Here is a 70,369-nt window from a genome sequence, read left to right on the forward strand (position 1 = left end):
CTTCTGGTGTTGGGTACGGACTCTTCCGTACCTAACATTATTGAAGGTATTGAAGTTCAAGTTTTACAAGTCTCACTGCCATTTGGTGCTGCAAACATGAGAAGTTGTCTATTCAGCTTCAATGCTTTTCCTATTTGTCTCTTTCATATGCAGCTGATACTCTTGACCTTTTCATAGGGCATCGTCAAGTGGTATTATATGAATGTTTAGTTTAGGCTTAATAGCTTCATGAATGCTGGCAGGATAGTCGCAGCTCTGAAAAAGGCTAGCCACCTGGGATAACAACACTAACGATAATTAATATCCTCCCGCGGCGTGGTTCTTTGACATCCAGTGTAACTTGGGAGAAGGCATTGTCCTTTGCTGACTTCATGCTCGGGGAAACGGGGACTCCCAGCGTGCGCAGCGCGGCTCTGAAGTTAATCCTTGAGCCGTTATCAATTCTCTGCCAGAGTGGGTGTTAGCCGCGAGAGACCGCGCAGAAAATGCCGAGACAAAGAGATGCCGAGGAGCAGCGGGAGGACAGCGGTGAAATAACTTTGAACATCAAATGATAGCGGAAGCCTCAGCGCTTTGGGAGGAAGGATTTTCGTAACGACGCAGTGCTGCCGATGCACATCGATTCTATCCATTGATTCTCTAATGAACTTTCACAGAGGAGGGGTCAGTGCGATCACGCCAATTAAACGTTGCAGTCATTAAACTTTTAGGTTGTTTTTCTGCAGTGGAGAAGATATTTTTCAAAAAAATTCTCAAGATTTTTATTTTTATTTTTTTCACTTGGAGTTTTGGAGCTATGAGCTGTGAAGATCAAGGAAAATGCAATCCCACAACATGAATTGCAAATTGCATTTCATGACATGGTTGAAAAGAAGCAATATTCATGCAATATTCCTTCCATGCACTCATATTAAACATCTACTTAAAAAAATATAGATGTTAACTAAAGGCACAGGAATATGACTGACTATAAAATTGCCTTTGAACTATATCAGCCTATGTGATCGGTTTCATTTAATATTTAGAGCTTTTATACAAAAACTGAAAAAAAAACCACAGTAAAATTTTGGGAAAATGTCTTCTTTAGCCGAAAAACACCCAAAACTACTCAGTGAATTCTTTGTTTTAAATAGGTAAATACCCCAGTTACCACATGTAAACAGATCTGGCATGGTGCAACACTGCAGTATGTCCAGTGCCTTAAGGTCCAGATACACTCACTGGCTCATATTACTCTGAGCCTCAGCATCTTGAACTCTCGTCCCTCTTTTACTTCTTAAAGGAGCTATTATTAACCACTGCAGAGGTGAAGCACTTTCCAGTTCCTCATAGATTAATGAAAAGGTAGTGAGCGTGTGAATAATTTAGATTTGTCCTCTTCATTCATCGCTGAACTCTATCTAGACAGATGCCCACTTAACCCCATGCTTTCCTTCCCTTCAACCTGAAGTCTCCTCTCCTTAAATCTCTTCAGGAATCTGTCACTTTGTAATAGGAAGACTTCAAGTAAAATCAGCACTCCACTGTATAGTTTATAAGAGCATGAGTTCCTCCATAGATACATGTGGTTACTATGTATTTGTTGTCAAGTTACTGACATGATTTTAAAAACAGAAAACGATGGTGAAGTGAAGAGTTAACTTTAGTATTAAAAAAAATGCTGTGAAAGAGGAATTTCAAATAACCAAAGCCAAAGCCAAACCTCAGCTATTCAGCTGTGCTAATAGCTGTTCCAGAAATCATCTTTGGACATTTGCCTGCCATATTCCTATTTCAAAATATATCTTAAAGAAAATTTAAGGAAATGCTTACAATGCCATTGTTAAGAAGGTTTGTTGGCATTTTGAGCAGTTATTACTTAAACTTCCCATCAAAATTCCATTCAGACCCAATAGAATTGTAATGGTTTATTCATATGCAGTTGGAATTTTAACCTTGAGATGGGCCCCCTTGTCAAAAAGGTATAGGATTCATAGTCATCAGTTTTGTAGAAATGGAGATTTCTCAAAACAATGATTATTAAAAATGACAAATTAAAAAGCCTAAAATATCTGTTTTCCCACTGTGAACAATTAGAGCAAACTTGCATGTATTCTCCCTAATGACATGGAGATACACTTGGTATTAAAATGGAGATGGCAGAGTTGTCTCGATACAATGTTATCTCAGCAAACCACTGGCCACCCACAAGGTGGTGTTCATCTGGAAGAAATCTAAATCATATATAAAGCCAAAACACCAGATCTGTACCTCACTGGCCATTAAGTCTATCAGGAACAAAAATATAGCCACAACATGGCGGACACAGGACATAACTTTAATCTATGCACTCTCTGTTTATTCTGTCTCTGTTATTTTTTTTTTCTGTTTTTTTCAGGCTTTCAGATTATGCATCTCAATGATGAAATCAGCATATGTGGATGTGAAATGTGGATATGTGGCCAGCATATCAAAAAAAACAACAATCTGTCTGCCCTCAAGCAAAGAACTCGCTGCCTCTCTCATCAGTTTTAGTTTTAAGTTGTTTTTCCTCAGGCTTTCAGTGTGTGTGTGTGTGTGTGTGTGTGTATCAATGATGGAAATGCAGCTACAGTAAGTACATACGGCCAAAAGTACACCTCGGACGAAAATAGTCCCAGCCTACCCTCAAGGAAAGATATTGCATGCTTGCCGCCAGTGACATTTATAAAGAGCAATTTGCGAGAAATGGAATGTGAATAAGGAGCTAGCTCAACCATGTGATTGAGTTTCCCTCATGTCCTCAACGATATTTAGAAAGGCGTACACCCCAGAACAGTTGTTTGAGCAATGAACACATTATCTTTAGTGAGTTTTTCTCAAGAATCGTGGGCACGGTTGTGGATTTGTTATGGTTGACGAGGTGTTAATTCCTTACGGGACAAGAGACGAGTCTTATTTGATTTGCTGAACTATGTTTATGCACAAAAATGATGAAACTTCTTGGTCCTTGGCCTCTGAAACTGCTGTACTATATACAGTACACAGCTATCAAGGCAATCAAGGCTGTTTATAACATACAATAGGTTGGGTCATGCTGTGCAATATGCAAGTGATCAAGAAATTAGAAGTGTTTCTGTTTTTAAAGTCCTTTTAGTGATTGCTACATTTCTCCTGGCATTGAATTCCAAGAGACCAAGAGATGCTAGACGTCCAAGACTCTCTAAAAGTGTTAGAGGCGATCAGTGCCACAAAGACCCAATCAAAGCATTGCCACTCAGCCCTTTTGTTATGTTTGCCATGGATGAGGACCGACGCATTCTTCAGACCCAGGTGAGGTGTTGGTCAGTACGTGCTCGCTCGCGCCTCGTGAAAAAAAAAAACCCACAAGCCAACCTCTCACCTCCTGCCAGCAGTGGCCTTTGCAGAGCACATGAATTATTGACCAAGAAGCTCTTTGCAAAACCAAAAAGAAAAGCAAGACATAAAGAGACTCCAGCCGCAGTGCTTGAAAACACATTTCAGCCAAAAAAAAAAAAACGAGATGGAGTGACCAGCTGTGAGCGAGCGGGGGCCGAGGAGGAGTACAAAGCCATCATTGAGCGGGCAAGGTTGAGTGCTCGCTCAGCGTCAGACCTCGGGCCGGGGAGAAAAAAGTATCTCCGAAAGGTCACCGTCCGGCAGCTTTTACAGCTTAGTTCTCATGATCAATAATTTAGCTGTCAGAGGGATTGTTGAGTCTAAGAGACATTGAGGCGTTTCTCGCACTCTTCATGAAGTGTTTCCTTTTCCCAGTTCCAAAAGCTGAGACGTAAACTGTGGCACTTCTCGAGAACAAGCAAAGTGAAGTTCACCCCGATCAAGCTGTGCCGTACTTTTTAGCATTCGAGACGGCGAGAGAGCCAAGAGGGGTGACATCGGACCAGACGGGGCCTGTGGTGATTTCATTTAAAAGTCGGAGAGGGAATGGTTCCACATTAGAGGAATAACTCCGCTGCACCAATGTCCATGCTCAACGTGAGACATTTCTGGAAAATTGGGCTTTCTGCACCTCAAGCCACAAAAAATTGAAATGAAAACGAAAAATAACATGCTTGGACTTTCTATGTTTGCCAGGCAGCCACTGCCAGAAATGCATTAAAGGTGTGAGTCACTCTGCAAGTAATCCATCATTAGTGAGTTTTCCTCTGTGGCCGAGAATGACTTGTTGCTGTGGTCCCCGGTGGCACCAGCAATGTGATAGCTGGTTTTAGCACCAGATATACAACTTGCTAAATATGTTGAAACTGAGAGGTTTGACTGACAAAAACATGAGGATGAAAAACAAAAAACCTAATCACGTACTACACTGCAAGATATGTTCAAGTCTTATTTGTCCTCAAAACAAGTACCGAAGTGGGACACTTGTTTCCCAGCGGAAATCTACTTTTTTGCAGAATTGTCTTGTACCTTATTTCAAGAAACTCACTAATTTCGAGAAAATTCTGAAAACAAATAAGCAATGAAAACAAGTGAAATTATCTCAACCGTTTTTTTTTTCACTTGTTCGAGGAGAATACGATTTTAAGACTCAATACTTGGGTCTACTTTGGGTTTATACTTTGGGTTTAATTTAAGGACTTCTGCAATCGTTTGATGACTTACAACTACAATTTACCCAAAATATGAGGTTCCTTGCCAGATCATTTCAGTGGACTGAAATGCCAGTCCAGTATTTTGGGACAGGCATTTTTTCCCCTTTTTTTTGATTAAGCACCACATTTAAGCGTAAAAATTTAGCGGATACACATGCGTACATCAAAGGAATGGGAGAAATGAATCGCTGACCACCCCCCACCCCTCAAGCACACCAATTTCTGTGGTCATCCGCATAGTAACCATTGCACAGACGCTGCATCAGTAATCAAAATCACTGTGTGAAACTGTATCTCTGGCTTCGTGATATCAAAACAGTACTGCATTTGTATACTTCTGGTCACTGATCCAAAAATCAAATCCAACACAAAAGTGAAGGCTCTTTTACTGTTTGTTATGATGAAAGTTCATGATCTCACCTCATGAAAATATACAGATTGAAGTACAATGGAAATACGCAGGCAACTGTGACATTGGTCACATTCATCCCCAAAGCGACACTGATATAGGACCAAATGTATGGAATCAGATTTCCAGTAATACAACCCCTTTTCCATCTTCCTGTCTAACTCAGCAACGCCTCAAAATATCTATTATGATTAATTCTCCTGGCATTACATAGAGAGAAACTGCATGTTGCTCTATTAAAACCATTACAATGAATTGCCGAGTACATTCAATGTGGGAGTCCAGTCTGTAAGCAAAAGGCTTCGTTGAGGCAGAATAATGAGAAGGGGACTGTTATTTAAAGACTGGAACCATGACAACAGAAGACCATGCTCGTGTGGGAAATTAGTTGTGCGTTTTTTGAGAGAGAAGGAAAAGCGGAGGGAGATATTGCTATGTTATGCATGGCATCAAATGAAGGGTGTTTGGTCGTTTTGATACATTCTTAGCTCAGCTGCGCAGTGGTTTTCATGGACTGACCACAATGCATACGAGTCGAGGTCTTACTCAGAGGGATATGCTGGCTTGTGGTGGCATTTGTAGTGAATGCATTTTGTGTAAGCAGCCAATTTTGATTCCAGTGCAGAAGGCTGCATGCTCAAATCACAGTGTGTCACTCTGAATCTGACAGATTGGAGTTCTAGTTATACAAGCATTGGAGATGCTCTGGAGGCAGAAATATTGTGCCTTCACATGCCGGTGGGAGGGGATGATATCCAGGACTTGCAAGTTGGCTGTTTAACAATATTATATTCACATCCTGTTTTGACGAAAACTTGACAACTTGACAAACAATAAAAAAACATGGCCGTCTTGTAGCTTGACAAGCCAACATGACAAGTTCATTTAAACAAATTTTAGTTTTGATGGTTAGCCTAGCTAACTACAACTGTGTCATAAAGGTGCATGTGTATGTGTTTTCTTAACGCTGACTGACACAAAACTTTTTTTTTCTACCATGTTGAGAAGGTTAAGCCTTTGAATGGCGTTCACTTGAAATTTCCAAGTAGGAAATTATCTCATTGGTCGAGTTAACCTCAAGCTAAAGAGCCACAGTTTTTCTGGATAAGTAATGTTAGACTGAATCCAAATGAAAAAAGCAAGAGGTAAGAGAGGAGCTAGCTAATGAATCTAGCTTAGCTAGTTAGCTGACCTTCCAAATTCAGATTAGCCATACTGACCTGTAGCTGTCTCAGAAAACTTCCAACATCATGAATGCCATGGTCATGAATTCATGAAAAAAGAAGTCATTGCCATTTCTATTTCTTTTCTTTTTATCTTGAGCAGAGTTTCTTCTTTGCCATTCAGGTTTGCCAGTTAGCTAACGTGCTGGTTCTTTGGCTCCGCCCACTAAGGTTTAACTCAACCAATGAGATTATTTCTGCCTCCAGAGCAGCTCTGCCTCTGAGAAATGTTAATTAATCAATCCAGGTGCCATTTAATTTTAAAGGAAAGAGTTCAGGAATTGCCTGGAGAAGGTATTGTGCTCTTAGTTGTTGTTATTCCAAATAAAACACCTGGGATTTGATTTCTAAGCATTTTTTCTTGGTCACAAGCAACACTAGCTCTTTGAGAGATTCATGGGTTCTTGCTGTCTACTGTGACCACATGTATCTAGTCATCTTAGAAGTGACACTTTTTATGTGCTTGCTGCAGTGCTGCTGCGTCAACGCTCTAGCCTCAAAAAACCCTGCAGAAAAAAAATGGCAGATATACAGGGTGCCACTGTAAATATACCTAGTCTGATGGCTACACACCCAACCTACCCAACACACCTGAACTAATTTATAGGACCAATGACACCTAATTAAAAACAACTAGTTATCACTCTTTAAACCAACTGTCAATCAAGTAACATTTACCACTGGATCTCCTCCCCCGACACACACACACACACACACACACACACACACATGCCCACACACCTAAGCAACAAAGCTCTTCATTCATTTCACAGGCTGAGAGGAGCAAAGGACCGTGGGAGATCCCTCCTACGAGGCATCAAAGTGCGCTAGGGGAGGCCAGGTATTGACAAGGAGGGTCTTAACTCTTTGTTGTCTTTGTTTACAGGTTGGCTTTGATCGAACGTATAGGAGAGTCACAAAAAATAAATGATTCACTCACACACATGTTCATAAAGTGAGCAGTACATTTTCAGTTTTACGTAATCTTTGATAGTTTCATCATTTTGTCTCTTCCTTTTTAATAATTAGACTTTCATCAAACACATATAATTTCGAGCTTCAGTGTGTGTGTGTGTGTGTGTGTGTGTGTGAGACATAGGTGTGTGACTGAGTCATTTGTAAAGGTTGGTGATGCATAAGATATGAAGTGCTATATTTGGTTAAAGTTAATGTCTGTCTAAATTTCCCTTCATCCTCACACAAATTCTTTGTACCAGAATGTTAGAGCTCCTGTTGTTCATTCCTTCAGAATTCAATACACTGTATTTTTTGTATGTTTAAAGCATAAATGTAAAGCTATGCATCACTATTAACCCCCAAAAGTACTACAGCAAAATCATTCATCATTCCTCAGTTAAATGTGAATCTTCAAATGGATAAAACTGAAGTTATTTTCCCTTTTACCCATATATGGAACTCAATTTTTTTTGTAAAAAAAAAAAAAAAAAGATTCTGTGTTTCTTCGCTTTGCTTATCGTCGCATCTAATCACCGTTCTGTCAGCCAGTGAAGCTGACAGATCATCATTCGAGATGGAGGATGAGGAGGTGGAGGCGGGACGAAGGGGTGAGAAGGAGAGAGAGAGAGAGAAGGGAGGGGAGGGGGAGTGGGGGGTGGGGGGGGTGTATTTTGAGTGTTCAGTGTGTGGGTGTGTGTAGCCATACTTTGAAGTGTTTTCCCGCTGGGGACGGCATTTTCTCACAGACCACTGCCACTGCCTGGGATTGTGTGACACGCAATGTGCGCTCATGGTTAAACATAGAAACGTATACACCTCCGCATACACAGATGCAGACGCAGGCAGATAAATACATACGTGTGTACCTATCTACACAAAAACACACATACACACACACACACACACCTCACAGAATAACCAATGCCAACCCAAAGTTGAATAAACTGTATTTCTTCATATGTTGGTGTGATCATATTAGACGGCTGGTTAAAGAAACAATAAAACACTGCAGCATCTTCGGAAGCCAGCACACCATGCAGGTCTACATGCTGTCTTTAGCTTTGCATGGACTCAATTCTTAATCTTTATAATATCTTTAATGAGATTTGAAAACATAATTTGTGAGGTGCCTCGTGTGAATATGAAATAGACTTGTTTAAATACCGCTTTTAAGTCCTAAGTGGATGTGGATAAAGCATGGTGTAACGGGTGTGAAGGGTAAATTTAAAAACACACACACACACACACACACACACACACACACACACACACACACACACACTTTACTTACTGCCCTGATAGCTACACATCAACTGGTACAGAAACCACAATATTTCTTCAATTCAGCTTCACATTCAAACACATATTTAAACAAAATTTGTGTTAATGTGTCACTGGAGGTGTGGATGAAAATGAGGATGCAACATTGTTAGGTGAGCAGGTTGACTCATGTTGAACCAAGACTGAGCAGTCACTGATGGTTAGTGTCTGGCTTGGGCTAGATTTCTTTTGGAGTAAAGACTAATGGAGAAATGGAAAATATAGCTTTACAGTTACAGTAATAGGTTAGCTAATAGGTTTAAAGTTTTGAAAAAGTCTCATGAAAACAAGTTGGCATGGGCTCATTTTGGCGTTGGTCATATACATGGATTGTTAACTTGGATTGTTTGAAAGCTTGACATTTATGTTTCACTGCACCTTGTTTATTTATTTTTATTTATTTTCTTTTTTTCCATGGGCATCAATAATCACATCTACTGGACACATAATCATTGCTCGCCGGGGGCATGAGATATTGACCATATGCATTGGCCTACAATTGGCTGTAGATTAACCTGTGCAAATAGATTCATCAGTCATTGTGTTTTATGTCTACATTGTAGTCACAAATTAGGTAATTGAATAGAGTCAATTTTCTTTTGGTTTTCCAATTCAAGTCAGTTATTTACAATGAGAGATGCCATACACAACACAGGAGTGTCAATTCGTTAAACCCTATGAGGGTAATATGGCAATCCCAACATATGATATAATTTGCCATCAAAACTTGAATCCTGCTTAAAGTTTATCAACTAAATTGCCGGGGACAAAGTGGAGCGATGACTGATGACTGACAAGATAGGATTATTTGGTCAGTGTGATGAATTATTAGACGCAGGTCACCAAACTATCAGATTAGAAGGAAGATTGGTCCTGAATGCTCCCCAGATATGGCATTGATCAATTTTGGTCTCAGGCTTGTGTGGGGCAAGAGCCACCTTGGCCATGAAAGTGTAGGCTACAGGTAATCATATAATATATGAGACAGATTCCTCCATGCGCATGCACAAGTTTTAATTGGATAATGACAACAGCCTTTACAATGAATAGCAAACATGGACAAGATAGTTGGACAAGAGGCAAAGCAATACGTGTTACCCAGTTAAGGCAACAGATGCGGCCAAGTCTCTCTATTATTCTGTTATGGGGCGCTATGTTGGTGTGCATGAAGCTCTCTTAGGGTGACTGAAGGTCCTGAAAAAGTCTTAAAATGTCTTAAATCATTTTATCGAAACTCTCAACTTTTAGCTTTAGAGGCCTTAAAACGTTGTGGTTCCTTGGTGCTTTGTTTTTCGGGTGAGAAATACACCCAGGCCTTCCCAGACCAATAATCTGACAGGTCTACAGTTTTCATTTTCACGTTTGTTTCACTTGTGAAATTCGTCTCATGTTTCATTCTACCGGTAATAAAGGTCTTGAAAAGTCTTGAATTTAATTCGGTGAACTCTGCAGACACCCTCTTTCCGTCGATGCGCCCACAGCCTCCTCTTCGCTGCTGCCTTTCCTGTGCGCGTCCCTGCCGGACTTCAGCTCCATCAGCTCCACCTCGTGCTTCGCCGCCGTCTCCAGCACTTTCTGCTTATTGTAGAACACGACAAAGTTGTTGATGATGGGGTGGATGGGCAGGGCGATGGCTATCACCCCGCACAGGAAGCTCACGGCGGCGTTGCACTTGCCCAGCGTGGTTTTGGGATAGATGTCTCCGTAGCCCACCGTGGTCATGGTGATGATGGCCCACCAGAAGGACTGCGGGATGCTCCTGAACAGGGTCTCCGGGTGGCTCTGCTCCATGGTGTAGGCCAGCGCCGAGAACACGAAGATCCCCACGCCCATGTACATGAGCAGCAGCCCCAGCTCCTTGAGGCTCCTCTTCAGCGCGTATGTCAGAGTCTGCAGCCCGGAGGAGTGGCGCGCCAGCTTGAAGATGCGCGCAATACGCATGATGCGGAGAGCCTGTACCGCCTGCTGCACGTTCCCCAGCTCCATCATAGCGGTGGTGCCGAGGTAGGTGAGGCTCAGGACCACGTAGAAAGGCATGATGGCCATGAAGTCGATGATGTTCATGAAGGAGAACGCGAAGTGCAGCTTGTTCGGAGAGGAGGCGAGGCGCAGCAGGTACTCCGCGGTGAACCACAGGATGCAGGCGGTCTCGATCGCCTCCAGGGTCGGGTGCTCCACCAGCTTCCCCTCGTCGTCCGTCACCTGGACCTCCGGGATGGTGCCCACGCACATCACCACCGAGGAGACGAGGATGGAGAGGAAGGACGCGATGGCGACGATGCGCGCCGGCAGGGAGGAGCCCGGCTTCTCCATCAGTCTCCACAGGGACCTCTGGCACCGCTCAGAGCGTGTCACGCACGGGTCGACCTCCAGATCGTCCAGGATCAGCTTCACCTTGCTGGCGATCTCCTTCAGCTCCTCCTCCTTCTCGGTTAGGTCACTTTTACAGCATTCGTCTAAAACACTTTGGTCTATTTTCCAGAACTCCATCTCCTTGATGAAACAGATGGGGCAAATGCCGCGTTTGATGTGGATTTCGTCAAAGTAGTAAACGTCAATGATGCATTTGAAAGCGTCTGGATCTCGGTCAAAGTAAAACTCTTTTCTGCCCGGGTCGAAGTCATCACAAAGCGACGAGATAACTTCGTCGTTTTGAGTTGAGCAGTTCACCAACTCCGCCAGGCGGCTCTCCGGGTAGCGGTTCAAAATGTCCCCGAAAAGCACCACTCTCACGCCGCCAATGTTCACAGCAATCTCAGCCTCTCCCTCGGCGCACAAACCCCTTCTGTATCTCGGCTTCGGGATCGTCCACATTTTCCTAAATGTTTCACAGTTGTCAGGAGCACTAAAGGAACGCGATTTGTTAATTCTATGGCGTATAGGCTAGACCAGTTTGTAAACAAGAGCCCATAATTGCGGTGCGTAAAATGTATCCTCTCCGCACTCTCCAACGAAATGAATGGTACAGCTTGAGTGGCAAGCTCTCCCTAGCACCCTCTCTCTCTCTCTCTCACACACTCTCTCTCTCTCACACACACACACACACACAAAACACCCACTACATACACCTGTAAGTCCTGCTGCTCATGTCTGTCTGCAAGATACAATTCGTTTTGTTTAGTTAGTCAGTCAGTTATTAAATGAATATCATTGATCATTAACACAACATGAGCAGAATATAACCAGCTGTCACCGAAAAATTACCATTTGGTCAGGTACCAGTGACTCAATTTAGATAGTGGTGACTTCGTGATAAAACAACAGTGAAAGTAAATTCCCAAATTTAACTGCAGGGGCATCAGCCATTCAATTACTGGAATTTACAGTGTTAATATTATCCAAAGGGAAAATTGCATATATGAGATATACTCATGCCTATCAAATTTCATTTTTGATAGCTGGGGTAAGGGCTGTGAAACTGGCTGCTGCACAAGACAGTGACACTGCTCTCTCTGGTGACCATGTATAGCATTACATTTACAGTCGTTTTCTGATCAAATCCGAGTCAAGTTAGAGCCATTGAGAAGACTTACATGTATGCAAAGGCATCAAATGCTCTGCATGAAATCCACTTTATTGCACTGATGGCTTTAAAGATTTCCAGGTGGAATGTATTCACTTAAAATGCTCAAAACTGTACATTGACATCAACAAAGAATTCATCCTCGCTTTCATCAGAAAAGATAAAATAAGCATTTTTTTTTTTAGAGATTTTAAACATCTTTCAATGATCCCACAGTTCCATTCGCAGCACATCATAAAGTGTATTTTTACAGACTTTATGCCAGTCCATGTGCAGTTGACGCTGCGGTGAAGAGGACCCAAATCCAAACCAATATTCATCTGACAACATTACCAGGTAGTCCCATATACTGCTGTCCTATAGGGGGCTATAGTCGGTGCTTCCTGGCTCAAGAGAAATGTTGAAAACTGAGATATTCAAGCTTCTTTTACTGGGTCGCTAGATCTGTTTTATTCACATCATCAGACATTCAGCGGTGTTGAAGATCTGTCCGTTCCCCATTTCTCTGGCTCTCACCGACTGGGCTGCAACAAGCCACCAAGTGAGCGACAGGGCCGTGAGCCACCCTGGGTGTGCTTGGTTGTGCTTGTGTGGGCCTTCTCACCGCTCGCTGCTGCTCTCCGACAGGTTGATGCTGATTTGGAAGCAGATGTAGGAGAAGTACTCCTGCTGACAGAGGCTCATTCCTGCGATGTCACAGCTCACCTGCTTGGCAGAGGGCGACAGAGAGAGCGGTGTGTCAGACTGTATAGACATACAGTATACTTAGGCATGAACAGACTGACAGATACTTCTTCTTCCAGGAAGACAGACGCATGCACGATTCAACCAATCAGAAATTGTGCAACTACTGAACTGGATTCCACAAACACCTTGAACCAATCAAAATCCATCTTCCCAACAGCAAGGGTGCTTGAAATGTAAAGAAGGTATGTGGTTCATTTGTAAATTCTGTTTTTCCCAGGAAAGAGCTACCAGACACCGGGTGTTTAACAGCCAATGCAAAAGCTTTCATGAACTGGCTATAGGTTGAATCACTACTGTGTTATATCAATCAGCGATAAAGTAGCAAAATGGACATGTATTTATATGAAAATGTCACAGATTATTACTTTTAATGAGGTTTTAAAGCATTCACAGGATAATTTTGTAAGCAGGGCAGTAAAATGACGACTTCTTTCCAGGAATGGAGCTAAGATCACTATCTTATTAAGGTATACATGTGATATTTATGCTATGAAGCACACTTAAATGTGAAAAAGAAATCTGCTTGCAAGGCAATTATGGTAGGAAGCACTTTTGCAAAATGGACTTCATTTGCAAATATCACACACTGCACAAGTAAGCGACATATTTGCATTTTTTTCGGCGTTTCAGATTAAAAATGAATACAGTATGTGCTAATTCTTCAGTCACAATCACACCGCCACGAGAAGCTGTTAGTCCTCTTACATCTGTCTTGCTGGCAGCGGCGGTGGGGTCCAGATGCTTAAACAGCGAGGCGAGCTCCTCCCTCAGTTTCTTCGTGCGCTTTCTGTCCGGCTGCAGCAGGAGAGCCTGATAACTGACCGGTAAACCGTACCTGGCAGAGCGTATGATTATGAGTCTACTTACACATACAGATCACATAAAAATGAAGCACATGCCGTCTTCCAACCTCATTATTGTATTCAAGCTGTATTTGGAAAGAAAACATTCTCCCTGAGTCCCAAAAGCAAAACTACTGTCTTTGTGGCACTGATTCTCTGAATACTAATAGTTTTATGACATATTACACTGAGGAATGAGCAAATATGCAAATCAGCAACATCACCAATACTGACCTGAGGACTGATTCCACAAACACCCTCAACGCTTTCAGGTGAATCCAGGCGACAAACACCTCACTGAAGTTCACCTTCAGCCAACGCACAAAGACGCCCTATAGAGAGGAGGGATACACACACATATGAATACACAACACACACATCCAAAAAAGTACACACACACACACACACTGTGTTTGACGCACGTATTGCTCCTTCTTGTCTACACTAAGCTGCTTCATCTCCTGCCGCTGCTGCTCCTCCAGATCAAAGTTGTACTCGCGCACGGTGAACCTGTGTGGATCAGAGGCTACACTATGGTAATTGACACAGACAACATGGCTTTGGGTTGATAGCCCATTTTCTGGCAGTCCGTCCTGCTTACTTGCTCTGGCTGGCTTTGGCTTTGAATTCACTGGCGGCTCTTTTGAAGAGCGTGACGGAGAACACGCCCCCCTCTCTGTCCTCGTAGAGCCTCCTGTTGGTCACACAGAAAATTAGAGTTATGCAGCGTGGCAGCACACAACAGCAGGTCAAGCTGAAAGACAACAACAACAACAAAAGTCTACCAGAAAGTTTGCAATAGATTTTAACCTAGCACTGCAGGACAGACGTGACTCTGCAATTACACTTTCCAGGAGGTTTCTCCTACATAAAAACAGTCTGTAAAACCTGCAAAGTAATTTTTGTTTTTTGCATGTTATTTATTTAATTGTTAATATTGATTTTTGTAATTAATACATTTAAAGGCACTGATGTATCCTAGAGTTTTATTACACTGAATAGGTGATGGGTCACCCTGCTTTACAGGCTGCTAACTCTGGAAGAATTACATTAATTAGGGTTTCAGTGGAGAGTTTTAGTGTCCCGTGATGGTCTAAATGTTGTTTCAGAGGCTTCTGGGGGAAACACTGAGTCCTTGTATTTTTATTGGCATGAAAAATATCAGATTTAAAGATACTGAATATGCTAAGGCAGCTTCAATCCAAAGATATCAGTGTGAGCATCCCATACAAATCAAACACTATATGTTATTTTTATGTTCTGTGACACCAACCAGAGCACTGAGACTCTAATCTGTGATGCCTTACTGATGCACAGCCTGGAGCTGATCTGTTGCTAATAACTGGAGGAGTGACTCATACAATTTTTGTCCAAACATTTACATCCAAGTGAACTTTATATTACAGTACCACTATCAATATCAAAACAGAAAATTAATGCTTTTACAATTCATATCTTGGTGTGATACCACATGTTAGGGGTGTGGTGAGGGGTTTTTCTCAACTCTATACAGGCAAAGCTGAAATTCAATGGCAGTCTGCTTTAGCAATATCTTATCTTTCATGTGGTGTCCCTCTGTTTGTGGCTGTTTGAGTCTCTGGCAAGACAAAACAAGTGTATCTCAAGTCATTCCAATATTTAAAACCATCACCCATATACATTTTGATGTCCCTCTGTAACTAAAAGAGACATTTCCTCCTCCCTGCTACTGATACAGGCCAAGCGGTGGACTGGACTCTTAGTTTCTGCTGGTAATGCAACACTTGTGGTTAGCCTGACCTTTTGGACACTGAGAACAGGACTCGGCTCTTCACCTGTGCACTCAGATGTGGATCAAGTGGAAAGGCTTGTCTTACTACCACAGGTCCAAAACGACGACTCACCTGCTGGACCGAGGAACCACAAACTCTGACAGAGATTCATAGGTCCTCTCCCACTGCGCATAGCTCCCCCTGAGACGTGGAAAACATATGCACAGACACACAGATACATAAAGAAAAACATTTTAGAAGAACGTAAATCCTGTGATGTGGCCATTTTGAAGTTACATCACACACACAAGCTCTACCTGGAAGAGCAATTAGCCTACCTACAGCCCAGCTTTGTCCTATTGTTATATATCATACAAACATTTATTTCACAGATTCCCCACTGAAAAACGTATCAAAGATGAATGGATTTAAAGAATCCAGAGCGATATAGGTTTACATTTTAAGGTAATAGCTGATATTTGGCCCTATAGCTAGCTACCAGAATATAGCAACTAGCTAATAGCTGCTAATAAGCTAACTTAATTCCCTGCCAAATTCAAGCAGTATTTGTATCAGAATCAGAATCAGAATCAGCTTTATTGGCCAAGTATGTACACATACAAGGAATTTGACTCTGGTTTTTCGTTGGTCTCAATGTAGCCTACTTACACAGAATAAATATACAGCTAAAAACGAGGACAACAAGATGAACAGAGGTAAACCTAAAGATTTAACTACTATGTACAAATATGCATATATATAAAAAAGTCTATGTATATATATATATATATATATATACATATATACATGTATATATATATAAATGTAAACAACACTAGGACAATAGTGCTGATTCACTGTTTGGTGTATCTGAAGTCCTCACTAATGTGTTGAAATAATGCTACTTTTATATGCAAATCTTCCAGTTTCCCACCCTGAGAGTTAAACATGGCCGCCGTGGGAATATGGTCAATTCACATTGTTTTAGTGAACGTGTGTCACTGACCTGCCCACCACTACTAGCAGTGTGGTGAGATACTCTGAGTTCACCAGGTCTTCTCTCCTCACTATGTCATTCAGGCAGCGGGTTTGCAAGCTCCCTCTAGAAAAATACACATTCCAGTTAAACACGCATACATTTATAAATCATACAAAGTTATACGGGTATATACTGGCTTCTTTGCCCTTTCCATATTAAATTGATGTTGGAGGGTTACTCACTCTGCTTTGCGCTCAAGGCCTTGCAAGCTGGCTTTTACGCTGTTGTATGCCACAGCTCGAGACTGTAACTCTGTCTCCACCTGGGAAACTTGCTGGCACACATGCAGGTATGAGCATACACACACGTACAAACATCAAAAGCACTTATCGTAATGTGCTTGATATTTTTTAGTGACATTTAATATGCTGTGCCATTCTAATAACTGGTTTTGTCTCATTTTGTAAGAGTAAATGTCACTCATTTCAAATGTCAGCTCTCTCATTGTGGTCAGTCAGTACCTTGTTGATGATGTCTGCCAGGCTGCGGAGCGGCAGAGCGGTGGGATACTTGGCTCTGTCCCACTGAAACTTTGTCACGTAGCTCACCAGGTCCACTGAGACACACACACACACACACACACACAAGAATCCATAAACTAATTGGAAATTATAAGCTGCGCGATTGCAAACATACACCACCACACACTGGAATAGAACAGAATGGTGCCGTAGAAGAAACAAGAGACCGAAAAGACGCCGAGAAATGCACTGTCTACACTGAGACACACAGCATCACACTGCAGCTCAAAGAGCAAGTGCCAGCAGGTGAGTACCCCTCAGGGACTTGAGATAGGCTTTCAGGGGAGACGGGGCCACTCTCTGGTTCCTGTTGTGGTCTGATAGGGGAGAACGACCAGAGGCGGTTGTTAGCGTCTGTTTTCCTTGAGCACTTCCTGGGTTCAAACCAGGTTAAAAGACTTTGAATATTCCTGAGTGGAACAGCTGAGTCAATATAGGGTTATAAGGTTATGACAATGCGATCAACCAGGTTATGATAACTCTGTGTGTGTGTGTGTGTGTGTGTGTTTGTGTATATAACTACATCATGCACATGGGTTTCTGTAGTAGTAGCTCTCTGTCTCGTCTGTGTATGTGCTTGTGAGTCACCTGGGGCGTCTTAACTAATGGGTTTCTTTACTGTTTACTGATTCACAGCTTCAAGTGCACGCGTATGTGTGTATGTATAAACATGTGACTCACCTCCATTGGCTAGGGCGTTCTCCAGCACTTTGTCATAGGACTGCTCCACCACCTCCCTCATACACTGGCATGTTCTCTTAATCACACTGGGGGGCAACAAGAGGAAAGTCTCCTTACTACAGAGGAACATCAGTTGTGCAGTTTTGTTTGTGGGAGACTTTAACCAGTGTACCAATAAAAAGTCCCTTGTAAAGATCTATCAGTACATCACCTGTCCAACCAGACACAGAAAAAAATGTGACATGTGCTTTGATGGCACAATTAAAGGGCCTACAAGTCAATTGCTAGAGTTCCTCTTGGTACATCTGACCACTGATCACCTGGTACAAATATACACTGAAGAGGGGCAGAAACAAGAGTTCTGGTCTGGACCATAGACTGTAGGTCTGGACTGAAGATGCAAGACATTGACTGCTATGACTGGATGCATTCAAGAACTCATGTACTGATGAGCTGACAAAGACTGTAACCAGCTATATAAAGTAATATAAGACCCTGTACATATTGCACTATATTCCCCAACAACAATCCCTGGGTTACTAAATCTGTTAGAACTGTGCTGAGCCAAAAGAAAATCTGCTTTGATCAGGGAAATAACATTCAGAGAGCAGAGGTTCCAAAAACAGTTCAAAAGGAGTTAAGGTTGTCCAGATTAAGATATAAGGACCAAGTTGAAAGGGAACTAAGTGAGGGGAATTCTATGAAATCTATGGTTGAGTTGCAGCAAAACAGTCCCTATTAGAGAGTCCATTGTGGTACCAGTAGTCAAGTTTAAAGCCCCTAAATTTCTCAATGACCTCCGTCCCGTGGCCCTGACCTCGCTGGTAATGAAGACACTTGAAAGCTTGGTGAGGAGTGAGTTTTTCCATCTGACTGAGCATGAGTTATAGGACTCTTTCTGGTCATAGCCAATAAAGCTGATTTGAATTTGAGTTATATCCATACTGTTTGCCTACAGGCCCAGGAGAGGGGTGGACAATGCTACCATCACTCTGCTTAACCTGATCCATAGGCACCTGGAGGGGTAATAAACCATGCTCATTTGCTCTTCATTGATTTTTCAGGAGCTTTCAATTGTATTCAGTCTCCTGTTCAAACGCTTGGGCACAATTTTAGATGATAACTTTTGAGACAAATGTTATCACCGATGTTTGGTCTTTGTTAATGACACTAATGTTGACACATCACTGGACTATGAAGAACTACATGTGGTACCAATAGGTTTTTTCCCTGCTTGAATTTAATGCACTTTATACCTGACTGGTTTTCTCTGTTTCTTATGTTGGACGTATTGCACCTGTTCATGTGTCCTGTTCATGTCTTTAAGACTGTAAGGCTGTAAGGCAAATTGCCCTTCGGGGACAAGAACGGTTCACTCCACTCTGCTCCACTCTACTCCACTTAAACCTCCTCAGCTCGCGTACGCCACCAATGAATTTAAAAGCAGGAGGAAAACTAACCGTCAGCTGCCCCTGAACATAAATTAATCATGACGGAGACCGCACACAAGCTCAGTGCTACTAGTCTTAATTGAGGACAAAGACTGCACATTACACATTAAAGGCCGGTGTGTACTTCTTGTGTGACGACCGCTGAAACAAGGAGGCTCCCATGTTCAGTCACGTTTTGGTCCTTCACGGTTCCATTCATACTTTACCTTTCAGTGAGCGAGTCGAGCTTGGAGAGGTCATCCGACACGCCGAGCAGACTGTCCAGCGTTCCCACCTGGGGGCACAGGAGTGGACACACAGCGCAGTTAGTGTTGCTCTAGTTGGAGTATCATCCATCCAACCATCCAAGACTGAGGAGAGCTCAAGAAAATAAACCTGAGCAACAGCAAAGGAATTTATAATGACTTACTTGTACATAACACTTTGGAAGGGTTTTCAATGATGGTAACGGATTAAAAAGCTGCTGTTAAAATGTTTTATTTTTCTGGCTGCCAGACTGCACATTGAACATGTTGAGTGAAATGGGTCAGATGGAAATTTTGCCGCAAACTGTAGAGAGCAACCTGAGCCTATAGCCCTTCACCAGAGAAGGACACCAAACACCCTGAACCTCTTCAGCTACACTTTACAGTATTCTTATCAGCACACAACCACAATACACTAACAATACTCTAACCATCTGTTTGGCCAATACTGTTATCACTGGACAAGAAGGGCAGCTTGCCTGGCTTATCCATGTGTATCTGTACGTTTAACAAGGCGTTTCACTTCAGTCGGCTTCACTCACACTGTTTATTTGATCCAGTATTCCTTGTTGCAGCCTTGCCTACCTTGAGCTCTGGGATGGAGAACTTGCAGCAGGAGGCCAGGGTGGTTTTGGCGATGGTGCGCTTGAGCTTCTCTAGACTGGTCAAACTGGTCTTGTCCAGCGGGACAGAAATCAGCCACAAGTCCATCATGACTCCTACCGCTTCACATAGAGACCGCTCCAGTATCTCACCCCAGAACAAGGCTTTGGCACAAGCGCTATGTGAAATGTAAATGACAAGGCAGACCTGACCCAGAGCAAACACACTTATGCAGTAAGATGAGCTGCATCATGGAAAGCCTAGAGGCTTATATAAATATATAAACAGTAATATGAATAGGCTGTCCTTCTAAAAAACTCTGGCTTATTTCTGTTTCCACTAAGTCGTTAAGGTTGTGCTTCTTTTTTATTATTCCAAGCTTTTTTGCTTTGGTTTTGTTCGGCTACCTGGAGAAAGGAAAAGAAATCAAAAGAAAATAAAAGAAACAAGAGAAAACAAATCAGAAAAAGAAAAGAAAAGAAAAGAAAAGAAAAGAGTCTATGAAAGCGGTCTCTCTTACCGTCAGGTGATCTTCATGGCCGTGCTGTGCCAGTCTCATCAGTGTTTTAGGAGCGGAGCAGTCTGAGCGGCGCAGCCTCACCTGAGAGAAGCGACTGACGGCCGACTGGCTTCCGCTGATGATGAGCATTACATCACTGAGGGCAGTTTGAAGGAAACATCACTGAAAAACATAAAACACAATTAGCAACCATTGCCATCACTCTGCAATTTCCTAATTGAATTAGGTTTTGATTTGTTAGGCTACTTGAATTGTTACAATGTCTATTAGTGTAGCCTATGTTCAATAGGTGGTAATTAGAGGAAAGAATAAACTGCAAAATAAACGGTTGATTCAAAAGTGTCATTATTGATTGATAGATCCAAATTAGAGAAGCTAATATCCCATACGCAAAAAAAAATAAATCTATAGCCTATTTCCATAGATTATAACAACACATAGTCTATATTATGTATTGAGATATAGAGAAGCAACTTATGTGAAAATCTTTAATTATTATATAGATGTAGCTATGCCACGTTCGTCTAGGCTCTACGTGCATTTCGCCTACATTATATTACATGGTACAAAAAATAACTGTATTGATACCTATATTATCGAACAGTAGGCCTATATTTTGAAATAGGATAGCCTCCATTAGGCCTATTTACTTGTTTTTTTTATTTTCTATATGGCTTTAATGGCCATAATATTTTTTGCGTAGCCTATATGATAGTAATTATATAGGATATACGGCCTATGTTCTATCCAACTGTGACTGGGTGGCAATTTACAGTTGCTAAGCCACAGAATCGCGTCAGGAACCGATGATGTTCAGACTTCAGTGTTTCTCCACGGACCTGTTTCTGAAAGCTCCCGTTCGCTTCCTGTTTTTACTCCGATGCAACAACGTGGATTGAGAGGAAAAGTTCACCGGTCTGGGGCAAGCTGAGTGTTATGTGTGACCAGAGTCTTGTTCATCATCTAAAATGCAGATATCTAGTGTGAATGATGTGAAGATTTATAATCTCAGCCATGGGAAATCTCTTCCAGAGGTAAGACGCACGAGCCGGTCCGTGTACATACAATGTTAGCTAACTTAATTTAGCTCGCCATGGGAAGAGTAACGTTAGCTACGTGCCGTTCTCTCGTGTATGGAGAAAACATCATGCCAAACTTTATTAAAAATGTCAGTTTAATTTTGCCTTGCTTAACAGTAAATAGGACATACTTCTAACTTTTAAGAATCATTAGGACCCCCTCAATTCAATACTATGCGGCATTTATTTCAGTAAAAATTAAGTTTAGAGAATTTAGAGTGAATTTAGAGATTCCCTCAAACTTCCAGTAAAATACTCGCCGCAGGACGGAAGCAAGCGATGTGAAATAATTATTAAATTTGAGATTTTACTGAAAATAAGTGCTGCTTGATGGATTGTCTGTATGCCGAATTTACCCGAAGAAACTATCAATTAGTGAAATGTCCTGCCTTATGTTCTGTTAGATATGCATGTGTCCTGATAAGCAAGGCAACAATAAACTGCCAGGTTTTAGAATAGAGTTTGGCGTGAAGTTTCCATTGAAGAGAAAATGGCACTTCTCGGGGCTTTGAAGCGTAGTTTACATGTGGATTTAGCATAAGTAACGTTCATTAGCGACCTCACCTCCAAACCACCTGTCTCTTTAACCTGCAGTGGCTCTCAGATCGGAAGAAGAGACAGCTGCAAAAGAAAGATGTTGGTGAGTTGCTGCCTGCTACAACTTCAGCATCGGGACTGGTACGTTTGCTCAGAAACGTTTTGTTGTTCTGACTTGCCCTTCTTTTCTCTTCTCCTCTCCTCAGACATCCAGCGCAGGATTGAGCTCATCCAGGACTTTGAGATGCCAACTGTGTGCACCTCTATCAAAGTGTCCAGGGATGGGCAGTTCATCCTCGCAGCAGGTAAGAGGAACTGTGGATGGTACTGTATGTCAACACACCTTACTATAAAGTGAGATTCCGTGTGACGGCACTAGAGTTCGACCGATATGGATTTTTTCAGGCTATATATATAGGCATGTATCAGTCTAACCCTAGATAGCACTGATGAGAAACAAGAAGACGGTTTCACCATTTCCGAATTCCCACGAGAATGCTGACGTATCATTTCCTTTCCTCTATCTTCATCGTTTTCAGGCACTTACAAGCCCAGGATTCGCTGTTATGACACCTACCAGTTGTCTCTGAAGTTCGAACGCTGCCTGGATTCAGACGGTGAGTCGTGGAGACAGACCCGCCAGTTGTCTGAACGTCTCCACCTTGCCATAAACGGTGTGTGATAAGTCTGTTCTCTCTCCCTCTCTTAAGTTGTGGCCTTCGACATCCTGTCCGATGACTACTCTAAGGTAAGACTCGCCCTACTTCACTCCCGCTATTGGAATTGCACTCTTCTACACCTAAACCGATTTCTGTGTACTCAGACTCAGTCACAAGATTTATATTTTAGTGGTTTTGACTTCACGTTTGCTTTTAAATTCACCGTCCGTTTTCATTTCTGTGTGTGTAGCTGGTGTTTCTGCACTCCGACCGCTATGTGGAGTTCCACTCCCAGCACGGACACTACTACAAGACACGTATTCCCAGGTTTGGACGGGACTTCGCCTACCACTATCCCTCCTGTGACTTGTATTTTGTGGGGGCAAGGTGAGAATAAGGCTCAAAAAATGATGTTGGGAACCGCTTTGCGTTTTTGAGATTCATCCTATGCTTGTATCAGAAATGAAAGTCGTGTTTGGCGTCCAGTGCTACATTTATACAATGTTAATGCAATTTGATTTTCAGCTCGGAGGTGTACAGACTGAATCTGGAACAAGGCCGCTTCCTCAACTCCCTTCAGACCGATGCTGTGTAAGTATTATGAGGCGTCATCTTTGGTACAATCAGAGTTGGCTGTTATCTGATAATGCGGTTTGCGGTGCTGTCAGCTGATGTTTTACGCGCCTCTCCTCCTCTTGTCTTGTCTACCAGGGAGCACAATGTGTGTGACATCAACCCCGTCCATCACTTGTTCGCCACAGGAACCACAGAGGTGAGTGTCATGGCAGGCTGGTGTGTGGAACGAGACACCGGTCATTAGCAGACACCGGTGAAACGGCGACAATAGTTGTAGTCTGTGGTGCTTGTTACCTTACTAGAGTCTTATTTTTTCACCACGCAATTGCAGGTTTCTTTGAGCTGCATGTCAGAACGGGGTTAGTAGGACAGTGTGGAAAACTTTTTAATGTTTTTTTAATTTCACTGTATCTTCTGCCAGTTGGTCAATTATGCTGCCCATTTAGTTTCAGAACTTTCATGAGCTATGTTCAGTTAGAAATACACAGGTTTCACTAGCTTTGTGTCTTCATTTTGGTTTTTAAAGCTGCACTAGGCAGGATTTTAATGTGAAACTACACTCGTCCTATCAGCCTAAATCACAAAGTGGGACTGCGACAGAGAAGAGCGTCTCATCCGCATAAACTGAGATGCTCCAAATTCGCCCTTTTGAAATTCAGGTGTTGGATGTGGACATTTTGCTGTGATGAAGTGATGAATTGAAACTTTAAGAGTGAAAGACTCTTAAAGTTGTCTCCTAAATAGCAGCAAGCGAGCGCTCCGTCCAGAGAAAGCTGGACTCACCATCATTAGATCTTTGGTTTCTTTTGGTATAAAGCATCACAGACCGGTTGGGTTGGTAAACATGAGCGTGCTTGTGAGCCGTTTATTGACATCACGTTAACATGATTTCTGGTCAAACGGTTACTTCTTGCTGCCATTTGGAGTCACCAACATGCAAAGTTGCCTAGTGCAGTAGTAATAAATGGTCTTTAACTAGTCTTAAATTTGTCTTTCTGAAACCTGCAGAGAGCCTGCATTTGTTTGACATTTCCGTTCTGTTCTACAGGGAAAGGTGGAATGCTGGGACCCTCGTGTCCGGAACCGGGTGGGCATGCTGGACTGCGCCCTGAGCAGCGTAACGGAGGGAACAGAGTCAGTACCAAGCAGTCACACAAAGATGTCAAATGATATCATCTGAACTTAGCCCAAGGAAACATGTCCAGCCACGGGGCACTTTTTCCCATACCTGCATCTGCATTTTCAATTGTTTTTTCTTATTATGATAGCTATATCATAACCCCATAGCTATCAAAAAAGTATAGTATTATTATTAAATGGCTTTATCATTTTGAATGCAAATGCCTTTCGTGCCTCCATTTCTGCCATTGTGTGATGAAAGTGTCACTTTGTCTTTTTTCCTGCAAAGATTATATTGATATTCTTCCTGTGTTTTTGTCTACAGAGTGCAAGGTTTGCCTTCGGTCAGCGCTCTCAAGTTTAACGGCTCCCTCAACATGGCGGTAGGCACCAGCACTGGACAGGTAAGCCTGAGAGATTCAGCTGTGTGGGGACACGCTCACACTATTTGCCTTTTTTTGAAAAGCCAATAGTGTGAACACAGCCATAGGTATTTTTTTCTCTTGTTTGTTTTTGATTAGCACTTGGCAGAACTCAACTGATCTCTGAATTTCATTAGAGTTTCTCCATCTGCCGCTCTCTTGAAGGTGCTGCTGTATGACCTGCGCTCCAGTCGCCCCCTGCTGGTGAAAGACCACTACTACAACCTGCCCATCAAGTCCCTCAACTTCCACGAGCAGCTGGACCTGGTGCTGTCTGCCGACTCCAAGATCATCAAGATCTGGAACAAAGACACTGTGAGAATCAGTGATAACCTTTGCAGTAACATAGACTCTCAGTTGGTTCTACATTGGCTTGCTTCATTCCAATAGTAGCCAAAATGTAGTCAGTAATCATGATTCATGCAGAATGTCAGTGGCAGTGTAACAATGGCATTGTTTGTTAGGCATTGTTTATTAGGAGTGTGAAGTGTGTCCACATAAGCATGAACTAGTGTGAAAAAAACAACTTGTTGGCAGAAACCTTGTTATGCTATAAATACATACAATGTGGAAATGGCAGTCCATGTAGAAATATAACAAAGAGATGTAAATTATGTAAAATGACTATTTTTGATGCAAGTAACAATTCATTTCCATCACCCCAGGGCAAGGTGTTCTCCTCCATTGAACCTCAGACCAACATCAATGATGTGTGCATCTACCCTAAATCAGGTGGGAACAGCTTCTCTTCTTTCTGTATGCATCTGCCTAACAAGAGAACATGAGTGCAGTTCTCCTTCCGCCTCTAGATGGCGCCACCTCACAGCAGAGTTCAGCCCCCATTTGACTTTGCAGCCTCGTCTTGTCTGTCATTGCATGTCGGTCGTGTTTAAACACGCTACCAAACCGAAGGTGAACTTGCCCATTGAAGGCATAGTTGAAACCTCTCATGTGGTTCTGTAGTAAACCAGATGTGTAATCTATATTTTTGAATTTAATATTTCCAAACAATGTCTTGAGAAATGTCCAGTACCCAGATTTTAGTCTGAGATCAGCCTTAATCACTGACCTTAAAGCCATAGTTTGAAATTTTGAATTAGTTGTTATTCTTTACCAAAAAAGTTTCTACAATTGTCAACATTGGTTAAAATGAGGAAGGCCAAAAATGCGAAAAACTTTTTTTAAGGAAATGGAAGTACAATTGTAGAAACTTTCCCCCATGACATAAGTGTGAAAATGTCAACAGAATCCATTTGGCTAAACAAATGGTTTGCCTTCATAAAATTTGCTTAGAAGGTGCTGTCTCATAGTTTTTTCATGGTTTCATACTTGAAGCAGTGACTCTGTTGTAAGGGAAATTACTTGGAAGCATAAGAGGTTCTTATGTTATTTTTCTAAATGCCTTGCAGTTGCATAAATGCTTATTAACACAATGGATTATGATTCCGTTCTAATTAGGGCAGAAAGTAACTTTTGTCCAGACTACAGTGGCTGGTAAATCCCCAAATTAACCAGCCTTTGTAACTGTTTCTGCTGTAACTATTTTTACAATGCAACCTCCAAATGATAGCCGGTGGAGCTGACAAACTTCCTAACACCTGGCTGGCGTTAACCCCCCCCCCCCCCCCCAACTGGATTCCATATTTACACCACAGACCTATAAATGTCTGCCCTCCTTCCTTCCTGACATTGTTTTCCGCTCTTCCTGTGTCTCATCCACAGGTATGCTCTTCACTGCCAACGAGGACCCCAAGATGAACACGTTCTACATCCCGGTGAGTCCTGAGTCTCTCGCATTCCCCGGCCGTGACGGTGCGAGCCACGCGCGGCCGACAGGTTTCATTCATCCGTTTCCTTCAAGCCGGCGGCGTCCCGTCTCTGCCTTTGGGTGTAAATGAACAGTCCCTAGTGTAAACCCGACGATGCGTATTTATAGCCTCTTATTCTAGAGAAAGCATGTGTACATAGCAAACTAGGCTTTGCTTTGTGTAAATGGGTTTATTTCAGGCGTGATAGAGACAGATGGAGAGATGGTGAACTTTGGCTGTTCTCGCCTGGATTAGAGAGAGGAACAGGGTGAAATGTCTCACCCTGTTTGATATATGTAGAATTGATCAATACCACACTGGTTGTCTTAAGGAAGTCTGTTTGGATCAGATTCCACACAAGTATGCATGCTATTATTAACATTAATCTTGGGTTTCAGGGGAAGAGTTTTAATGTCCTGCGGTCTAAATGCTGTTTCAGAGGCTTTTCCACTCTGTCAAGAATACAGTTCTGGGGGAATGCTTGTAATTTTTTGGCACGAAAATCGCCACATTTTAAGATCTTGAATATCGCCACAAAATTTCAGGTCGTCATTACGGTCCTTAAAAATCCTTCATAATTTCAACCCTATTGGAGATTGACAGTAGTTTTATGTGTGTGGGCAAGTAGCAATGAAAAGTATGAGGGTTATCTTCCCAGCCACTTCCAGCCACTCATTTGCATATCATCTCCCGAGAGCTCCAGCCTGTGGGTGGCTCCGGGTACGAGTTCCAACTTGTTTGAGTAATGAGTTACCTCTGTCATTTATGTGTCTACTAAGCATGCAGTGTCAAAGTATGAAGCCCTCCACTCCTCACATACCACTGCTTGTCTCTCTGGGGCGGCTGGTAGCTTTATCAGCTATGCTGTAGACTTTGGCCTTAAGATGTTAAGATGCGTGTGTGTGTATAATGTCATCATTAAGGTGGACCGAATAGACAATGCAGTCAGGCATGACAGGAAACCACTGAACGGGCAAAATGACTCAGTTTAGTCTTGTGTTGTCTGTTCGAATAGACTTTTATTTCATATTTGTTTCCTTTGGGGGGAAAAAAGGTGCAGGTAAATTGATCCCCAAAAGGCCCCTGTTGTATGTAACCACTGACCAGTGATGTAATGACCAGGAAACGGCTCCACGTCACAAGTTTGTTATTTGCAAGTCAGTTGATTCACATGAATATATATATATATATATATACAGCTGTCCCGGGTCGGGTGGCACAAATAGTGTCGCGCCAACTTCGCCAGCCGGGGGAATGCATTCTCTTTCATTGTGCTGGTAGAGGTGCTGTATTTCAACTTTGTATTACGATGTTTACAATGAACACTGTTGTCTTTTCGGGTATAATGCACCGCCCACTTGCTTGGCTTTCTTCTTCCTCTGTATAGGCGGTGAAAGTTAAATTGCGCCTTGTGGCGGTAAATCATTTCCGAAAAAAATTAGAAATGGCACATAACGTACATTATTGATTAATATATGCTTGATCGATCAAATTGTTAACGGTGATTAATCGATCGTTGATTAATCATTAACATCCCTAAAAGAAAGGCTTCATTCTTGTGATTCAGAGACATTCAAAGAATTCCCCTTCATTCTCAGACAACGGCCTTTGTTTGGTAAATAACTTTGGCAGGGTTCTTTCCTAGAATTAGTTCCAGATCATTGCTAATGAGACGCCGAAGGGAACGTGATTTGCAATCCTGGTTTAGCACTATTCCTAGTTGAGGGTTTCCTAATATGAGCTGGTATGGGAATGAGGCTTTCTGGGAATGCGAAGCACACAGTCAGAGGTGACAATATTGAGACAAGGGAGTGAAATTGGTTCTTATTGCTGTAAACACATTACCTTTATTTTACTATGTCAAAACAAGTACAAACTCTATAATATTTGTAGGTGATGTCATGAAAGTTCACTTTTGGTCACACATGCCTCGCATAAAATAACCCGCACAACATGAGAGGCAGTTTCACTTTTGCTGTGCTCATGCTTTTGCTGTATGCATCAGCGGCAGCGGGGGTCATGTCATCACGTTTCCAACGACTCGGCCGCAAAGTGAAGCGTTGGCAGTGCTCAGTATTATCTAACTGGAATCGTAACATGAACTGTGAGAGTTATTTTTGCCTCGACAAATGCACGACGGACTTGATAGTTACTCAGTCAACAGTCTAAATCTGAACCAGACCTCACACTAAGGTGCGTGTGTGTGTGTGTGTGTGTGTGTGTGTGCGTGCGTGTGTGCGCACAGGCCCTTGGCCCCGCTCCTCGATGGTGCTCCTTCCTAGACAACCTGACAGAGGAGCTGGAGGAGAGCCCAGAGAGCACCGTCTATGACGACTACAAGTTTGTTACCCGGAAGGACCTGGAAAGCCTGGGTGAGAGCTTGGCACTGAGTTTTTTTGTCCTTTTCAAACATCGTTTGTGATCAGCTGCCACATATTAAGGGACCCCCCCCCCATCAAAATCTAGTGCCCTAAACTAGACCAACAGAGTGACTTGCACTAGGTGCTGGTCCCAGCTTTAAAGCAGTATTCCACATAGTTTTAACATGGGGGTTATTTGGCACTTGACCACCATGAAAACCAGAATATAATCTACTCACCAAGATCAGATGCAGCTGGACAAGTTTGTAGTGTTCAGATTTTTACTTCCCATTCATTTGAATGAGGCCATGAAAATAGAGTGAAAACTGACATTTAACATGTTGGTGAACAGATTCAACAACAGATCCTGCTGCTGTGATTTTCAACTAACTATGGGTCCAACATTTTAGAACAGAATTTCACCAAACAGTATTTTTATTGACAGAAGAGAACATAGCAGAGGGATACCGTTTAGGAGAGATAGTTCCTGCTTGGGAGACTGGATCTACATTTATTTTTAAATACTAATTTTAGTGTAAACCAAGAATAGAAATGCAAAATGATGAAGGAACCAGGACTGCTTTGTTGTCTTAAAAGCAGGATCTGTTGCTGAATCTGTTCATCAACATGTTAAATGTCAGTTTTCAGTCTATTTTCGTGGCTCATTCAAATGAATGGGAAGTAAAACTCAGAACGCTACAAACTCGTCCAGCTGCATCCGATCTAGGTGAGTAGTTTATATGCTGGTTTTCATGGCGGTCAAGAGCCAAATAACCCCCATGTTAAAACTAAGTGGAATATTGCTATAAAAGGAAATACCACACGGTTATACACCCAGCTCCACAACAAGGCTTTTCCCTTTTCTTCTGAATCATTGCGGGCAGTTCATCCATTTTCTCTCTTACTTACTGAGACGGAGGGAGAGCAGAGAGACTCGCGGACATTAAAGAGATCACGGTACAAAGAGAGATTTGAAACCAGGCCCACGAGGTTTGAGGCTGCGCCGCGCGGCCTTTTAACTTTTCTTTAACTACGAATCAATCTGAGCCATTTTGCCGCCTCGGGGGTTAGCGCAGGAGGCTAGACTGCCTAAGTAGAGGCCCGCAGAGCGTTTGAGAGGGTTAAGGTAAGCGGAGTGGTGTGTGTGTGTGTGTGTGTGTGTGTGTGTGTGTGTGTGTGTGCGTGTGTGTGGGGAGGGGTGAACAGCGAACACTGGAAGGGTTGAATGAACATCGGAATGCAGGCTCAGCAGTAAAGAGATCAAATGACAAGGAGGAGGAAAGTGGTTGGCTGCCGCGGAATAAAAGAAGAGGAGGGGGGCAGGGGAGTTGGTTTACAGCAGCTGTGTAACGCGGCCCTGTTATGCAACCAGGACGGATAGAGTTGAGTTTCTGGGTAGCGGAAGGATCTCTCCCTTTAGTTACGACACCGACGGTCTTTCAGTGGAAGAGCGCTCCCTCAACATCCTCTGTCTCTCTCCCTCCCTCTTACATGCTTTCTCTTGCACTCATTCACCCAATTAATACCTTCATCACGCCTCATACGTACACACTTCCTGATCCCATGCATGCCTGAACGTGAGCGATCTCACGTCGGATAGAGCCCGAGGCCATTCTGATTTGATTCAGGGGTGTGACACACATCCATTGACCTAATTTGTTTTGTATCTGAGCAACGTTTATGGTTTCAAAAAATTATAATCAGAGTCAATTACTGACTGTCATCCCTGTATTTATGTGCGAGTATCAAAGGGAGAAGTGCAGTTGAAATATATCTGACATGGGAAAGGTTCGAGATAGTTTGTTGAACATGTTTTTAATTGGTTTGTTGGTTGGCGTCAGGTTTGTCTCACCTGGTGGGTTCATCTCTCCTGAGAGCCTACATGCACGGCTTCTTCATGGACATCAGACTGTACCACAAGGTATGCACTTTAACTCTTTCATCAAGTATTAGTTGTGTACTTTTGCAATGCGTGTTAATACGACTTCATTTCTTCTCAGTGGCTTTAGATATAGGCTAATAGGATATGACAGATTAAATGTACTGCAAACGTCTTGCTCTTTTTAAGGGCACATTTAGATTTGATAATGCTGTTTGGTTTGGCTCCAGGTCAAAACCATGGCAAATCCTTTCGCATACGAGGAGTATCGCAAGGATAAGATCCGCCAGAAGATCGAGGAGTCCAGGACCCAGAGAGTGCAGATTAAGGTGAGAGATCCTGACAACTTCTCTCTTTTGTCCACGGCTTAAACCTCTGTTAATAACCGATCTCAGTGAATCACAGCGTGTCGATGTTTAAGGTTACAGTTTTACCTTCTCTTTTCCTTTTTTTTAAGAGAGAGAAAGTCAAAGCCATTAATTTTTCTTGCTCAATCAACATACATATATGGTACATATATGGTTAAGGTCTACGCCTCAATAAAATATCAACTTGTAAAACCGGGTTCTGCTTGCGAATGCCTACAAAGTTATCTTTTAATGTCTGAAGACAAAAGAATACCCAAGAAACCAGTTTATTTTATTTTTATTGAAATAACCGCTGGTGATCGTTAGACTTGATGATGACAATGACCACTTTTTCTTCGCCGGACAAGTCGAGCTGATTGAGTATATACATGATGCATGACAAATTTTGCATGCGTGTGTTGTCCAACCCTCATGGTTTCTGCTGTGACTGAGACAGAAGCTGCCCAAGGTGAACAAGGAGCTGGCGCTCAAGCTGATGGAGGAGGGAGACGACGAAGCGGAGCTGGCTGCCAGGAAAAAGAAGGGCAAGGTAGGAGTGGTGGAGGGGGGTTGGGGTGGTCATGTCTCCATTTTGTGTCCCAAGTAGAGTCCACACACTGAAAGCTAAATTTATTTATTCTAAATTTATGAATGCCTAGAAAGGTACTTGTCACGTCACTTGTTCTACACCTATCTGTTTCCGTCTCACCCAAACCTTCCAAACCTCCAGGTTCTTCCCAGCATCCTGGGCGACGACCGCTTCCAGGTGATGTTCGAGAACCCCGAGTACCAGGTGGACGAGCAGAGCGAGGAGTACCGCCTGCTCAACCCCATCGTCTCCAAGGTCGGCCAGAAGAGGAAGAAGAAGCTGCGCCTTCTCGCCCAGCAGGCCACCGCCGCTCAGCAGGTAACGCTGCGTTTCACTGTTAGTCCTACTACCTAGGCACGTCTAGGAAAGACAGTTTGCTGGCCTTTTACAAGTATGTATAAATGTAGGCTTGCGCTCAATGCCTGGAGAGCGTATTGCGTCAATAAACGTGCCTTTATGCCTCTGTCCAGGAGGACGAGGAGGAGGAGCCCGAGGGGCGAGCCAGCTCCGAGGAAGAGAGCTCGGACGACGACAAGAGCTGGGTGGACGAGGTGAGGGAGCAGCGGAGGCAGCTGCGCCAGGAGGACCGCGACCGGCGGCGGCAGGAGCGGAAGCGGGCGGACCGCGACACCGACCTGCTGGACCGGGAGCAGAGCGGCAGAGAGAGCGCCTCCGCCGCGGCTCAGGGCAAGAAGGCGAGCGAGCCGCGCTTCTTCCAGATCAAAGCCGGGGAGGAGTTCCGCAGCTTTGGCGACGTGTCCCGCAAGCAGAAACTACAGAAGTACGTTCTTGAAAACACATTTGACATTCCATGCCAAAAAAGTCCAAAGAATTACTCAGAAGTACTCAGTGTTTCTGAGTGTTTTCTTGTGTATTGTCAGGGTGGAAAAGCCTCTGAAACAGCATTTAGACCTTCATGGGACACTAAAACTCTCCATTGAAACCCAGACTAATGAAATTCTTTGACTGTTTTTCTGTAGCTGTGGTCAGGGAGGAACCAATAGCAGTCTGATATTACTGCAAAACAATATAGCGGTCAAACCCTAGTTTCCAATATTTGCATGCATATTTACATATGTGTATGTGGAAATATAGTCTGAGGAACAGGTTTGTCTGTCTCCCAGGGCTTCTCTGGAGGACCGTCTGAAGTTGGAGGAGCACTCTGGAACCAGCAACATGGCCGACACCGCGGTGGGCAGCAAGCAGCTCACCTTCACCCTCAAAAAGGTAAAGCTGGTCACGTGGCGCTGTGTGGTTCAGCAGACTAACCATGTTACCTAAGACTTTATCTATTCAAATCCTGCTCGACCTGTCTCACCCCTGTCTCTCTTGGAAAACGTCTCTGTCACTCCCATGCATACTTTCCAAGTTTCTCATGAACGCAACAATTAACTAAGCATCTTTTCTTCCGGCGTTCCCCCTCCTTTCCAGTCGGAGCAGCAGCGGAGGCAGCAGCAGGCGGAGCGGGAGCACCACGAGGAGAGGAAGAAGCTGCGGCGCTCGGCGGGACACCTGAGCAGCGGCCGCGGGAGAGGCTGGGGCGGCGGCAGGGGAAGAGGAGGGAGAGGAGGAGGAAGGGGACGAGGAAGGGGCCGTCACTGAGGAGGACGAGCCCAGTCCTGACCCCCACCGCCTGCGCTCCGAGCTCTACCTCACTTCAAAGCGTTGGCAGTTTCTTCCATCTACTCTGGCGCGTTTTCAAGTTGTAAAGGGCGCTGGTGTTAAGCCCCAACTCTGGCTGATGACATGTTGGAGAGATTCCGCACAACAGCTTGACATTTACGTACAAGTCGAGCCCATCCCGCTCCTGGGTGGGCCTGGCCACGTATTCAGCCACCCTGTGTAAATCCATCGCACATCGGTAAAACACAATTCCCTATGTCGTTGCCTCGGAGCGCAACATAACATAATGTATATCATTATCCAAAGCGTCTCACAGAGCATTCGAGTACATTTTAGCATGGGTGGGCCCAGGGGGAATCAAACATGTGTGTAGAGCTGAGAGGACTTGACATGACCTGCCTTGTCTCAGGCATATATTTTCTCAGAACTGCAGCTCTGTTTCAGTTCAAAGAAGGGGAGAGAGTGTGTGTGTCTGTTAAAACGTTTTTATTGTTTACTCCTCCTGGTTAGTACAGTATATTGTTAAGTCTACAATGAGTAACAATGTGCTTAAACTATTAATATTTGGTATAACACTTATGTGTCTGTGTTGTTTTTATTACTGGCAAGACATCTTCAAGATGTTCATTGACTGTAAAAACATATTATCATTTTATTTCCCAAATAAGGGAACTCTGTACTTCAGGATTGTTGCAGGAAAGCCATATTTCAGATTCATATCCAAAGTGAATGGATACAAGAAGCCAAGACCATCAAACAATACACTGGAAGAAAGCGCTGTTAGTATAGTTTACATTCACATTCACTACATTACGTTTACATTGACTAATTTCTTCATACTTTTGACATCCTGGCGACATATTTGTTGCCAGTTATAAACTTATATGGTTATAAGAAACATCACTGTCTTAATTTCTTTGCCACAACTGTCTACCAGTTGGTTTCGTAATATCAGCAATGAGCCATCATCCAACTTAACTTTAGGCTATTAGATGTGAAACAGCTCTTGAATGTACTGTCATTTTCTACTGAAGGTCAAAATGGTTGGCATTGTGACTACCTACTTGCTTCAGGAAGAAATAAGAGAGGAAGGAGGGGAGAAACTTGTGAATGAGGATTTTTTTTTTTTTTTTTTTTTTTCTCCCCGCCAAGAACTGCAGTTCTTGGAAATTGCAGCAACTGCCTGGGTGTCCCTCCCATCCCCCAGTGTGCTCATGGCGTGAACCGTCCCGATCCAGCATTGGCCCCTTTCGAATGCGAGGGAGGCGCGTTTCGCCCCCTTAGCATGCCGGCCCTGGCCCCAACGCTCATTTGAAATCACCATGCTTTCTCGCTATGGCCCATTTGTATCAAGCGCCTGACAGCAGCAGCACTGATCTAGTGTCACTGGTCGGGTTATATAACATTATAAAGTTAAGCCTAACTGAAGAGGAAAACCTAAGACCAGCATGCTATTTAATTAAAATATCCATGTTGCTTTTATGACTTTGCACAGTCCAATGGGTTTTTCTCAACAAAGAGCAACTTTCTCCCAAAGAAACCAGAAAACTGAGACTTTGATCTGTGATATTACATTGAGTGGGAGGTGTAGGGTCTTGTCATTTGTGGGGGGTTTTCAGAGCACTTAAATTGCCAAATTACACATGGTGTAATTAGGAATTTCCCTCTGCACATATCTCTTGAGACACATACTGTATACACATTTCACAAGAGGGTTCAGAGCAGGAAGGATCCAGTGTCTTCCTCTAATGCTCATTTATTTCATGCATCACATCAAATGTAAACTATTTGCCATGCTGCTTGAATGTAATGCCATTTTATTTAGCCATGTCAGCAAGCTCTTCTTCCGGTACATTTATTGTACTTAGTGATTACTTGATCTTGATCAAAGCACCATGAGCTCAAAACCAGCGAAATGCTCTGACTCCCAGAATATTACTCTGGATACAGTTACAGTCACCTTTTCCAGTTCAGTCTCCGTATGCTGCAGGAGCAAACCACATGCTTGCGTCATTGTGGGTTTGAATCTGGCTTTGTTGAGTACCATCCTTTTCTCTCATCTGGCACTGTCACTTTCCATTGTATTCTGTTTAAAGCAAATGTGACTGTCCACACATACAGGTCAAACCCTTCGAGGGCATAGGTGTAACTTACTCCAAAGCTTTAATTCAGTGGTATTCCTCACAAGGCCCTTCTAGGATGAACTAAAAGTCAGCTTTTTGTCCACGTATATGTTTGAGAGATTACCATCAGGAGAGAGTAGGTAACTGAGCCAGGCAACAAAGCTCCAGCCCAGTTTGTCCCATTGTGTTGGGAGACACTGACATAATTATATAAGTTACCCATGCTGCTATTCCGCTGTAGAACAAAAGAACGTCATTTTGCAAAGTGTCAGCGGCTATAGTTGTCTATCTAATCAATGTGTTCCAGGCTAACTGCCCCCTTTTTTCTTTCACGATTCTTTGGCTTCACCATGACAACTCACAATCAGGCCACAGGAAGTGGGCCAACCAACGTTGGCACTTACCCACGCACAAAGGATGACGAAACAAACAGGTTCTGCGGAAAAGAAGGGATTGCTGTTTGATATTCCTTGTAAGTCAGATGATCACTGATCTATAATATGGAAGTTTCCTGATGCAAATTTGTGGCTTACAAGAGGAAGAAACGCATTTAAATGGATCAGGCCACATTCACATGTGTAATGATCAAAGATATTACTGTTCACTCAGATCTGTGCAAATCAACTGTTTAGGAGAGGGCTCTAAAAGCAAATCAGTCATGCCTTGAAACTTCAATGTTGGTGTTTTTCTTTTTCCCACCTGAATTCTAAGCATGATGCTAAGGAGCGAAGTAGGTTATGACACTGAAATTCATTCAAAAGCCTTTCACAATTTGCATGCATTTATCTGCATGCCCGTGTGCAGGTTTACAGATCACATATCACATACATGGCCACAGATAAGCACACAACTGTTTTGACCACATCTGGTATTGTCTCTGTATACAAATTCATGTATACGGATATATGAGCAGGAAATGATGTTGCATAACTACAGTTAGATCTGAATAAGACATTAACTGGGGTATGCCCTTATTCTCATGGATCACAAATTCTGTTCACAAACAGTGCTTGCATGTCTTCTCATCTCTTTTTTTCATTCATACAGACTGGTTTTATTCCTGCTAGACTTGACTCATCTTGCAGCATCTGCTGCCTTCTTCATATAATCATTCTTAAATCTAATCAAGACGATTCATGTGCAGTACCATGTTACATGATAAGAAAGCCTTTGATTCCCTTGAATGGCGTTCCCTTTGAATGGGCTGTTTTAAGGCATTTTGGTTTTGGCAATTGGTTTATCCACATAGTTCAGACGCTACATATAAACCCTTTAGCAAGAGTAACTACAGATTTTCCATGTCCTCTCCATTTTAATCCATAGGGGATCAAGGCAAGGATGTCCTCTCTCCTCTGTTATTTTCCATTTCCTTTGAGCCACTTGCACAATCCATAACACAATCTTCTGCTCTAGCTACACGTCTTGGGATGGCATTTGTCAAAGGCTGCTTGACAAATCTTTAAGGTGTAAATATGACCAATATGTCCCAATCTGTTTCTGCTGGGTGGCAATGGCACATGGAATTTCTCTCTTAATATTATGAACAAGCAAGCGTCTCTTTGAATGCTTTAACAGTGGTGTGCAATCTTAAAAAATATATAATATATATACATGGAGCTCAGAATATGGTTTGTTAACAATGGTGCCAATGATGGCATGGTGCTACTGTTTGCTGGTTTCATTTTTTGTGTCTACAAGTGTATTGTGATTACCTGCTTAATCTCATGAGAAATCCCCCTGTCAATGGAGACTGAAAAGATTTAGAGTCAGGAAGTCATGACTCATTTCTATAGGACTGTAAATGAGAATGTGATAGTCTCAACACCAGTGTGGTGTGGGAACATCACTGCAAAACACTAAGAAAATGTCCACAGGCTGCCCATACCCTACCATCTCCCTTGGCTTTTGAAACTTCTTCCATTGGGAAGGAGGTAGAGCTGCTCAGCTCTGAAACAGCAGCTACCAATCAATCAAGTCTGTCAACATGGCGATAAAGCATTGAATCTTAAATCTCATTTCTCCACTTGTCTGTTTTATAGCGGCAATCGGACGATGTGCCAATGGCGGAAACCGCAGCACAGAGAAAATAAAGCATTGATCCTTCTCTTCAGTCCATGTCTTTTTTTCTCCAAAAGGATCAAAGGAGTGAAATGCGCCGATGTCAGCTCTTTTCCACCAAGCTTCAGGCCAACACAGAGAAGCACAAAAGAAGTTCCAGTGGAAATACCATCGCATTTTTTTGACTTGCTCTCCACACTGCTGAGCGAACTAACTCTGGGCAACTCAACCTTGAACGAAGAAGAAATGATGAGTCAGCAGAGAGCCAGATTAAACAACTCTCTCATCGCTGCAGGCCCGGCCGGGGCTTTGATAGCTGCTCGCAGAGGGCTGCTGCATGGTCCAGCCCAAATTCAATTCTGAGAACCTAATAGTTTTGATGCAATTTTGATTAGATCTATGCCTAATTATGCCTTCAAATATTACTCAAATCTAGTCTTAAATAAAAATTTGCAGATGACATTTTGTTTTCTGATTTCACCAGACAGATTCACTTTAACAGTGGAAGTCACTAGATATTGTAATGGGATATTCTGAATAGTGTTTTTTTTTGTTCTGCCATTGTCTGCAAGCACATTGACTGCAAATAACAGATTCAGATTCACACTGACTCTTCATTCTCTCTCCCTCTCTCTATCTCTCTCTCCCTCTCTTTCTCTGACCCACAGACACAATCCATAAAGTACATAACTTAAATTCATTTAGGTCACAGTTTTCAGCCAAAGTGGTGCTGGAGATGTGACCGAGATGTTTCTGCACTGAACTTACTTACTTCTGAAGTATGACTTCAGAAGTAAGACTTCAGAATGAATTTAAGAATGTATCCTGCGTTCAGGTGCCCAGAGCAGACTTGGCCGTTCATAAATTCCTACTGAAGTATGTGCACTAAAATGGGTAAATTTAAAAAAAATATTTAAATCTCACTTTAAAAAAGCAGTAACATTTGATGTGTGTGATACAGAAAGCGTGGACAGGCATCATGAATGACAAATCCAGATAACCTAGACAAGATGACAAGACAAAGTGAATCAGTAGCCTCTAGACAGCATGACATCAGCCTTGTAAATGAACTGACATTTGACTTTTACGTGGCTGAGCAAAGTTAGCAGAGACCCACAAGACCAAACCCTCAATTCACTCTTTTTTTAACGCCGCTGCGGTAGGGAGCCAGACACCAGAGCACTGGGAATGACCTGAAATTACAAGCCACCCACTCGCTTTCTTTCTGTCTCTGTGCGTTTTGTGAAAGCTGAACTCATTTATTCACCTTTGCTACGTTGCATCTATATATAGACACAAACACAGATGTCAGACTTGTATATGAATTGCGGAACCCCAACGCAATTTACAGCGATGCTCTTCGAGTGACTCAGTGGATCAGTGATTTGCGCGGTTACAGTGGCTTTAACTCTCCCCAGCTGTCTGGGTGGAGTCTGTGGCGTCATGGGAGCTAAGTTCATTAAGTTATCACTGTGTCAACATGTGCTTGGGGGCTCGCCCCTGTCAAAGCCGCTCTGCGTCACACGGCCTGACTTCACGAGACAAGTGGTCAGTAGAGTAACGCAAAGAAACACCATTAAGGGAATTGAGGTCAGGTCTTAATGGATTTTGACTTTTAACCTCTTATGAAGCCTTCGCCCGATCCCTAACCCCTCTCTGATCTCTGTTAATCATATCTACATGCTTATTTTGCATTTAAAATACTATCTCACGGGACTTCTGGACCCATAGACACTAGACAGACTAAACACCGGTAATCCCAAACTTCTGACCTGCAGCCAGCTGGACTCACCTCAACCTTAGCTGTTTGCAAACACTACAAGCACAAGGCTCAGGAGAGACCAGTCTCTAAATCTGACCCACATTGCGGCAGTGTTTATCACGTGTCACCCCTCACTGTACAACTGTTGTGCTAACCGTTAATGAATCGCTTGAGCGCTCAGTTGTTGGAAACAAGTCTGTGTGAAAGGTGCAGTAACAGAATCCTATCCTTGGCAACGGTATAAGCTTATGCACACAGACAAAATAAGCACTCCATATTAGAGGGGAATGCCACTAAATTTAGGAATTCATTTTAGTATTGTATGGTGAAGGAAAGTCCAATCAGTATTTTTGAACAGGAACAAGTCAGAAAACAGAACTGTGGCCCGGTATCTTCTGGGCACCTTGTTTTAGCCAGTAACCAAATGCTGTTGGGTGAAGTGCTGGTCATAGCTCCTGCAACTAATGGACACCTGTTGTAAACACTGTGATGTTTCACCAAAAGTATAGTTCCATAGACTGGGAGTTTGTTTGTTAGGATTGTTGTCTCTGAAGGAGAAAGGAAACATACCCTTTCCCCAAGAAATTCTCCTTGATGCTCTTAAACACCTTTCCCAATTCATTCACTATGGAGCAGCTCAAGAATTTATGCCTGATGACTTGTTTGGTTTCAGTTATTCAAATTCACAAATGATTGGACTGTGTTGGAAATGTCAAACTGAGTGGTGTTACTCTTTAAGAGGAAACTTTTGGAGGAGCCATCCAAGCCCAGACTGCCAATTGCCTTTGCTACAAATGAGTCAGCATGCAATCCGTTTTCTTGTGATCTCAAACAAAAACTGCACTGACTGTGGCGTTTCATTGTGCAACTATGGACCAGCAGCTTAACAATGACACAGTCAAGAGGCGCACAAAGCCAGATGCAGTAATACACATTGCACACAATCACCGAGCCCCATACACAGCACTGTATCTTGTGGGCGGCCAATGACAATCATCATCCTTGTCTTTCGTGAGGCCTTGCAAATGCGGGGGTCAGGCCACAATGGTCCACAGTAGTGATAACAGAAACTCCACACAGAGTGAGAGATAGACATTACACAAGAGAAGGAGAGGGGTGAAGGACAGGGTAGATAGAGAGAGAGCGAGAGAGAGAGAGAGAGAGAGAGAGAGAGTTTTCTGTTTCAGAACTATTTAGTGGAAGAGAGTCGAAGAGAGAGACAAAAGGAAATGGCTGAGGAGGAAAAAAGCGATATCCCTTTATAAACTCAACTCAGGGTCACTAGTCGGTACATACCAAGAGTCCCGTGATCTTGTGGTTTTGAACAAGCAGATAAATGTCTGTGGTAAATGAATTAGCAATCAAGTGTGGGCCCACTGCCTGGCTGACAGGCAGGGTCCTGCTGCTGGGTGGAGGTGGGCGCCTGCTAGGACAAGATGAGATAAAAGGGAAGGAACACTGCAATGGAGGAAAATGAATTTGCAGATTGTGTCCTCATATCAGCTCGGCCCTTACCCTCATTTCAACTTTTTTCGCCCCCATTCAGAAAAGGGCTGCGCTTCTTACTTTTTGACAATTAAGCTACGTGGAAAAATGACTTCATTCCCTAGCTTTGCAGAAAATTTTAATGGAAACCCTGTTGTGCAAAGAGAAGAATGCCAACTAGATTGTGGCTTCAAGACCTGGAAAACGTATTAAGTTAAGCCCACAGATATGTGGCCCTAAGTTTCCTGTCAGTGTCTTTGAACTGAAGCCTGCGCTACATTTCCATATGTACTATTAGGTCATGCTAACCAGATTCTTCATTTTCCTCCAGTTGGTAATGTCTACTTTGCAGCCCAAATGTCTCTGAAAGCAACGTTTGGACTGATTGTGCAGTATGGGAGAAATCTCTGGGAGACAGGAATTTGTGGTGTGTGGGGGAATAAACATTTTACTGCATTACTAAAAGCCTTTTATAACCTTGCACACCATATTCAGAGGTTCAGTGAAGTTACAGCTTTTCCTCACGATCATATGGTTATCCAATTTAGACAAGGATATGCATATTACCATTGGGTATCACGCAACTTGTGTGTATGTGCGTGTTCTGTAACCATATCCAGAAATGCAATTTGTCTGACCTGGCTTACAGTGTGTATGAGTGTGCACATGTACTGAGAGGCGGCTGTCTCTACAGGTGTTTGTGTGTCATGTTGTGGCCTCTAATCTCACCAGACAAGGGTCAACAACTGCCGGTGAGACTGAGCAGACTGGACTCCGGCCATCTGGGGTCATTTCATTGAGGACCTGCTGTCAGGCGGAGCCAGCAGACCGCCACAGTCTGCCGGCGTGAGCGAGCGTCTCTGGGATTAGAAGTGCAGGCTTACAGCTTCTTCCGTGGCTGCTCGCCTGAAATCGAACTTCATTGCAGAGACCTAAAAGGATCATCATAAAGTCCATTTTAATTTAGGCCCACGAGATGTTCATCACAAGGTCCTCTAAAAACCCATGAGCCAACGGTCTGATAATGAAGCTGCTGTGGAATGTGAAATGACTTAATGTCAGGATAGAAATCTAATGCCGCAGGCTACAGGTGGCTGGTGTATTCAAAAACTCAGCCACCAGTTCAAAGATACCAAAAAAGTTGTAACCGCTAACCACTTTTCTCTGGAAAATAATTTATTTTGCATAAAGTTGTATTTGAATTAAAATTGTACTATAAATCACTTGGAAAAAGAGGACTTGAAAGCTATTGTAGAATCAAACTGCTGCATTGAGTATGCATGCATGCAGCATTTTCAGCATTTACACAATGTTTGACATATTCCACAGCAAAGAACAAGTTTACAGTGTGGCCAAAATAATACTGCAATTTTACATCAAAGAGACAAAGGTTGCTGCAAATCTATCTCTGCAAATATATTTCCCCTGGACTTTTCTCAGTAAGGTCAGGAAACTTGGCTGTAGTAACAGACAGTACAGTATGTGTAGTACTTTTCTAGCGGTCTCTGTCTGTCTTTACCCACCATGTGGACTGGGGTGACAAGACTAAACCGGTTCATGCGTAGATGGGAGGCCGGTTTCAGCTGGCTGCGTTGCCTTGGTAACGAGATCTCTATAAATACTGTCGACTGTCCTTTATCAGCCTCCACTTCAGTTTCAGCCGTGGCAGACAGGCGAACTCAAAGTGCGCTCCAGTACGAAGGGGAACTGTATTTTTTTTTATCCCAGAACTCTCGTCTAATGGACAAACTCTTTGTAAATGCTTTTTAAGGTAGGCCTGATAATGTCGACTTCCGTTAGCTTTCAAGTTGCCTAAACTGGCAAACGTTAACGGCATACGTTAACGTCATCATTTTAGTGCTTTTGGCTAGTCGGCTGGCTAACAGGCTATTTTAGTAACGTTTATGGCGGGTTGCATGTGTGGGTGAAGTGGGAATTTATGTTTCACATAACGGTTACTTTAAGGAAAGTCTAACGTTCAACTGTAACGCTACGTAGCGTTAACAGCCCACGTTAGCATACGACGTGGCTGGTCACAGAGGGGTAGTAACTTTACCGTTATTGTCTCCTTTGGGTTAACTAACTTTACCCAGCAAACGTTAGACAACGATAAGGCATTTCAGCATGATTGATAACTTTCAAACTAATATAACACAAATCACATACGTTAGAAGCTGCTAAAATCGACGCCGCATGGCATGAATGAATTATCGGCAGCGCTCCAACCGGAACCGGCAAGTGTACGTCATTGCGTCATTTGTGTCTTGCGTCATTTGTGTTAGTCATCGATTGGTTCTTTCCATGCCATTCTTCTTAAGCTGAAGACGCACCTTTTTTTTTCCTATTGGACTAAATTTTACCAGGGCGGGGCTTGCCCACTGGACCGTTTGAATTCTTGTTCATATGGTATTACGTTGTCATGACTGAGTTAAATAAATGGAGACTGAACCAAATCATGAATGGCTACTTGATCTGTTGTCTTACTTACGCATTTCTTAGGCTTCATTTCCACCATCTAAAGTAAATATTAACAGAGCTAGTAGACTAATCAATAACTTCTAGCTGAGTCGGTGTCCTGGAAGCCACATGCCAGTTTCAGTCGAGAACGTCCTTCATTCATTCATATGTACCCAAAATTTAATCCTGGACTCAAAACTTGCCCTGAGAATTTGTTGGTCCTGAGCTCAGTACTGAAAGACTGTTCTTTTCTGGCCAAGGTTTTGTGATGTGTTTTCTTCAGTAAATATGCATGTTTAGGTCTAAATCCTGGCAACCTCTGCTCTTGTTAACAGAATAATCACTCTAGGAAAGCACACACTGGCTACTCAGCAGGCCCCGGCCTTGAGTCTTATCTGAAAGGGTTCAACTTCACTGGTGAGCCACCTTGGCTGCTCTGCACCTGATAAAAGCTACACCTAATTTCATCTCTTTCGTATCCAAGTAAGTGTCTCACAAGCTGTTTTTTTATGACCTGGCAAAATACTTCAATGTCATTTCATGCAGATACTGTAACAAAATTGTTCAGCCAAGTGCCATGCTCTGAAAATGAATGAGAAGGACACGTTACACTTTTCCCTTAGGCATTCAAGGGCACAAAAGACAGTGCTGACTGTTATCTCACCATGCCCAACCCTTTCTCTCTTCCAGTTTTTCTAGGGACCAATCAAAAGGCCTTCTTGCGACCATGAACACTCCCACTCCTGCCGAGTTTGAATTCTCTTTCCTGGAGGAGGGCTTCTCTGCCCGGGACATCGTTGAGCAGAAGATCAATGAATCATCCATGACGGTAAGCCTGTTGCACTGGCTTGTTTAGGGCAAGGCACAGATGCAACCGTTAAGTCATCAGTGTACACAGGATGCAACTGAAAGGAAATTGCGTCATAGCAATTTACACCATTGGAAATGTGATGCTTGATAGAAGTGTGAACGTTTTCATTATCTTGAAGGATGTCGTTTTTGTTATGGGGCTTTCTGTGTTAAGCTCATGTATCCCCTGTTTATCCCACCTCTCTCCAGGATGACCGGGACGCCTTCTACATCTGTGACTTGGGGGACGTGCTGAAGAAGCACTTGCGCTGGGCAAGGGCCTTGCCTCGCATCACTCCTTTCTACGCCATCAAATGCAACGACAGCCGGGCTGTGGTTATGACGCTGGCTTCCCTGGGAGCTGGCTTTGACTGTGCAAGCAAGGTGCGTCTTGACCATACCCAGAGTCTAGTCTTGTTTATTTATATAGCCCTTTATTACAGTCGAGTCTCAGAGAGCTTGATAGACAACGGAATGACTCTGTTTGAACGCAACTTATAAGATCTATTGGTGCTCATAAAGAAACCAACAGTAAAAAATGCCTTCTAAACCATTTCTTAAAATTTTTCAATTCTCACTTTGTTTTTTGTTTTTCTTTTTCCCTGGTTGTTTAAATTGTCCCGCTCCAGACGGAGATCCAGCTAGTCCAGTCTCTGGGAGTGGATTCAAACAGAATCATCTATGCCAACCCCTGCAAGCAGGTTTCTCAGATCAAGTATGCCTCCGCCCACGGGGTCCAGATGATGACCTTTGACAGTGAAGTGGAACTCATGAAGGTGGCCCGCTGTCATGACAATGCCAAGTAAGCAATAGCCCCTTCACAGCAGCACAATGGCCCCATTTCATTTTCATGCTCTATGTGAATGCATGAAGCAGAGTTTTTAGTTTGTTTTTTTCTCCTATTGAAGGTGCATGCCTTTAACTCAGATTCGACTTTGTGTCTAGGCTGGTGCTGCGTATTGCCACAGATGACTCGAAGGCAGTGTGTCGTCTGAGTGTGAAGTTTGGGGCCACCCTCAAGGCATGCCGGGGCCTCCTGGAGCGGGCCAAGGAACTGGGGCTGGATGTGATTGGCGTCAGCTTCCACGTTGGCAGCGGCTGCACTGATCCAGAGACCTACAGCCAGGCAATCTCTGATGCCCGCTGTGTCTTCGACATGGGGGTGAGCAGTACACACATGCATATGGAAGTGACTGACCTAATGTAGGTTTCCACTGAGGAAATGGGTTCTCACTCAGAGCAGGAAGTAAAGTCGTGTTAATCTTGTGTCCTCTAGAATGAGCTGGGCTTCAACATGAACCTGCTGGACATCGGAGGAGGATTCCCTGGTTCAGATGATGTCAAACTCAAATTTGAAGAGGTATCCCTTATTCTGTCCTCTTGATTCAATAAAACATAACTGTACGTGCTTTGTCAATGCCTACATGGTTAATTTTAGCTACACGCTGGAGAATCAGTAGTACTGGGATAAGACAGACCGGGTTTAGCACTTGAATAGCAAGTGTGTATTATAAAGATTTGTTGTGTGGTACCTGACTCTGGTTGTCTTCTTTACTAGATAACGGCAGTAATCAACCCGGCCCTGGACAAGTACTTCCCAGTCGAATCTGGCGTGAGGGTCATTGCTGAGCCAGGCCGCTTCTATGTGGCCTCTGCTTACACACTGGTGGTCAACATCATTGCGAAGAAGGTCATCATGAACGAGCAGTCTGCCTCTGACGGTAACAGCCGTGATTTTAGAGGGGGTGGGGGAGGTGGAATGTTTACCCTAAAAATGGGAATTGTCATTGGTAAAATTTCTCAAAAGTAACCGGGATTGTTTATGGTTTTGACACAGAGGAAGACGATGGGGCCAATGACAGGACCCTGATGTACTACGTCAACGATGGAGTCTACGGTTCCTTCAACTGTATACTCTATGACCACGCTCACTGTCTGCCAGTCTTGCACAAGGTAAGCTAAATCTGACACCTGAAATTCTAAAAAGTTTCTCATTTTACTAGTGGATCAATGAATGTTAAAATACATGCTAATGGCCAACCTTTTTCCTTTAACCACCAACAGAAGCCAAAGCCAGATGAAGTGATGTACCCCTGCAGTATCTGGGGCCCAACATGCGATGGCCTGGACCGCATCGCCGAGCAGTGCAGCCTGCCCGACCTGCAGGTGGGCGACTGGCTGGTGTTCGAGAACATGGGTGCCTACACTGTGGCCGCCTCCTCCACCTTCAACGGCTTCCAAAGACCTGACATTCACTACGTCATGTCCCGCCCCGCCTGGTGAGTATAGGCGTTTATAGCATGCACATCCCCATGTGCATGCTTTTTGCTGCTGGGGAGAAATGTCTGTTGTTGTTCGTCTTGGTTTTTCTACAAAATCTAAAGTCTTCTGCGTTTGTCTTCTCTAGGAAACATGTCCAGCAGATCTGTACCCAGGGCATGCCAGCTCTTGCGGAGGAGTCTTGCCTGGCCGGAGTGCCTGCCTGCTGTGGCCGAGAGAGCGGCTTGGAGATGCCCACCAAGCCCTGCCAGACCCATGTGGTTTAAATGCATACAACACCGCACCGTTCCCCAGATCCAGCATCCTGTGTCATTAATAATTGTACTTGGAGGTTCTTGTTTTGTTTTTGTTTTCTTTTTCTTCACAAATGTACTTGCAACATTGAAAGGCCAGTTACTTGACAGGAGAATGAGAGGGACACGTTGCACACATTTCTCTGTTCTGTATGGAAGCTGGGGATCAACCCTCCCCTCACTGAAATGAGGCTGAATCGCTCTCTGAGTGTCTCTGTGGGTTCGAGGCAGACTGTTACAGGGCAACTGTTGGCTTGGACGCGTTGCTGAAGCCTTCCCACCCTGATTAGGGAGGGCTGACTATAAGAACTGGTGTGGCGCATGTAGAATCTGTTTACTGAACTACAACAGTGTGGGGAAAGAAACAGTTGCTACCTTGCACTGCAAAATAAACCTTACCTACGTCTCTTAAGTTCTCCCATCAACCTAGGAAATTCAACCACCAGTCCAAGGTTTGAAGGGTTACTCATATGCTGTTAATTAGTAATATCACTCAGAATAGTAACTGTTGCAGCTGCCTTACAGCATAGGTAGTAACTAATTCAAATTTACCCAAGATTCCTAATTGGGGGTTAGTGTAATATCAAACCTCTTCTCCCCCGAAGCCCTGTTACAGCTGAATCCACATCCCCTATCAAGTGACTCACAATGAGGTGTGATTTATTTCCTCAGGAATGGCTGCTACATGTATATTTATCTTTTTCCACGATCTCCACTTCTGTACAGAACCCCTTAACATGAATTACAGGGACTCAACAAGCAGACTGTCCCTCTCCTCTTCTCTTCTTTGTGTTTATTTTTACGTTATGTAACTGTTTTAGTAAGAAGTAAGCCTGTTCATGATATTAATGAGCAATAATGATTAATGATGCATTTTAAAATGGATACGAAAGAGATGGGATTGCACATTTATAATGCTTTCCTATGGAAACTTTTTTAAGTTTTGTATTTTTTTTTAATAAATAAAAACATTAGGTGCAGAGCCAACTTGTGATCCGCCTAGATCTTTGAATGGTATTTTGTGTATTTGACACTTAATCGACTGAATGAATGATTGATATATATATATATATGATGGATAAAACAATATAGATATGGATTTGATAAAACAACTATAAGTTACTATAACTATTTTTGTAGCACTTTCTCCTTTACATACATGTGGATGGCAGCCATCCACATGATGAGCATTGCACCATCTAGTGTTTGCAGTAGGAAACACTGGGATATTGGCAGATAATGTGACACCCTCATAGCTTTGTATAAGTACAGTGTATTGCTTAAAAACAGGCTACCTTCATCAATGACAGCTGTGTTGGGGATGAATTTCCAAACACAAAAATGGCCTGCTCTAGCTTTACTGAATTGATGCAATTTATTGCTTTCCCAACCACAACTAGTCGCATTTAGTCTGCTCCCGACACATGCAAGGTCATTTGGATTCGCCTACCTGCACAGCATCAACACTCAAAAAAAAGGAAGAAAAAAGCATCCCCTCCCTGAAATAGTATTCATATACTAACTGTTTTTGAAAGTTGTTGCCTTGGCTGTCTTTGCAATGTGATTTATCTCTAAAGTCCATTCCTGACCTTATGGGTTTTTCATGAGGCCAAAACTGGGCTGTATAACATGCCAAATAATGAGTCCACCTCCTTTCAAAGTTGTCCTTGTATTATTTTTTATAGTAAATACTTTTAAACATACAGTACATACTGTAGATTCATATTGACTTGTACCTATAAAAATATTCCATATTCAGTAATTCACATTAAGTACACAATTGATTTTGTTAGTAATATCTGCAACAACCCATAAATGGTAGTGATCCATTTCTTTACCATAACAAACATGTAAAAAGGCAGTTGGCTTACTGCATTCAGAACTAGAGGGCATTGTTGATAAATAACTGCAGTTTTGCACATGTTCAGTATCTCATCAGAGTATTTACATGTTGGATATCATTGGTCAGACCTGGCCAGCTGGCAGAATCAGTAGCCCACATACCTGCTTTAAAGGAACCGGTTATATCATAGCTTTGGGTTAGGTGATATTCAAGGAAAAAAATCAGGATTTGTAGAAGCCTATCATTTGATCAGAAATCAAACCCCAACTTTAGAGAATTTCATACTGTTTTCCTGCTGGAGTTTTCGTTTCTGAGAAATTGGCACAAAACTGCATAAAACGAACACTCCACTGACTAAATTTCAAGGTTTATTAAAGTGCATTCCAGTTTAGCAGGCTTTCTGTATCCAATGCCTCTATGGGCAAAGTACAAAACAAAGAGATGGGGACTTCAATGTATTGTAATGGATCATATCCACAAGCAAAGAGAAGGCAAAAAGAATTGATTTTTGAAAAAACATTTTATTTTGATAAGATGCAAGTAATTACAAACTAACATAGTCTCAAAGTGTCAAATACATGCTGCCATTAAAATGGAAAATATTACAGTATCGTTCCTAACAAAGCTTGCATAGTAGTTTATTACATAGATACAATAAGATCATCACAGCTTATGTATCTGCAGACCCTACTGGAGGATGCTATGATCAAAAATTCTAAAATTATATGAACTTCATTAGACTCGAATTAGAAGTGTTATGAAAGAAAAAGGAAACTTACATTGCCTAACTTATACAAGATCTGCCATACCAGCCCCAACACACAGACATATGTTTTTCGTACTTATGTATAAAATGGTTTTTAAAATTTACAATACAAGAGAGAATGTGTATATATATATGTGTGTGTGTGTGTAGTGCGTGTATATGTATGTGTATATATACAGTATATATGCACGTATATGAAATACTTTCTATTATTATACCTTTTGTTTTTTTATATATATATATATATATATTATATTTTTCTGATATCTATTCCCATGGACTATGTACTACAGTTATACATTTACTACTTAACTAACCCTGCCTAACTATGTAATGTTCTCATTAATGTATTAAAGATGTTTTATAGATAACAGGCCAAACAATGTTGTACTATTGATAGTTGGACAGTCACATACACAAAACTTGTAAATCAACATTTTTTTTAAGAAGTCTGAAAGGGAGAATGGGGAAGGGGAACGATAGCAGCCAAAGTCACAAAGTCACATATGGATGAATCAATAAAAAATGTATCACAAAAAAATCTAAAATATCTAAAAATATATGTCTCGAATTACAAGTGTTTTGAAAGAAATAGGAAACAGCCCCAACACACAACTATACGTTTTTTGTACTTATGTATAAAATGGTTTTAAAATTTCTCTAAAAAAAAGAGAGAAAAATCAGTGAAGATATAGTTATGTTTAGTTAACTTAGCAGCAGCTAATGCAACATTGACCTTGGGGAATTTATTTCTGAACTATGTACAACAAAGCCAAACATACTGCATACAGTTGAATATAACGGGATAGACATAGCACAACACTACATACATACGTCTGCTGACATTGTAATTCTAAAAAAGTCAAGCAGTCTGAGACTAGTCTGAGAGAGACATACAGCCTATGATTTCATCACAGGCATGCCTTTCTGTTCATAATGCTTCCTGATGTGCTCAGCGATGGCATGCTCATTATTAATCTCTTTCCTGAACACCATGATGTAACACTTCGGGGCCAAGTGACAACAGAGGATGCTGTAGCTAGAAACGATAATGGCAGCAGCTTCTATAGCCCGTGCGTATTTCCCAAGATTGTTGATATAGATAGGGATGAAGAGGATCCAAACGACCAAAAACAGCAACATACCGATGGTGATGAAACTCGCATTTTTATACAGATCTGGCAAGCGTTTCCCTTTGAATGCAAACACAAAACAAGCGAAGGCCAAAAGACTGTTGTAGCCTAACATGGCACCAAATAACGCCTTGGAGCCTGTTTTACACTGCAGCAGGATGGTCTTGTTCAAGGGCTCACGGTGTGGGAACGGGGGACAATGGATCAACCACGGCACACACACGGCCAGCTGGATCCCAAAGATGACGGCGACCACGGCCACAGGCTGGTTCAGCTTCTTCAGCCAAGCACCCATATTCAGATCAAAGCTGAAGCCCACGCAGATCTGGAGGAGGTTGGCCAGAATGCAGGAGATGCAGAGGGTGAAGGCCATGCCAAAGACAGGCAGGCCTACCTTACAGGACACGTCCGTGGGCTTGAGTATGAACGTAAACGTGACGCAGAAGCAGGCCAGCAAGGACAACAGCTCCAAGAAAGACAAGTAACCTCCGACAGCCTTCACAATGGGGGTGCTACGATGGATTGCAAACAAAATGGCCACCATAATGGTCATAACTATACCCAAGATTTCAAAGGAGGTCAAAACGATAACGAAAGGATCCGACCAATGAAGGAATTCAACAGTTTTTTCCAAACACTTGTCCCTCAGCGGAGATGAATACTCATTGTTTTTGCAAGGCTTACATTCCACACCTATGGGAGTGAAACAAAGAAATGCAATTTTAACTCAGTGAAGACAGTAATGGTGGAGATGAATATATGATTCTAAGACTATAAAAAAGATTATATGGGGTTTGCTGTGAGAAGAGTGGTGTGAGCATCCCTGGTGTGTCACTGTAGACTGTTTTGCTTTCCGCAAAAGAGCAAATACCAAACCACAGGATTTTATCACTGTCATAGAACACAATCCTTGCAAATGAATGCAAACTGTCATCAGGCATTTGTTAATGCTACAAACAAACATAAAGTAAGCTGAAACATCATATTTGGTCCATACATACATACATACATACAGGAGAGAGTTAGGGGTTAAAACATTTAATGACAGTAAAATATTTCTTTTGTTATTATATATTTTTTTTTATAAGGTCATATTTCATGTTTTATGATCATAGGCCTTAGTTGGGCTTATACCTTTAATAATAGGGGAGACCAGGGACGGTTGTAACACAGGGTTACTTACTACCAGTCAGGAATGAGCTACGATGGTGTGATCAATATTGAGATAGGAAAGTAAAATCTCTGATCAAGTTTATATTTTGGTTAGCACCCTTAGTGCTGTAGATAGATATTTAATTTTTTTTTTTTTAAATGTTTAATTTTTACGGCTGGCAGGAATGGAGATAGTTTGCATAATTGTTACAACTACAGGTACAGTCAACAACAAAACAACAGTCAACTCAGATATTCACACACACACACACACACACACACACACACACACACACACACACACATACAAACACACACACACACACACACACACACACACACACACACACACACACTGTGTTGAACTGTTTACTGTGTTGAAGTGAAGAGACATTTTAAGTTTGTGTGGAAAATTTAACAAGAGAGATTTTTAAGTTTTAAAAATACTGAAATGTTGTTGTTTTTTTGTTTTTTTTTAAAACAGTAATTGTAAGTAAAGTTTAATAAAAAATGTATTCTGTTGAAAAACTGAGTACATATAAACATTCTTCCAATTCTACAAAATTCCTAATTTCAGCAAATTTTCTTACTGTTGCATCCATCCCCAGCTAGTGTTACCTCAGTAGTGGGTAACACTAGCAGGGTAATTGTATCAAAGTTAGAGAGATCTAGTACAAACAACTACCAAAACCAAAAGTGTTACAACCATCCCTGGTCTCCCCTATTCCATAAGTGTAATGATATTCTGAGTTGTATTTTTATGCTGGCAATCACTTTAGAAGAGAACAGTGGATAGTGGATCTCATTTGGGAAGGAAACTGTTCAGCTGTGTACAGACATGGTTATCATGTTTGAGATTAGTAATAAAACTTACCCGCTCCAGAAGAATAATCTCTCTCCCCACACTGAATACATTGCTTGCAGCAGTGTTTCCTTTGTATTTTTAACTCATATCCTGGTTCACACGTTTTAGAGCAGTTGAAAACAGTTACCTTTAAGGACAAAACAGAATCAGTAGAAGAATTGATATTTCTATATTTTTCGATATTTGGCAACAAATATATACTGAAATTTTGACATCACCGTCACATTGCCCATTTTCCAAGTTAGATCATCTGGGAGTGTGATATTTCCAGATGGCCAATACTCTCCAATGGTTTTTACGCGGTCCTTTGATTCAGACATGTTCCACTGTAAAATGTCATATCCTATACTGGGGTCACCATTAGCATCAAAGGATATATGTGTGGTGTTCACACTGAAGTTGACTTTCTTGATTTCCTGAAGGAGCTGTGGAGACATACATAACAAAACTATATTGAAGTGTGGGCAAATCAATGCGTTACTAGGACATTCAGTGAAATGACAACAGGCATGATCTGTAAGAGTTATGCAGTCTAGAAATAGAACTGTTTTTGTCCCCTTAAGGGCACCATTTCATTTTTGTTTGTTGAAAGTGATATTATTGCACAATGTATCACCAAGATATATTTATTGTAGCCTACCTCAAAGGCTGTAAAATCGGCATTACGTTCACACTTTCTGCTGTCACACTTCAGCAAGCTTCTGAGACCCTCAGTAATTACTTTGACGGCTAAGTAGATACTGTACGATTCATCCTGGTCAATGTAATTCACCAAACAACTTGGGTCCAGACATTGCTTGGACCCATCTTGGCTGTTGTTTAATGAGCAGTCTTTCTCCTCAGAGAGATTAGAGCAAGGTGGATATTGATTCCAATGATGTTGCAAAAGGGGATTGGTAGTTCCGTTGAACAATGAAATGACATAATCTCTCCAACCAGGGACCTCGTTCCCCTTAAAGATGAATCCGAAGACCTGGCCAACCTTCTGGATGCCTGGTATCTCCATAATTTTTGAAGAGGTGGACCATGAATCACTTGCAATCCAAGTTCTGTTGAGGTTCTGCTGAATAGCTGCTTCCATGATGATATGAATGTTGGAATCCTTAGTGAAGAGGATGATGGCCTCAGCGGAGGAGTCCTTGATCGATCTCACCAGCTTAGCCAGCTTTGTACGGGTTTTTGACTCGTTGCGGGAAAAGTAACCAGGCAGGATCTCCTTGAAGTCAATGCATACCTTCATTGTCTTCAAGGTGACGATAAGTTTTTCACTGCCGTACTTGCCATATTCATCATCACTTCCCACAACAGCCACTACTTCCCATTTGAGCTTCTCCACCATCTTAGCAATGGCCATTGTCTGTTTTATATCACTAGAAACCGTTCGCAGAAAAGTAGGGAACTTCAACTTCCTACTGAGCAGCTCGCTGGTCGATCCATAACTAATCTGTGTTTAGCAAACAAGAGCAAATCATCTTGTTGAAATGGTGCCACATTCTTGCATTGTAATCCAAAGAGAGAATACTTATGAATTTTATTTCTATTATTACTTTGGAAATATTACACAACCTTAAATTTGATAGGAATCCTGTCATGATCTATTCAGCCTCACCTAACCATTAGCTTCTTACTATGTACAGACATACAAATAATTAACTGTAGTTAAAAGGACAGTATCAATAGATAATTGATGAAAACATACCTGGGTAAGTGATGACAGAGCAAATATTCGTGCAACAACTATTGACAGTTCTGAATACCTCTCACCAATCACTACTTTAGCACGTGGTTCAGGTAAAGCAGAGCTAAAGTTTCTCGGTAGAAAACAGCTATGAGGATCTGACTGGCCCTTCAGCAGCTCCAGTGTTGCTCTGATGGCAAACGTGACGTCTCCGCAAGTGTCGTAGATGTCATATCCAAGAGTCAGGTCGGGTAGAACCCTTGGTGTGCGTTGGTTTATTTCTTGGATGGCAAATATCATCACTTGAGCCCGTAGGAACATTTGGAGATCATACCTATATAGATTGAGAGAAGACAGTTGGTGTTCCTAAACTTATTCAGGTTACTGCTACTACCCTTGTTCATATATCGTCATGGTCTGGTGAAAACCTTGCATCTCCAAAATACGTTCAAGAGCTAAGAAAAGCAAATTTGGCTTTAGGTTGACCACCTTGTATTTTTGAGTTTATCCATTGGGGTTTGAAAGTTGTTTTTTTTTAAAGCCCAAGGATGGTGGATTTGGTCAATCAATAGAAGACTGTGCGATACTTCAATTAATAAAATTGAAATAATAAAATTGGAGTTTTGAGGTATTCTAATTTCTACTAATTTCTATCAGGGTGTACTTACTTAGTGCAGGAGGCGTCCCCATTCAGCATGGTTCTATTAGCTTCTAAGTGAATAGGGAAGAGTCCACCAATGATGATGTCCCCAGGAGCGAACACATGCAGTGTACCACTCTCTGCTGACAAACAACAAAATGGACATAGGATACTCACAAAAAGCAATAACAGCGACATTATGGATACACAGGGGTGAAATACATGTGCATTGCTCCTGTGTGGTCCTCTCTATGAACAGTTCCTCGAGAAGAACTCTCATAACAAGGGGAAGTTTGAGAGGATATTTGCATTGTCAGACTCAATCAGTATTGATGCAAAGCATTTGCTCTTCCCATACTAACACATCTGCAGAGAACTGGGATAGCGTGAGCTCAACAAGCTGATTTGCATTGTTCACTGGAAAAGTGGCATGAGTGAGGATACATTCTTAGTTATGTATATAATTCACTGTCTGTCTTGATGTCTCGTCAATCTTCAGTGGAAAAACTGGCTCAAAGATGGCAGGGTTTCCTCTATTCGGCCAATGGAAAACTGCTTTAATGGAAATATTACTATTACTATTACTTAAGCTCAAAATATATTTCATTAAATATACTACCTATTGTCTGAATTTAACCTTGACTTAACTTTGAATTACATACTGTCTCTTTTGCTGAGGTCAGTAACCCTACAAATATTGTAGTTCAATCTTCACCATAATCCGTAAGTAAATTGTGGTTTCTGGATCAGTCTGTGTCATTTGCCTTAAAGTAAAACAGCTACTCTACACAACAGTTTGGCCGCTCAGCTTTGCATGAATTACATGAACAATGGGATTTGTTCTTTCAGCAACTCTAGTTTCATAGAGATAATATTACAGGCTTGGCAAGTCCAGGCCCACATAATCAGGTCATCGCACGTATGTAATTGCTTATATATGTCACTAGAGGTCAGAATTGTAAAATTGGTTATGCTGTCATCCAACAAATACGGCATTATAAGCATATGGAATGGACTTTATGCATAAATGGTAGCTCATTCCACAGTGACATTATCAAACTGAATTTGTTTATTACAACCATTCATCAAACAAACAACACTTTAGGCCAACTCACAGAACCCCAAATAATCTAAAAGGCAATCAGTAACCTGTTGTTTGGTACAAAACTATTTAAACTGATACTTGTTCGCATAATATTCAGCACTAACATTTTCTTGATATAATTTCAATACACAATAGTGCATTCTAATCCCTGAGTCACATGAAATATCTTTGTACTGGTAGATTGTAAAGACTTGAGAGTTTGTTGCTGCTACATGTCTCTTAGACCTTTAACAGGACTGTATACCAGATTTAGAAGTCTTGCAAATGTGGGTATTAAATACAAAGAGTATGAAAATGTACATCATATCCTATCCTAGTCCTGGAAAAGCTTGTGTTGGATCATCAGTATGTTTGAATTTGTTGTGTCAAATTTTAGGCTGATTGATCAAAAGCAGCTGTTGCAAGCAAATATGGCCAAAAACTGCACAAATTGATTTGGGGTGGCAGGGTGGCTTAGAGAGACCGTAGTTCAACCAGAAGAGGGGTTCAAGCCCCTATGTTGGCAAGCATCCACCCTGCTGAAGTGTCCTTGAGCAAGACACTGAATCTGCTCCAGGGGGCGCTGTTCTGTCGCTGACGCTGACCCTGACCTCTGACCTCTCTTTGGAGCTGGGAAAAGCTAAAATGAATTTCCCTGGTAATCAATAAAGAATCTCATAAGAGGAAACAAGAACAGGAACAATAATAACAATAATAATAATAATAATAATAATAATAATAATAATACATTGTTTATAAATCAATACATTTCCATGACTAACATGTTCTCTCATGAACCTGGTGTCTTTCTATGAAACCTGGTATCTTATGGTAATGACCTCTACATTCTTCTTTCAGTAAATTAACTTGAGCTTTACCTTGTTTAACTGTATTTTGTTTTTAAATTCACGTTTCTATCCTGAACATGATGAAAAGAAAAAAAACCCCAAAACATTATTCCAAGACAGTAATGAAGATAGATAATAAAGATTTAGGGAAATCACATTTGATTTACCTCACCTCTGTATATGTAAATGCTTTATGGGTCTTGTAATGAATAATTTAGGATGATTAGAAAGCAGGACAGTTTTGGAGAATTTAGCTTTGCTGCCATAACTGTCCGAAACCAGATTTGCACATAGTGACCTGCCATTGCTCCTTCCAAATACCCCAAATACCTCAGGATTGGGTCTCTTGTTCCCCACGCCTTGTGGGCCGTGGCAGAGCACATATAAATAGGCTACATTCAACCGTGCCAGGGGGACCCGAGGGCACCCAGAGGCGAACGGAGGAAAAAACACCACCAAGAACAACTGCGCGGGTAAAATGGCTTTATTAATGTGGGGACTCGTCTGTTGCGTTGGCATCCTGGTTTCGGGGACCCGGGGGACTGTCACGCAGATTGGATCCTACCACCGGCAGAGACACGCGGACAGCCCGCGGGTCCCGCGTGTGCCTCCACAGGTCTCTCCCAGGGTCTACCAGAGCTTCCAAGATATCAGGTCGATCGGGCAAAGCTTTGACTCGGTCTTGCCAAGCGGTGAACCTTTTCAAGAGGTCCACCCGCGCGAATACACAGCCCGGGGTTTCCAGCACGGTGCCCAGCTAGATGTCAACAACCACCTGACACAGAGCAGACGGAGAGCTGACTTTGGAGGTTGGTGGATGTTATGTGTCCTCCTGTATGTTCACTAAGAATATCCATCCACCTGTTTGACACGCTCAAATAATAATAAACAAGGGTAGTGCAGTAACTTTATAGGAATTTGAATCTGTTTTTCATGTGTGTCCTGGAAGAATCTGGGTCTATTCATTCCTCTTAAATTTTGATAGGCTATGCATGGCAATGATGTAAAAAAATATATTACAAGGGGCATTTAAGAGGCTAGTATGGAGCCCCTAAAGTCCCGAAAGGTAATTTTTTTTTATCTTGTGCGCACAAGTTAATTATCTTGTGGGAACAAGTTATTATCTTGTGCGCCCAAGATAAAAAAGTATCACCTTTCGGGACTTTAGGGGCTCCGTAGGCTAGCCTGCTTACATCATCATGTCATTTTTTTTACATCATGTCATCATGCTCTACTTGAATGCATGTAGTCTGCCTGACTAACAGAGGATTTCTGTGAAGAAGAAATGAAATGACAGCTATAACAGCAGCCAGAGAGCACATTCTAAATTTCAGTTATTTTCAGAATATCTATGTACATTTCAGATTCTGGATGTAATTCATTTCACAACCTGCAACTAAAACCGCTTTAGGGACACACAGCAGCATGTTTGAATCAGGCCTTCTAATTGCATCATTGAATGTGCAGATCATTAAAAGCTATATAGCTGTCTTTACTTACTAACATCAGTCAATAAAAGCATCTATTACATAGTTACTCTATTCCCCCCGTCTGACATTCATATGGAAAGGGTAATGATAGATGCAAGAAACCATTTAATGCATGCCAGCCATGTTGCATCTCCCAGTTTGCTTGAAGCAATCGCTGCTCTAATGCTTTTCCCTCTGCCTTCCCTTCTGCTCTGGCAAAGCTCGCCGCACTAACTCCGGATTTTATCGCTATCAGTCCTCCCGTCACCAGCCGCCAAAGAAAAGCCAGCCGCTCTCACACCTCCAGCACAAAGCAGCACCATCTTCATCGAGGCAGCTTGCTAGAGACCCGAGTGGCACTTCTACACTCGGCAGAACTGGCACAGGTAGTGAACCGAAGCCATTCAGCTCCCAAAATACAGATTTGAACTTGTGGACATGGGTATCTCTCTGTCTTCCCCGGCACATTGAAAAGTCTCACAGACGATTCAAATGGAAAGCCACAAGAGGCTCCTTTCCGCAGCAAGTTCGCTCAAGTATTTTGTTGACTAGTGGTCAACTTGCTGTATCTAGATTGATTTTGAATTTTGTTTCTTACCTATTTTCAGGGTTTTCTCATTATACTGGAACATCACGACACATTTTTCTTTGATAGACTACAAAAATTGTAATTATTTTGAGAAACAGCTCTTGAAAATGATGAAGGCCCGCTGATCTTGTGTGAAACCCAAACTTTTTGGACTTATGGTGATGGCAGAGCTAATTGTAATTTGCGCTGGACAAAATTTGGTCAGTCCTACTGCAGTCTCATCATAATTTAGCTTTGAATCTTCCTTTTCAGAATATCCTTTCTCCCACCTGGATTATCTAGCAAAGATACTTGTAAATGACTGGTGCTGGACTAAATGTTCATCACAGTGTGCTGCCGTTTGCATGCATTCAGTGCATGTTACATCGTTTAATAAATGTGTTTAATAATTTTGTTTGTTTAATAAATGAGCTAAACTTTTAGATGTTATGTTCTTATAATGAGAGGCCATTCAAATTGTAAAAGCTGATTATCATTAAGTTGTTTGCTTATGACATGGTGGGATGTTCAAGCATAATTTCAAGTCAGAATTTGACAGTTAATATTTTAGCATTCATCCCTGGCCTCATAATATCCTTGCACACAAACTCTGGATGTTGTTGTCTATCATTATGCAAAATTAACTTTTTTAGGACTATCAGCATCTGGTACAGCTTCTTTGCCTTTCAGTTGATTTCAAAAAGGCCTGGCTGAGTGAATCAGCCAGCTCGAGGCAGAAAGTGAGAAAAGTGTGTGTGTGTGTGTGTGTGTGTGTGTGTGTGTGTGTCTAGGGGTAATGTAGAGGTGTGAAGGAATGTAGGGGTTGGGAGAAAGCCAGGAGAGTTCTTTTGTCAAAATTGACAGTTACAATATTGTACTTTAAATCAAAAACATCAGAATGCAATATACTTTTAAAGCCACTTAAAACATCCATTTATTTTTTACAGCACCAAGATCAAATTGCAGAAATCGGCCTATAGACCTGGTTTTCATCATAGACAGCTCCCGCAGTGTGCGCCCTGCTGAATTTGAAAAGGCCAAGGAGTTCCTGCAAGACATGGTGGATAGCCTGGAGATCGGCTCAGATGCCACACGAGTGGGCGTTGTCAATTATGCTAGCACAGTGCAGATCGATTTCTTACTGAAGACCTATTTTGACAAGCCTGCCCTGAAGCAAGCGTTGGCCCGCATTGAGCCCCTCTCTTCAGGCACCATGACAGGCTTGGCCATCAAGACGGCCATGGAGAAAGCTTTCACCGTGGAGTCAGGGGCTCGTCCTAGCTCCATGAACATTGCCAAAGTGGCCATCATAGTGACGGATGGGAGGCCCCAGGACAAGGTGGAGGATGTAGCGGCGGCAGCCCGGGCATCTGGGATGGAGATCTACGCAGTAGGAGTGGACAGAGCTGATATGAAGTCCCTCCGCCTCATGGCCAGCGTCCCACTGGATGACCACGTCTTCTATGTGGAGACCTATGGTGTCATTGAGAAGCTCACTTCCAAATTTAGGGAAACCTTATGTGGTAAGGATGATGAGGGAAGTGCGGATATTCCCTTAGATGGCCTAGATGGTGAAAATGACGGTAAAGGAATAAATAATGAAAATGACGATAAAGGAAATAATGGTATGTCAAATCCGTCCTTTTAATTTCGCCTGTGATTATATGGGCAGCACCATAGAAGGTAATCTCCATTCTAAAGTCTACGGTCCTCTTCTTTAGTCTTGAGAACAAGGGCAAAGGTAACATGGGTGATTTACCGCCACTTGTTGTGTTGGGATTTCCCTCCCAAAAGGCGTGCACTAACTGTTGCCATCCAGATGATGATAAAGTAGTGTAGCATAGTGCAGTCAGCATTGAGCACATAGACACTCGGCCCTCTACTAACCAATTTAAAGAAGAAGACAAATCTCTGATCGTTGGTTTATCTGCCAACTCAGAGGGAATTCTACTTACTTGAATACTTTAAAATGGTTGAAACCTAACATGATGCTGCCTATACTTTTCACAGGGAGCGCTCAGCTCTTTGCACTCTGCCCTGCATCTTGCGCCCTGACTGTGCCATGCACCCTGCTCAGTTACCTGAAGAGGTGACAAGCTGCCTAGGGCCCCTGGAATCTCTGACGGAACATTAGTGACCACCTATCATGCAAGGCAGAAGCTAAATTAGCTTGCATTGAATTTTACTAAAATTTATTTGAGAGGAAATCTCCAGATTAAAGAACTAAACAGTTATTATTGCTTAATCTGCAGTAATTTATACAGTATCTTGCATAAACGTGCAGACATTACACTATGCTACCTTTATACATGCTATGTATGCAAAGCTTCCTATTGAGAAGACTGGCGTGTAAAGTTGGAATGAAGTCAATAGAAATGTTTACTCGAAACGTGATATTTCATACAGTAAATGGCTATCAGACATTTAAGGACTAATGATGTGAAGCGTTACCTCATTTCTTTCTAAAGTCGCTTTTATGATACTTTTATGTCGTACATGACCGCTTGCAGGCATGCTGGATTTTGCTTTATCCTACACCCAATGGCTCATTGCTCATGATGTATTTGGGTGATATCAGAGCTTGGAAAATGGGAACTATGAGGGTTTTAAAATGAAAGTATAATTCCCACAACCTCATAGAGTAATTGTCCTTAGGTGGAAAGGGGATTTAAAAATGACAATATTTCTAACTTTTGATACCACCCAAACAGAGCATTTTAAGTGATTGCTAAAGTTACAAGTGCTATTCATGCTAACAAGTTCTTCCCTGAGCTTGCCCTCTTTGCACATTGTGCTTAAAATCGGGATAGACTCTACCAATCGCACAAATTCAAATGGTTGCTCTTGAATTAGCTAATTGATAGTATTTGAACTCGAGGAGTGAGTTTAAACAACCACAGTGTTACACTCAAACTTTTCTCCATCCACCACAGTGACCCAAGTAGAAAAGTTATGCTAACAAGGAAGGACTGTTGCTTCCAGTTGGGTTTGCCCTTGCATGGTCTGAACCGCATGGAATTCTGTGTTGGAAAAGCAAGATAGACAGTTATGCAGGTCACCCAAATTCAAAAGCTTGCTCTTGAAACAAATAGCATTTGAACCTGAGCAGCGATTACCTCACCTCCTTTACAGTTAGAACAGCAGTTGAAAGAATAAAATAACTTCACTATAGTTGGAGGATGAACAACACCTGACACAAAGACACAAGTTTTGCCCTCCCACTCTCCATGATGATATTAATTTTCAATGCTAATTCCATTTGACAAAAGCAGAGTCATTGTTTTAATTCTGTGCTGTAATCTGCATGTGGCTTAGTAGAATGAGAAATTCACACAATCAATGTATACTTACACCTCACTAATACTCCTATAATACTCCATAATTAATGATTATGATCATTAGGCTAAGCCAATCAGACATGTAAGTGTCTCTTTTCAGGTTTGGATGCATGTGCTCTGGGACACGACTGCCAGCACATTTGTGTCAACAATGGCAACTCGTACATCTGCAAGTGCCGTGTGGGCTATGTCTTGAACGTGGACAAGAAAACATGCTCACGTAAGAATCTTGATCTTTTGCTTCCTTCATTTGATGTATTTCCTGTTGAAACAGGATGTTGGGGCGAGACATAACACAGGGAGGGATCATTCAAAAGTGTAAACCAATGGGATATCAGTTAGGGAGAGAAAGGCAGTGTTATTTGATGGGATTGTTAAGAAATCTGCGGTGGTTTTATGGGTTGGAATTTTTATGTACGCCTACTGGTACACGATGAAGTAACCATTAAAGATATGCTCTTTTCTAGGAAATAAAAGTAATGGGATTTTTATATAAAAACAATACAAAAGAAAACTAAATGCATTAATTGTTAAATCGGTGTATATTATGACATCGAAAATTAGCTAACAAGCTGAAAAAGTCATTTTTTATTTTTTACTTTACTTTAAGTAGGATGATAACCACTGTACAGGAGTTAGCTGATACATCCACAAACTACAAGGCACTCAGCAGAGCGCAAATGCTGAACAATTCTCCAACTTGCAACACTGCAGCCTCCGTAATGATTTATTTTTGTTTACTGTTAGTCTTCCAGGTTTCATTTTCTGACAATATAGCACATAAATGCAATGCTGTTCAGCAGCCGACTTGGAAGTCCCGGATGTCGGGCTTTCCTACCCGCACATGAACAAAGCATAATGGCTAAAAAATGTGAATTGTAAAATGGCGTGAATCCCAGAGCCAGATCACCACCAAAATCTGAACTGATCCTTGGGGCAAGGGCTATCTGTGCACCAAATTTCAGCCAAATCCGTTTGTAACTTTTTGAGAAAGAAAGAAAACATAATCTCCTTCAAACTTCATTGGTGGAGGTAACTACATCAGTAGATAAAGAAAAATAACCTTAAGTAAGTTAGTTACAATAATAATTATTCTATGGCATCTGATACTAGGCTATAGCCAGTGCATCAGAAACCTAATAGAAGCTATAGTTGGTGAACCAGCGACTATCCTTGATTAAGTCTAAAAATGAGTTATGGTATTACTACCCTTCAGGTAGATTTTGATTGGACCTTACTGAAACACTGAGTGATTGGATAATAGGACCTTATAGTGGCAAGCTGACATTTTCTGAGAGAGAACTTTCAATCTTTTTAAATATTTAACCCTAAATGGTTCTTAAAAAAACAACACACAAGCATAAAGTAACATTCAGAAATTAAGAATATGTGGATAGCTAAATTTTGATTAAAAAAAAATAGCAACACTGCATATCAGCTCTTATAATATGTTATGTTGCTCTAAATAGTTTTGGGCTGTCAATATGATCTCAGCTTGAATGGAAACTTGGGGTAGAACACATGGCTTGTCTGATGTCGTTAGACTAAGTCAGATGTGGGAATGTCTCTTTTCAGGTGTGGATACATGTGCCCAGGGACACAACTGCCAGCACATTTGTGTCAACAGTGGTGACTCGTACATCTGCAAGTGTCGAGCGGGATATGTGTTGAATGCAGACCAGAAAACATGCTCAGGTAAGAACCTGGATCTTTTCAATAGATTTGGTGTCTATACCTTGGTGCATTGTCTCAGGTTTCACACAAAATGTTATTATGTTTGTTGCTTGACTGAAATTGATAAACCCATTTCTTGTGCTGTCAAACATCCCTGCTTTAACACGCCAACATCCCTGACTAATGTTATGGGTTGCTCTGAGTTGTTTAGCACAGTCAGTTGTTGAGCTCAGTTTGAATGAGAAGGAGACGTGGGAGACTGGGATTGATGCAGAAAGAGGCATAGAGCACATGGTTTCTATGAATTGTAAAAGGAATGATTGCCAATCAAAGGCTCCACAACAGGCCAAGGGCTTCTTGACTGGTGACAGTAGACCAAGTCAGTTAGATGTGGGAGTGTCTCTTTTCAGCAGTGTTGGGGAAAGTTACTTTTGAAACTAACTAGTTACTTTACTTTGTTACTTGACCTAAATAGTAAAATTTTATTTTACGAAGTTAATCTTTATTAAAAGTAACTTGTTAGAGTACTTTCACGTTACCCATTTAAAATAATGACTTTAAAATACATCTTCTGCTGATGTCATCACTCTTATTGTACAGAAATCATCACAAGTAACAATCTACTGTTGTCTAAAGAAAATATCAAGGTAGGGTTCATTTACCTGGTTCCACAGTAAATAGTCAGATTGCAGACAAAGCCTTAACTGATCCTGTATGGTCTCAAAATAAACGGCAGACAGCGTTCACAAACGCTTTCAATTCAAATCTTAGGTATGATAGTGACAGCTAAACTTACAGTTAACAATAATATTCTTACCCTTCTCTTCGATCAGTTCAAAGTAATCCGAAAATGTTCAAGTTCTGCACTTTATTGTTGTGTTTATTCTGAAAGCGAGTCGTAACCTACAAGCCTCCACCGCACCGCCAGCCTACAGTATAGTCTGCTTTTAATAACATCATGCAGCGCAATACTTTCAATTTTACTTTAATTTATAGGCCTACTTTAATTTGCACTAACTAAACATTTAACCATTTGAAAAAAAAATAAAAGTAGTGAAATGTAATTTTGAGAAAGTAACTAATAACTGATTGCATAAATTACAAAACTAACACGTGAAGTAACTTGTTACCACAAAAAAGTAATCTGATTAATCTAACGGGTTACTATGTTATGCATTACCCCCAACATTGCTTTTCAGATTCAGATACATGTGCCCAGGGACACGACTGCCAGCACATTTGTGTCAACAATGGTGACTCGTACATCTGCAAGTGTCGAGTGGGATATGTGTTGAATGCAGACCAGAAAACATGCTCACGTAAGAATCTTGTTCTTTTTTGTCTCTGTTGATGCAGTGTCTCAGGTTTCCCACAGAAACCTTTACACCTAACGATGGTCAATCAAAGGCTCCACAACAAGCCAAAGGCTCCTTGACTTATGTCAATAGACCAAGTCAGTTAGACGTGGGAGTGTTTTTTTCCCACGGCGCAGCCGTCAGGTCAGGTAGTCAGGCAGTCAGTCAGTCAGTCAGGTCATGCTTATGAGATGATGCGGTTTGTGCGTCTAGAGGGCGTCTGTGACTAAGAGATGCAGTGTTTCACATACAGAAGCACAAAATCAAAAGTTGGTCAATGTAGAGAAATGTATTTAAATCGATCTCTAATGCTCCTCATGTCACATCATGTCATGTCTGTCATGTGGAGATGCACAGACAGCAGACCAGCAGCATTGAACTCAATCCACAGAGTCTCCCGGTGTGAAAACAAAAGTGAAACTTAACATTCCACCATTTGCTGAACTCGCCTGTGTTAGTAACAGGATTTGTAAACAGTAACCCGATAACACGTCTTCTGCTGCCCTACAGACATTAACGGTAGGTAACGTATAGCCCACCTTGTGGTATTTCAGTAATGTAAGTGGAATTATTTAACGAATAACTGTGTTGCTGTACTCCAGTGCATTGTATTGAATTGAATTGAGTTGAATTGAACTGAACACACGCACAGTGGGTCTGTACAGGATCTGTGCTTGTTTCAGATTCGGATAGATGTGCCCAGGGACACGACTGCCAGGATATTTGTGTAAACAACGGTGACTCGTACATCTGCAAGTGTCGAGTTGGATATGTGTTGAATGCAGACCAGAAAACATGCTCACGTAAGAATCTCAATCTTTTCAAAGGCTCCACAACAAGCCAAGGGCTTGTTAGACTAAGTCAGTTAGATGTGGCAGTGTTTCTTTCCAGGTGTGGATACATGTGCCCAGGGACACGACTGCCAGCATATTTGTGTCAACAATGGTGATTCGTACATCTGCAAGTGTCGAGAAGGATATGTGTTGAATGCAGACCAGAAAACATGCTCACGTAAGAACCTGGATCTTTCCAGTAGATTTGGTGTCTATGTCTTGGTGCAGTGTCTCAGGTTTCCCACAGAAACCCATTATTTTAGGTGCTTGGCTAAATGTTGCAGAACCCATTCTTTGGAGATTTAAAGCCTCCTTCCAGTATTGGGGTTTGGCAAAAACAGCTCCAAAAGCCCCATCTGGACAGCAAGAGCTGGTGCAGCACTTCGTACTGTGGACGCACTAAATATCAGCCCTTGTGACTAATATTTTGGGTCGTTCTAAATAGTTTAGGGCAGTCAATACTGAGCTCAGCTTGAATGAGCAGGAAACATGGGAGACTGGGACAGTTGCAGAGAGAGGCATAGAACACATGGCCATGGCTTCCATGAATTGTAAAAGGAACGATGGTCAATCAGAGGCTCCACAACAAGCCATGGCCTCCATGACTAATGTCTGTAGACCAAGTCAGTTAGATGTGAGTGTGTCTTTTTTCAGATTTGCACACATGTGCGGAGGGACATGACTGCCAGCACATTTGTGTCAACAATGGTGACTCATACATCTGCAAGTGTCGAGAAGGATATGTGTTGAATGCAGACCAGAAAACATGTTCACGTAAGAACCTGGATCTTTCCAGTAGCTTTGATGTCTATGTCATGGTGCAGTGCCTCAGGTTTCCCACAAAAAACATGATTTTATCTGCTTGACTAAATGTTGCAGAACACATTCTTTGGAGCTTTACAGCATCCCAACAGTATTGGGGTTTGCCAAAAACAGCTCCAGAAGCTCCATCTGGACAGCAAGAGCTGGTGAGGCACTTTGTAGTGTGCCTTGCAAACACATATCAGCTCTTGTGACTGTTTTGGGTTATTCTACATATTTAAGGAAGTCAGTACAGAATTTGGCTTCAATGAGCAGGAGACGTGGGAGACTGGGACTGATGATACTCAAGGAGCACATGGCCATGGGGTCCACTTCTTGTAAAGGAATTTGTGACCAAAGGCTCCATAACAAGCCAAGATGTCATTGATTGATATCATTAGACAAAGTCAGACATGAAAGTGTCTCTTTTCAGATTCAGATACATGTGCTGAGGGACATAACTGCCAGCACATTTGTGTCAACAATGGTGACTCGTACATCTGCAAGTGTCGAGAGGGATATGTGTTGAATGCAGACCAGAAAACATGCTCACGTAAGAATCTTGATCTTTTGTGTCTATGTCTTGGTGCAGTGTCTCAGGTTTCCCACCAAAAAACAACATTTTAGGCACTTGATTAATGTTGCAGAACCCATTCTTTGGAGCTTTAAAGCCTCCCCTCAGTATCGGCGTTTGCCAAAAACAGCTCCAAAATCCCCATCTGGACAGCAAGAGATGGTGCAACACTTTGTACTGTGGATGCACTTCATATCAGCTCTTGTGACTAATATTTTGTGTTTTTCTAATAGTTCTAATCTAATAGAGACTGGGACAGATGCAGAGAGAGGCATAGAACACATGGCCATGGATTCCATTAATTGTAAAAGGAACAATGGCCAATCAAATACTCCACAACAAGCCAACAGCTCATTGACTTATGTCAGTAGACAAAGTCAGTTAGACGTGGGAGTGTTTTTTTTCCAGATTCGAATAGATGTGCCCAGGGACACGATTGCCAGCACATTTGTGTCAACAATGGCGACTTGTACATCTGCAAGTGTCGAGTGGGATATGTCTTGAATGCAGACCAGAAAACATGCTCATGTAAGAACCTGGATCTTTTCAATAGATTTCATGTCTATGTTTGATGTCCAGTATCTTAGGTTTCCGACAAATCCTCATTATGTTTTGTTTTTTTCAAAACACTTTGTTGAGCTTCAGAGCATCCCAGCAGAATTGGTGTTAGCTGGAAACAACTCCATAAGCTCCATCTGGACAGCAAGAGCTGAGAAGGCACTTTGTAGTATGCCTTGCGAACACATATCAGCTCTTGTGACTGTTTTGGTTTGTTCTAAATAGTCAAGGCAGTCAATACAGAGTTCAGCTTGAATGAGCAGGAGACATGGGAGACTGGGACTGATGAGATGCATGGAGCACATGGCCATGGGATCCACTTTTAAAGGGAACTGTGACCAAAGTCTCCATAACTGGCCAAGGGGTCATTGACTGATGTCAGTAGACGAAGCAAGACTTGTAAATGTCTCTTTTCAGATTCGGATACATGTGCCCATGGACACAACTGTCAGCACATTTGTGCCAGCAATGGTGACTCGTACATCTGCATGTGTCGAGAAGGATATGTGTTGAATGCAGACCAGAAAACATGCTCACGTAAGAACCTAGATCTTTCCAGTAGATTTGTTGTCTATGTCTTGGTGCATTGTTTCAGGTTTCCCACAGAAACCCATTATTGTAGGTGCTTGACTAAATGTCATAGAACTCATTCTTTGGAGCTTTAAAGCCTCCTTCCAGTATTGGGGTTTGGCAAAAACAGCTCCAAAAGCCCCATCTGGACAGCAAGAGCTGGTGCGGTACTATGTACTGTGGCACTTCATATTAGCTCTTGTGACTAATATTTTGGGTTTTACTCAATACTTTAGGGCAGTCAATACTGAGCTCAGCTTGAATGAGCAGGAAACGTGGGAGACTGGGACAAATCCAGAGAGAGACATAGAACACATGGCCATGCCTTCCATGAATTGTAAAAGGAACGATGGCCAATCAATGGCTCCACAACAAGCCATGACCTCCATTACTAATGTTTGTAGACCAAGTCAGATGTGGGAGTGTCTCTTTTTTCAGATTCGCATACATGTGCGGAGGGACATGACTGCCAGCACATTTGTGTCAACAATGGTGACTCATACATCTGCAAGTGCCGAGAGGGATATGTGTTGAATGCAGACCAGAAAACATGTTCACGTAAGAACCTGGATCTTTCCAGTAGATTTGGTGTCTATGTCTTGGTGCTGTGTCCCAGGTTTCACACAAAAATCATGATTTTATCTGCTTGACTAAATTTTGCAGAACCCATTCTTTGGAGCTTTAAAGCCACCTTACAGTATTGGGGTTTGGCACAAACAGCTCCAAAAACCCCATCTGGACAGCAAGAGCTGGTGCGGCACCATGTACTGTGGATGCACTTCATATCAGTTCTTGTGACTAATATTTTGGGTTGTACTCAATACTCAGCTCTTGTGACTGCAGTCAATACTGAGCTCAGCTTTAATGAGCAGGAAACGTGGGAGACAAATTCAGAGAGAGGCATAGAACACATGGCCATGGCTTCCATGAATTGTAAAAGGAACGATGGCCAATCAATGGCTCCACAACAAGCCATGACCTCCATGACTAATGTCTGTAGACCAAGTCAGTTAGATGTGAGAGTGTGTCTTTTTTTCAGATTCGCATACATGTGCCGAGGGACATGACTGCCAGCACATCTGTGTCAACAATGGTGACTCATACATCTGCAAGTGTCGAGAAGGATATGTGTTGAATGTAGACCAGAAAACATGTTCACGTAAGAACCTGGATCTTTTCAGTAGCTTTGATGTCTATGTCATGGTGCAGTGCCTCAGGTTTCCCACAAAAAACATGATTTTATCTGCTTGACTAAATGTTGCAGAACACATTCTTTGGAGCTTTAAAACAGCTCCAGAAGCTCTATCTGGACAGCAAGAGCTGGTGAAGCACTTTGTAGTGTGCCTTGTAAACACATATCAGCTCTTGTGACAGTTTTGGGTTATTCTACATATTTAAGGCAGTCAATACAGAATTTGGCTTGAATGAGCAGGAGACGTGGGAGACTGGGACTGATGATACTCAGGGAGCACATGGCCATTGGGTCCACTTCTTGTAAAGGAAACTGTGACCAAAGGCTCCATAACAAGCCAAGATGTCATTGATTGATATCATTAGACAAAGTCAGACATGAAAGTGTCTCTTTTCAGATTCAGATACGTGTGCTGAGGGACATAACTGCCAGCACATTTGTGTCAGCAATGGTGACTCGTACATCTGCAAGTGTCGAGAGGGATATGTGTTGAATGCAGACCAGAAAACATGCTCACGTAAGAATCTTCATCTTTTGTGTCTATGTCTTGGTGCAGTGTCTCAGGTTTCCCACCAAAAAACAACATTTTAGGTACTTGATTAATGTTGCAGAACCCATTCTTTGGAGCTTTAAAGCCTCCCCCCAGTATTGGCGTTTGCCAAAAACAGCTCCAAAATCCCCATCTGGACAGCAAGAGAT

At 42.2% G+C, this 70,369-nt stretch overlaps 6 protein-coding genes across 9 annotated transcripts in view; 3 read left to right on the top strand and 3 right to left on the bottom strand.

Moving 5' to 3' along the window:
- Positions 1–9,932: 9,932 nt before the first annotated feature.
- Positions 9,933–11,315, bottom strand: kcnf1b (potassium voltage-gated channel, subfamily F, member 1b). Its single transcript, XM_071547053.1, has one exon. The coding sequence runs from the start codon at positions 11,313–11,315 to the stop codon at positions 9,933–9,935; it is 1,383 nt and encodes a 460-aa protein (XP_071403154.1).
- Positions 11,316–12,605: 1,290 nt separating this feature from the next.
- On the bottom strand, positions 12,606–20,015 carry LOC139667553 (V-type proton ATPase subunit C 1-B-like). Its single transcript, XM_071547041.1, has 12 exons — positions 19,887–20,015; positions 19,263–19,330; positions 17,606–17,691; positions 16,865–16,959; positions 16,586–16,677; positions 16,371–16,466; positions 15,497–15,565; positions 14,215–14,307; positions 14,036–14,123; positions 13,848–13,945; positions 13,477–13,606; positions 12,606–12,729 (listed from the first exon to the last, which is right to left on the bottom strand). The coding sequence occupies exons 1-12, from the start codon at positions 20,013–20,015 to the stop codon at positions 12,625–12,627; spliced, it is 1,149 nt and encodes a 382-aa protein (XP_071403142.1). The 3' UTR covers positions 12,606–12,624.
- Positions 20,016–21,315: 1,300 nt separating this feature from the next.
- nol10 (nucleolar protein 10) lies at positions 21,316–33,986 on the top strand. 4 transcript variants are annotated; one of them, XM_071546989.1, is made up of 22 exons: positions 21,316–21,458; positions 22,098–22,143; positions 22,247–22,345; positions 22,580–22,657; positions 22,751–22,788; positions 22,950–23,086; positions 23,225–23,290; positions 23,411–23,471; positions 24,324–24,409; positions 24,720–24,798; positions 24,982–25,131; positions 25,482–25,548; positions 26,539–26,591; positions 28,870–28,996; positions 30,826–30,905; positions 31,094–31,192; positions 31,668–31,760; positions 31,941–32,117; positions 32,270–32,436; positions 32,500–32,580; positions 32,924–33,026; positions 33,231–33,986. In XM_071546989.1, exons 1-22 carry the CDS (start codon positions 21,393–21,395, stop codon positions 33,399–33,401), a joined length of 2,124 nt encoding a protein of 707 aa, XP_071403090.1. In that variant the 5' UTR covers positions 21,316–21,392; the 3' UTR covers positions 33,402–33,986. The 4 variants fall into 4 exon arrangements, with proteins under 4 accessions (XP_071403090.1, XP_071403082.1, XP_071403106.1 ...); XM_071546981.1 differs by having other exon boundaries at positions 32,270–32,580; XM_071547005.1 differs by lacking the exon at positions 24,982–25,131.
- An 8,516-nt stretch (positions 33,987–42,502) lies between these two features.
- odc1 (ornithine decarboxylase 1) lies at positions 42,503–47,716 on the top strand. The gene is made up of 11 exons (XM_071547013.1): positions 42,503–42,621; positions 43,643–43,790; positions 43,998–44,136; positions 44,367–44,540; positions 44,786–44,958; positions 45,102–45,318; positions 45,433–45,516; positions 45,715–45,877; positions 45,994–46,109; positions 46,221–46,435; positions 46,564–47,716. Exons 3-11 carry the CDS (start codon positions 44,035–44,037, stop codon positions 46,700–46,702), a joined length of 1,383 nt encoding a protein of 460 aa, XP_071403114.1. The 5' UTR covers positions 42,503–42,621; positions 43,643–43,790; positions 43,998–44,034; the 3' UTR covers positions 46,703–47,716.
- Positions 47,717–48,852: 1,136 nt separating this feature from the next.
- LOC139667604 (G-protein coupled receptor family C group 6 member A-like) lies at positions 48,853–55,039 on the bottom strand. The gene is made up of 7 exons (XM_071547098.1): positions 54,835–55,039; positions 54,319–54,500; positions 54,188–54,270; positions 53,129–53,932; positions 52,707–52,913; positions 52,498–52,615; positions 48,853–51,164 (listed from the first exon to the last, which is right to left on the bottom strand). The coding sequence occupies exons 1-7, from the start codon at positions 55,002–55,004 to the stop codon at positions 50,239–50,241; spliced, it is 2,490 nt and encodes an 829-aa protein (XP_071403199.1). The 5' UTR covers positions 55,005–55,039; the 3' UTR covers positions 48,853–50,238.
- Positions 55,040–57,216: 2,177 nt separating this feature from the next.
- Positions 57,217–70,369, top strand: part of LOC139667385 (matrilin-2-like) — a 20,323-nt gene continuing 7,170 nt past the window's right edge. The window contains exons 1-6 of the mRNA XM_071546839.1: positions 57,217–57,547; positions 59,723–60,298; positions 62,214–62,333; positions 66,034–66,153; positions 67,210–67,329; positions 70,068–70,187. Coding sequence (XP_071402940.1) covers positions 57,217–57,547; positions 59,723–60,298; positions 62,214–62,333; positions 66,034–66,153; positions 67,210–67,329; positions 70,068–70,187 — 1,387 coding nt within the window. The remainder of the gene's footprint in view (positions 57,548–59,722; positions 60,299–62,213; positions 62,334–66,033; positions 66,154–67,209; positions 67,330–70,067; positions 70,188–70,369) is intronic.

This window comes from Centroberyx affinis, unplaced genomic scaffold, assembly GCF_046629955.1.
Source record: "Centroberyx affinis isolate AG114_WGS23_722 - 3 ecotype Tasmania unplaced genomic scaffold, CSIRO-AGI_Caff_v1 ptg000267l_1, whole genome shotgun sequence".
NCBI classification, from domain to species: domain Eukaryota; kingdom Metazoa; phylum Chordata; class Actinopteri; order Beryciformes; family Berycidae; genus Centroberyx; species Centroberyx affinis.

What these genes read in the sequence shown, in the direction of transcription:
- LOC139667604 (XM_071547098.1), bottom strand. Translation starts at nt 55,004, where the DNA reads ATGTCGCTGTTATTGCTTTTTGTGAGTATCCTATGTCCATTTTGTTGT. An exon ending in CTCTGTCATCACTTACCCAG is followed by an intron (nt 53,933 to 54,187) that starts GTATGTTTTCAT and finishes TGCTAAACACAG; the next exon opens with ATTAGTTATGGATCGACCAG. An exon ending in CCGATTTTACAGCCTTTGAG is followed by an intron (nt 52,914 to 53,128) that starts GTAGGCTACAAT and finishes ATGTCTCCACAG; the next exon opens with CTCCTTCAGGAAATCAAGAA.
- LOC139667553 (XM_071547041.1), bottom strand. Translation starts at nt 20,015, where the DNA reads ATGATGGACTTGTGGCTGATTTCTGTCCCGCTGGACAAGACCAGTTTG. An exon ending in GTGGTTCCTCGGTCCAGCAG is followed by an intron (nt 14,308 to 15,496) that starts GTGAGTCGTCGT and finishes TGTGACCAACAG; the next exon opens with GAGGCTCTACGAGGACAGAG. An exon ending in GCCAAAGCCAGCCAGAGCAA is followed by an intron (nt 14,124 to 14,214) that starts GTAAGCAGGACG and finishes TGATCCACACAG; the next exon opens with GTTCACCGTGCGCGAGTACA.
- kcnf1b (XM_071547053.1), bottom strand. Translation starts at nt 11,315, where the DNA reads ATGTGGACGATCCCGAAGCCGAGATACAGAAGGGGTTTGTGCGCCGAG.
- nol10 (XM_071546981.1), top strand. Translation starts at nt 21,393, where the DNA reads ATGCAGATATCTAGTGTGAATGATGTGAAGATTTATAATCTCAGCCAT. An exon ending in ACATCAGACTGTACCACAAG is followed by an intron (nt 30,906 to 31,093) that starts GTATGCACTTTA and finishes GTTTGGCTCCAG; the next exon opens with GTCAAAACCATGGCAAATCC. An exon ending in CCAGGAAAAAGAAGGGCAAG is followed by an intron (nt 31,761 to 31,940) that starts GTAGGAGTGGTG and finishes CCAAACCTCCAG; the next exon opens with GTTCTTCCCAGCATCCTGGG.
- odc1 (XM_071547013.1), top strand. Translation starts at nt 44,035, where the DNA reads ATGAACACTCCCACTCCTGCCGAGTTTGAATTCTCTTTCCTGGAGGAG. An exon ending in TCAATGAATCATCCATGACG is followed by an intron (nt 44,137 to 44,366) that starts GTAAGCCTGTTG and finishes ACCTCTCTCCAG; the next exon opens with GATGACCGGGACGCCTTCTA. An exon ending in GTCTGCCAGTCTTGCACAAG is followed by an intron (nt 46,110 to 46,220) that starts GTAAGCTAAATC and finishes AACCACCAACAG; the next exon opens with AAGCCAAAGCCAGATGAAGT.